The sequence below is a fragment of the Anabas testudineus genome, chromosome 24 (assembly GCF_900324465.2).
Source record: "Anabas testudineus chromosome 24, fAnaTes1.2, whole genome shotgun sequence".
Taxonomy (NCBI): Eukaryota; Metazoa; Chordata; class Actinopteri; order Anabantiformes; family Anabantidae; genus Anabas; species Anabas testudineus.
Window position 1 is genome coordinate 6,775,456 of NC_046632.1, and position 68,803 is coordinate 6,844,258.

Consider the following 68,803-nt stretch of genomic DNA (forward strand, 5'->3'; position numbering starts at 1 on the left):
TGCCATTTCATTCTGCCCAGAAATTGCTTCAGAGCTATACTTAAGATTATTTTAGTGCAAATACAAAGCTACTGTAAAATGCACTATGTTTCTACATTAAGGCCATAATTTATAAACATACAAAAGGTAATAATAAAACATCACAAAACTACATGGTTGTTCCCAAATTAGATGCAATTGCTGGACTAAAATCTGGACAGAATAGGGCAAATGCTGATGCAAAACTACTGGTCTTCATCAAGAAACTTGACTTGATGGTTTTCTTAAGGAACTCTAAAGTTGATGAAAATTCCATGAACACAAAAAAAGGAAAGAAATGACAACAGAAAAAGGTGTGCACTTATGTAAAACATTAATGCCACATTGAATTACATCTCAATGCATGTGTGTGTGAAAAAATAATCATAAAAAGAAAAAAATTGATAAACAAAACACAGATAAATATGACTGTATGAGAGGAAGCATCCTTTTATATTGATGTTACTGAGGAAGCATCTAAATGCAGCTGTTAAGAGCTTTACTTTACAGCTGCATCCACATGACGGGAACGACAAGCTGTGCCAAACCTTTCACAACAAGGTTTAAACCATTAACACATCATCATAAACAAACTTGTCTTAGATGCTGACTAACAATCAATCTGACATGATAACATTTCCTTATGCCTGTCATCATCATTGATTTTAAAAACAATCCTGTCAGAATGTATTATTAATATATTCTCTGTTTGCACTTCTTTGTGTTGTAGACTGAATTTGAAATTGATTAAATTCTCATTTTGTTACCAACTGCTGCATGAAATTATGTGGATTAGGGGCATGTTTTGTCACCTAGATATATGTTAAGTGCCATAATGTAATGGCATTCTGTTGTCAGAATAATTAGTTCTGACTATGGTTCTTCAGCCTTATATAAAAACACCTCGTGATGAGGCGTTACAAGGTTTTCTATTCAGCTTTTAAGATTTCAGATTGTAAGATTGCATTGTGCATTCAGTAAAAGTGGAAGAGATCCAGTCAGACTCTGTATACCAGTGCGCAGGGTTTTTTTTTATACCTTTGGTCTTTAATACACCAAGCCAGCAACTGACGAGGCAACATTTTAAATGTGTGGCTGACCATTGCACGGGACCACAGCTGTCCTTCACTGATTCTACTATTGGGTCCATATCTGATGCTGGACAATTAAACCTGTTGAATCAGCAAAAGAAGGTGATTAGAGAAACTGACCTAGTAAATCTTTAGCATTTATCAGTACAATGTTTATGGGGAACTTGAGGTCATATCCGTTTGCTGAATTCATAATCTGGCCATTGAATGAAACCAATGCAGCAAAAAATTTGCCACCAGTTACAGTCTACAGTCTCGCAACTTCTAGCAAAACACATGAAAAGCAATGAAAAGCACCAACTGTCTGTCTGAGGCTGACTTGGTGTGTTAGTGCCCGAAGGCAGGCGGCAGTCTAAATGTAGGCCACAGCACACTGTCTATGAGAGAGTCTGTGGTGGGTGTATAGTGCAGAGCGCATTACTTTCGGTCCATCTGTCTTTGTATGTTCCAACCCCCAACCGTGGCAACCTTTCTCCATCCCTGTCTAAAGGTTTACTGTCTAGCACTAGTCTAGGTCTAATCTGCTGTTAAGCTGTTCTGAGCTCTCTCACTCTCTTTATCTTTGTCTTTGTCTTCCTCCCGAAGTCTGGCCTGTAGCTTAACCAAAATACAAGTGTCACCACTCTTCAGAGCCTGAAGGAAGAGGTCTGTATGTTCTTTTAACCGGTCCAAATCATTCTGCGTGCGTCGGTTCTGCCGGAGGAGCTCCTTTGTGCGGAGTGTTATGTCTAGCAGACCGGATTTGCTCAAGATGTTGTAGGTGTTGCAGAAGCGCTTCCTCTTTATTTCAGCATCACTGTCACTGTGGTCATGTTCTCCTGCAGAGATATTCTCCTGAGAGACTACCTGGGGAACAGGGACTGTCTGGTTTTTGAAACCACTGGTGTGAGAAAAAGAAAGGGACGTGGTACACTCTGACTGGCTGACAGCTGTTGAAGGCCTTTCAATGGCAGGACTGCTGCTGCTGCTGCTGCTGCTTTCTGGTGTGGGGAGAGAAAGTCTGCTCTGAAGCAGGGGAGATCTGATGCTGGGGGTAGATGGAAGACTTGGAGTAGTTGAGCCAGAGTTAATAGCACTACCACACAGACTTCTTGGCCGCTTCGCTCTTTGACAGTGTTCCAAGTGGTTAGAGTTCAGACTGCTACCTCTGTCTGAACCTGAGGAGGAGGAGGAGGAAGAAGGTAAGGGGGAGGAGGAAGACAAAGAAGCAGTTCCTCTCCCTGAACTGGTACTGGAACCATCTCCAGGATGTGGAGCAATCTTAGGGTAAGATTTCAGGATAGGAAGAATTTTTTTAGGGCGCCTGTGTCTAGAGGTGTCTTTTGACACAGAAGAAGTTTGATGAGAGACCACAGGCTGGATAAAGACCACCTGAGGCTGCTGGACCACAGGCTGAACCACCTCCACTGTGGGACTAAACCCCCAGGGCTTCAGAGCAGGAGGATTTTCTCCAGGCTGTAAGCAAAGACAACATTGAAATAATTTATCACATATCTATTGCACAGATATCTATACTGATATGAACAACATGGTGGCATTTTGTACTTGACAAATAATTACAATTATTATTACATTTTAACAGTCTGATTTTGTTAATGCATTTTCAGCTATAGTACCACTAACCACAGAGTTCATGGCCACATAATGCAGCATAATCAGTTGTTCTAGGATACCCAATTCTCATTTTTCAGAGAATTGAGTATTATGTGGGCCTACTGACATACATGCAACCTGAATTGGACCCATTCCTAAAATAGCTGTCAGGGGTCAGATTTAACACCATTATTAGAACCTTCATTCTGAACTGTAGATCAACACAATTAAGTGTCAAATAACATAATTCCATTAACCACATACCAAATAAATGATGCTTTCACTTCTGTTCATCTTTCAGTAGCTTGCCCGATACTTTATATTCGATACCAAAATTCTGAAATTGTGATGGTAGTGGTTTTCTATGCTACCAAATATACTGAAAGCTCCTCAGTAGCTGTCATGGAATGTAATTTTTCCAGCACTGACAGGCTTAGCAAAAAACCTTAGAAGTGTAGTGGGTCATTAAGCCCTAAGAGAAGACCATACATACAGAACAAAGAATCAAGGTGAGAGTTGCATTTGTTCATTTTCTATTGACAACAACTCTTTAACATATTCATATCTTGAAATGTAACAGTTAAGTGTTTGTGAACAGCGATGCGGTTGTCGTCTGTTAAATCAGTTCTATGCACACGATGACTAATGTTTTAGGCCAACAAAGTGACATTTAATAACATGAACTGGGTGCTGCTCATTACGCTACTATGTAACCAATATTATCATTCAGCTGTGTGTGTGTGTTAGCCACTGTGTGTGCAGTGTGGTTTTCTTTGATAATTGATGTCTCCTGTCAGCTTACACCACAGCTATTTACTATTTGCATTGTTTTCCCACCATATTTCTAACAAATTTCTATGCAGTGAATATCCCACAATTAAAGTTTTTTGATTTAATTAATTAAAAGCAAAAAGGTGTTTAACACTAAAGACATACCATTGAGTTAAATTAATTAATTGAAGATTCAGCAGATTGGCCTGTCCAACAAAGCAAATTACCGTCATAAAAATAATTCATCATGAAAGGAAAAAATTAAGCAAACATTACTTGAATTTTATTGTCTAATGTTGTTATGTTATAAATAAAACTTCCACTTTAGTTTTGTGTCTATGTTAATTGCCAGCAAGAATTTTTACAGTCAGTCAGTCTTTTTGGTGACATATTCCAGACAGCTGGGATTGGACTGTGAAAACACACCAAAGTAAAAACACTGGCATAATAAAACCGGACCATAACTTTTTTGCCTTGACCGTGGCCATATGAAGTTAAACGACAGAGGGTCAAACCTCAGTCTTAACTGAGACAAAAGCAGATAATGGCTTTATCAGCACAGGTAATATAAGATGAGAGAGAATTAGGGATTTCATGTGTACCTGCTCGAGGAGAACATTGTTCATGATGATCATGGGAGAGAGACTGGAGTAGGAGCCTCCCACAACAGCAAGCTGAGAAGGCTGGGGGGCTGTGCCAGCAGTTTTTTGGACAACAAGGTGGGATGAATCCTCAGAGTCTGTGGTGCCCATTGTGCTCATGTGCTCTGAGCTTGCATCTAAATACCATGAAAAAGAGTAACTGGGGTTCAGTCAAGTCAAACCTATACACAAAGCATGTAATATTTTGGCAAGAGTAAAGTCAAACCTGAGAAACCAGAGTCTCTCTCCGACTCTGCCAGGGAGTCTCCAGACTTCAGCATTTGAGGTCTGTTTGCTCCCCTTGAATGATTCTCCGCCTTCCTCTTGGTGCTCATCTTCTTTCCTGTTGCAAGCTACTGATAATGTCCTTGGCTGACAAGCTTTCACAACAACTACATCTGCACTTCAAACGCTAGATCTAGGAATCAAACGACACCAAGTATAATTGATCTATGATATAGAGATACAAAATAAATGCATTGTGGTGTGGATGCATTAGCCAAAAGGGGCAATATCGAGTTTTTCTTTCTTTACTCGGCAGTTTCAGGTGAGTGTATAATAGTGAACAAAGAAAACAAACACCAGTTTGTTACGTACACTTAATGTTACAGGTAGTATAATATAGATACACTAGAAATCATATGTATCATACACGAAACCTTGTCGATATAATGTATACATGTATAATTAGGTTAGCTAAAACTATTGCAGGATTCCCAAATTTCACGGTCTTCGTTATAGCTACGTAACATTAGCGTTAAGACCAAAACGATATGCTGCACGACATAAGACTCTAGTTAATTAGTGCAAAACATTTGGTTTTTAGGCCTGTGTTTGATGATTTAGTTTAGCTACTAGCTAACGCTCGTTAAAACGCAACTGAACAGTTTAAGTATCTTAACAAGACAAACGCCTAAGGCTAGGTATTGTGAGTTAACGTTAGCACTTAGCGTTAGCTGCGTGACGCGCTAACGTTAACTTAACGGCTGTTAGCGTTCACTGAATGCAAAGCTAGCGATGGTGCGTAAATGCACAGTGGTCACAAAAGCACCGCAAAGCGATTAAAAACTGTAAAATAATAAGCATACTTTGTCCCAGACGCTGCTTTCAAATCTGAGAGGCTCCAGCTTAGAGTCCGTGAATGGGTGCGACTTGGTTTACTCGGTGCCGATCCTGCCGCCCAGCTACGTTGACTGGAACTCGGTGTTCCACGGTACCGTACACGAGACAGAGCGCCCCTCCCCCGTCCGCCCGGTCACATGCGGAACACGGTGGCAAGAGTCGGTGTAGTTTAACTGCACCCTGCGAGCGTAAACACGGAAAACGAACAGTCGGCGACCAGGGGGGGCTTTTCGTTCACCTACCTACAGTTGTTCCTGGACGGCGACACAGCCAAGACACGGGACATTCAGTAGAGCCATTCTACCATATTTGGTAGTAAAGGGCGTGGTTTTGTTTGTGGAGCGGATACGTCACATTCTTTAGCCCGCTACGCCCGCCCACCGGGTAGATTTCCCGGCCTCTGATTGGACGGCGCAGCCAGCAGCTGAAAAACGTGACCGCTGCCAAATGTGTGGCAAGTTAAGGACATTGTGTTCGCTGCGTGTTAGGAGGTGTAGTACTGTAGTGTACTGTAGTGTAGTGTAGTGTAGTGTAGTGTAGTGTAGTGTAGTGTAGTGTACTGTAGTGTAGTGTAGTGTACTGTAGTGTAGTGTACTGTAGTGTACTGTAGTGTACTGTAGTGTAGTGTAGTGTAGTGTAGTGTACTGTAGTGTAGTGTACTGTAGTGTACTGTAGTGTACTGTACTGTAGTGTAGTGTACTGTAGTGTACTGTAGTGTACTGTAGTGTAGTGTAGTGTAGTGTAGTGTAGTGTAGTGTAGTGTAGTGTAGTGTAGTGTAGTGTAGTGTACTGTAGTGTAGTGTACTGTAGTGTACTGTAGTGTAGTGTACTGTAGTGTAGTGTACTGTAGTGTACTGTAGTGTAGTGTAGTGTAGTGTACTGTAGTGTACTGTAGTGTAGTGTAGTGTACTGTAGTGTACTGTAGTGTAGTGTACTGTAGTGTACTGTAGTGTAGTGTACTGTAGTGTAGTGTAGTGTACTGTAGTGTACTGTAGTGTACTGTACTGTAGTGTAGTGTACTGTAGTGTACTGTAGTGTAGTGTAGTGTAGTGTACTGTAGTGTACTGTAGTGTAGTGTAGTGTACTGTAGTGTACTGTAGTGTAGTGTACTGTAGTGTACTGTAGTGTAGTGTACTGTAGTGTAGTGTAGTGTACTGTAGTGTAGTGTACTGTAGTGTACTGTAGTGTACTGTAGTGTAGTAGTGTAGTGTACTGTAGTGTACTGTAGTGTAGTGTACTGTACTGTACTGTAGTGTAGTGTAGTGTAGTGTAGTGTAGTGTAGTGTAGTGTACTGTAGTGTACTGTAGTGTAGTGTAGTGTACTGTAGTGTAGTGTAGTGTACTGTAGTGTAGTGTAGTGTAGTGTACTGTAGTGTAGTGTAGTGTAGTGTACTGTAGTGTAGTGTAGTGTACTGTAGTGTAGTGTACTGTAGTGTAGTGTAGTGTACTGTAGTGTAGTGTAGTGTAGTGTACTGTAGTGTACTGTAGTGTAGTGTAGTGTACTGTAGTGTAGTGTAGTGTAGTGTAGTGTACTGTAGTGTACTGTAGTGTAGTGTACTGTAGTGTACTGTAGTGTAGTGTAGTGTAGTGTACTGTAGTGTAGTGTAGTGTACTGTAGTGTAGTGTACTGTAGTGTACTGTAGTGTAGTGTACTGTAGTGTAGTGTAGTGTACTGTAGTGTACTGTAGTGTAGTGTACTGTAGTGTAGTGTAGTGTACTGTAGTGTAGTGTAGTGTACTGTAGTGTAGTGTACTGTAGTGTACTGTAGTGTACTGTAGTGTAGTGTAGTGTACTGTAGTGTAGTGTACTGTAGTGTACTGTAGTGTACTGTAGTGTAGTGTACTGTAGTGTAGTGTAGTGTACTGTAGTGTACTGTAGTGTACTGTAGTGTAGTGTACTGTAGTGTACTGTAGTGTAGTGTAGTGTACTGTAGTGTAGTGTACTGTAGTGTAGTGTAGTGTACTGTAGTGTAGTGTAGTGTAGTGTACTGTAGTGTAGTGTAGTGTACTGTAGTGTAGTGTACTGTACTGTAGTGTAGTGTACTGTAGTGTACTGTACTGTACTGTAGTGTAGTGTAGTGTACTGTACTGTAGTGTACTGTAGTGTAGTGTACTGTACTGTACTGTAGTGTACTGTAGTGTAGTGTACTGTACTGTACTGTAGTGTACTGTAGTGTAGTGTAGTGTACTGTACTGTACTGTAGTGTACTGTACTGTAGTGTAGTGTAGTGTACTGTACTGTAGTGTAGTGTAGTGTACTGTACTGTAGTGTAGTGTACTGTACTGTAGTGTACTGTAGTGTAGTGTACTGTACTGTAGTGTAGTGTACTGTAGTGTACTGTAGTGTAGTGTACTGTACTGTAGTGTACTGTACTGTAGTGTAGTGTACTGTACTGTAGTGTAGTGTACTGTAGTGTAGTGTAGTGTACTGTACTGTAGTGTACTGTAGTGTAGTGTACTGTACTGTAGTGTAGTGTACTGTAGTGTAGTGTACTGTAGTGTAGTGTAGTGTACTGTACTGTAGTGTACTGTAGTGTAGTGTAGTGTACTGTACTGTAGTGTACTGTAGTGTAGTGTAGTGTAGTGTAGTGTACTGTAGTGTAGTGTACTGTACTGTAGTGTACTGTAGTGTACTGTAGTGTACTGTAGTGTAGTGTAGTGTAGTGTAGTGTAGTGTACTGTAGTGTAGTGTAGTGTAGTGTAGTGTAGTGTAGTGTACTGTACTGTAGTGTACTGTAGTGTACTGTAGTGTAGTGTACTGTAGTGTAGTGTAGTGTAGTGTACTGTAGTGTACTGTACTGTAGTGTACTGTAGTGTACTGTAGTGTAGTGTACTGTAGTGTAGTGTACTGTAGTGTAGTGTACTGTAGTGTACTGTAGTGTAGTGTACTGTAGTGTACTGTAGTGTAGTGTACTGTAGTGTAGTGTAGTGTACTGTAGTGTAGTGTACTGTAGTGTACTGTAGTGTAGTGTACTGTAGTGTACTGTAGTGTACTGTAGTGTAGTGTAGTGTACTGTAGTGTACTGTAGTGTAGTGTACTGTAGTGTAGTGTACTGTAGTGTAGTGTACTGTAGTGTACTGTAGTGTAGTGTACTGTAGTGTAGTGTAGTGTACTGTAGTGTAGTGTAGTGTACTGTAGTGTACTGTAGTGTAGTGTACTGTAGTGTACTGTAGTGTACTGTAGTGTAGTGTAGTGTACTGTAGTGTAGTGTACTGTAGTGTACTGTAGTGTAGTGTACTGTAGTGTACTGTAGTGTAGTGTAGTGTACTGTAGTGTAGTGTACTGTAGTGTAGTGTAGTGTAGTGTAGTGTAGTGTAGTGTAGTGTAGTGTACTGTAGTGTAGTGTAGTGTACTGTAGTGTAGTGTACTGTAGTGTAGTGTAGTGTAGTGTACTGTAGTGTAGTGTAGTGTACTGTACTGTAGTGTACTGTAGTGTAGTGTACTGTACTGTACTGTAGTGTACTGTAGTGTAGTGTACTGTACTGTAGTGTACTGTAGTGTAGTGTAGTGTAGTGTACTGTACTGTAGTGTACTGTAGTGTAGTGTAGTGTACTGTACTGTAGTGTAGTGTAGTGTACTGTACTGTACTGTAGTGTAGTGTACTGTACTGTAGTGTACTGTAGTGTAGTGTACTGTACTGTAGTGTAGTGTACTGTACTGTAGTGTAGTGTACTGTAGTGTACTGTAGTGTAGTGTACTGTACTGTAGTGTACTGTACTGTAGTGTAGTGTACTGTACTGTAGTGTAGTGTACTGTAGTGTAGTGTAGTGTACTGTAGTGTACTGTAGTGTAGTGTACTGTACTGTAGTGTAGTGTACTGTAGTGTAGTGTACTGTAGTGTAGTGTAGTGTACTGTACTGTAGTGTACTGTAGTGTAGTGTAGTGTACTGTACTGTAGTGTACTGTAGTGTAGTGTACTGTAGTGTAGTGTAGTGTAGTGTAGTGTAGTGTACTGTAGTGTAGTGTACTGTACTGTAGTGTACTGTAGTGTACTGTAGTGTAGTGTAGTGTACTGTAGTGTAGTGTACTGTAGTGTAGTGTAGTGTAGTGTAGTGTAGTGTACTGTAGTGTAGTGTAGTGTAGTGTACTGTAGTGTAGTGTAGTGTACTGTACTGTAGTGTACTGTAGTGTAGTGTACTGTACTGTAGTGTACTGTAGTGTAGTGTACTGTACTGTAGTGTAGTGTACTGTACTGTACTGTAGTGTACTGTAGTGTAGTGTAGTGTACTGTACTGTAGTGTAGTGTACTGTAGTGTAGTGTAGTGTAGTGTAGTGTACTGTACTGTAGTGTACTGTAGTGTAGTGTAGTGTACTGTACTGTAGTGTAGTGTACTGTAGTGTAGTGTACTGTAGTGTAGTGTAGTGTACTGTACTGTACTGTAGTGTACTGTAGTGTAGTGTAGTGTACTGTACTGTAGTGTACTGTAGTGTAGTGTAGTGTAGTGTACTGTAGTGTAGTGTACTGTAGTGTACTGTAGTGTAGTGTAGTGTAGTGTACTGTAGTGTACTGTAGTGTAGTGTACTGTAGTGTAGTGTAGTGTAGTGTAGTGTAGTGTAGTGTAGTGTAGTGTAGTGTAGTGTAGTGTAGTGTAGTGTAGTGTAGTGTAGTGTAGTGTAGTGTAGTGTAGTGTAGTGTAGTGTAGTGTAGTGTACTGTAGTGTACTGTAGTGTAGTGTACTGTAGTGTACTGTAGTGTAGTGTAGTGTAGTGTACTGTAGTGTAGTGTAGTGTACTGTAGTGTACTGTAGTGTAGTGTACTGTAGTGTACTGTACTGTAGTGTACTGTACTGTAGTGTAGTGTACTGTACTGTACTGTAGTGTACTGTAGTGTACTGTAGTGTAGTGTAGTGTACTGTAGTGTAGTGTACTGTAGTGTACTGTAGTGTAGTGTACTGTAGTGTAGTGTAGTGTACTGTAGTGTAGTGTACTGTAGTGTAGTGTACTGTAGTGTAGTGTAGTGTACTGTAGTGTACTGTAGTGTAGTGTACTGTAGTGTACTGTAGTGTAGTGTACTGTAGTGTACTGTAGTGTAGTGTAGTGTACACTACACTACACTACACTACACTACACTACACTACACTACACTACACTACACTACACTACACTACACTACAGTGCAGTGCAGACATCTCCAATGTACCGTCAGGGAATCCACTGACGTGAGCTTCTGCTCTATTATATAATAGCTTGGTTGTCCTGCAGCTAACCTCAGCTGAACAGGTTTTCTCTGCTGCATGTTTGGAGACAACTACAACCACCATTGCACTTAAAAGCCCATGCAACACTCATGCAGGTGATAAAGGCCTCTCATATGCATGTTAATACAGTTCTAGGGGATGGAGGACAACCACAAAATGCATGTAAACACAAGAGAATAATAATGTTGCAATAAAATACTGTTCTGAAAAAATGTTTTAGTAATTGGTAGCAAATATTTCCACACAGTTTTCTGGCCAGATCCTGTTTTAAGAATATGCAATAAAGCGAAGCTTGACTATTAAATTCAACTAATTCTCTAACGTTTAATGTGCAGTGAATGCATTAAAAAAGCAATGTCTATCATGAACACTTTGTGCTTTGTTAACAGTTTGCTTACTACTACAGCGCCTTGCCAGATCCAGAGTTCACAATGTTCAAACCACAATGGCATTCAAATGCAAATGTGAACAACACAGAGTTTCCTTGTGTTAGGAGAGTACATTTTATTTAATAAGTTTATCATTTGACATAATTAGACAAAGTGGATTCAGTGCTTACTGCTACAAAAATAAACACTTTACATAGTAAAAGACGATTATTTCATATTCAATACTGTATCTGTGGCTTTGCACCAGAAAATAATTAGTTTCATAAAAATGAGTCACACTGCAAAAGTCGCAATAAATATGAAGTGAGTATTGATTGTAAGTATGTATGAAGGGTTTAATAATTATTTTTTTCCCTCCAAATTGATTAGATGAAAAACAATACCTGTCATTTCCTTGATAGCTATCCTTAATGTACTGTTGCCTAGTTTTAAAACTTAACACAAAAGCAACTGCATTTTTAAATTCAGAAATAACTTAGATTTTGGTCCATTAAACACAGATGCTTCTCAGATGCACTGTTGTTTGCTACTCCACAAATTAAACTTTAGACAGATGCTCAGAATCCTGAGGCAACTGGCACCTGGAAAGACAAAAAGAATGATTAATGTAATTCATATTGGTATCACTGCATGTCTATGAAATACTTCAGCCTGTCTTCTCTCTCTATATTTTTAACTAACATTGCTTGATTTCATCAAATATCATTTCAATTTCAGACCTTCAAACCCAGCACTCCTGCAGCAGAGCATTTGGTGCTAATTACAGTTTTTTATGAGTCATGATTCCTCTTTGTTTGTTTATTACAGGCCATTCTTCTTCCATCCATAGAGCTGTGGCACCATCAAAGGGAATGTCTACCCCCTCAGGTTTTATGTAGGAAGTTAAACTCCAGTTTAGTTTATGGCATCATATAATTTGGGCCCTCTGAATATGCTGAAAGAAATTAAAACTCAAATGCAACTGTGTGGTCTTTTGACCACTAAATATGAGGTGCATAGGTTATGAGATAATGTGCTTATAGTTCTATTATGTCGTTTTCAAAAGAATGTACCATTGTGCTTGACCATATAACATGGCCACACAAGTTCCTACACAGATGATAAAACTAGTTTACTGTATGTGGGAAAATACCCACTAAACACAACCTTCTGCCAGGGTGATCTTAAGTCCAGTAGCTGGCTTATCGCTGGGCTGATTTGGTGGATGGATATAAGTCCAACTCTGCTTTTAAACCAATGATGTGAAATCCTGTTGTCTCTGCTTTAAACAGCTGACCTAGATTTCACTCTCTGCTGAGACATTTTTATTGATGGGCAGTTTTGATTTCCATAAAGGTGTGTGACTTTAAAGTGACAAGTTATTAAGAAACTTAGAGGCTGTGTTGAGATGGTAAATTATCCTAACATTAATCCCTTATATGAATCCAGAAGTCCTTTTTCCTACCAGCCTAAAGTGCAACTGGATATCCTGGTCCTTTTTGTCTGATAAACAGCATTATTTAATAATTTTAAATCCTACACAAGGTTCCTGTTACACTGTCTCTAAAGCTAAGCTTGGTAATTGGTCCAAAGATATCCTCAGGGTGTTTTACACAAATTTAAGAAGCTCTTTTTAAAACCGCATCCATGCACTGTTTCCACAGTCTGAATACTTTTTCTTAGTTTTTTAGGAGAAATATGCTCTAAAACCTATTCTGTTGTGTGCTATACAGCGATATTCTAGGGATAGTGGCGTCTGGATATTGTAGCGGTAAGATTGCTTCCCTCTATGTGGTAGACAGGGGTTTCAATCTTGGCTGTGGCCTACCTCCAGTAGGGGTTCTTAGGCAAGGTCTCCTACCTTTACCCTCATAAGTCGCTTTGAATAAGACTAAATGGAAATATTTCCTGCTTGGATTGAGGCTCACTCTTCTAACCAATCAGAGAAGGCAAATTGTTTAAGTGAAAGGAGACAACAGACAAATACCAAAATCACTTCCCTTAGAGCTCTCTATAAAATAATAGGCTTGATGTTGCTTTGGAGCTGAATTTCTTTGAGCTCAACACTCTGCTGAATCCACCTCTGCTGTTGTTGAATTCATATTTCAGTTGCCAGTACTTTCATCTTCAGTGCTGTACACTGATTAAGTCGGTTTTCTGTTAAACGCTTTAATGTGAATATAAAAAATTTCATTGTTCTACATATTGAGCCCTATCATCACAATTTTCTTTTTTCCCCACATTATGTGATTTTGGTCATTCTCATTAGCTTTAGATTAATGTGCTACAAATGCTCTGTGAGCCAACAGAACAGAACAGGTTATTCATAAATGATTGGTGGATTATAAGTCAAACAAAGAGCAACAAAGCAGATAGTATAATTTGGTGATGTTCAATCTCTCCTGTCCTAGTCTCACAGAGTGGCAGAAACTGTAACACGTGTAGCCATAAATGATCAAGTATTATGAAACTGTATTTGTGTAAGGGGCACAGGGGAGCAACCCAACTCTTACTTGCCACAGCCGTCCGCAGTCTTCTTGTTTTTCTTCCGAGATTTATTCTTACAGCAGTTACCGCTGCTGTGGAGAAGAAGCACAATGCAGTGAAAATGCTGATGTGTTCAAGTTATCAGAATAAAGCATCAATAATGTTCCTCTCCTCACCTTTTCTCTTTTTTTAGTTCCTGACGAACTCTAAAAAAAAACAGGAAAAAAGCCAGTTAGCTTTACTTCAAAACATCTCAATTTGAATCTGATGTTTATTAGAAAAAATTGTTGACCTGCATTCACAAGCCTGATGCTCGATGAATGTGACTTCCACTGTCTTGCTAGGTACCAGCGGAATAATCCTCATTATCTGAGAAAAAGAGAGAGGGAATGGTAAACATGAATATGAGAACATATGTGTAAACTGGACATTTTATTAACATTTGCCTTTGTAATCTGTATTTCTGATTACCTCCATGGTGACGTTGCGTTTGAGGGTAGGATGGCACTCATGGGCTTCATCCATACAGCAACCAGAGCATCGCTTAAGTGGGACACACGGAGGCATGTAGATGTAACCCACTTCTCCAGGGAACTCTTGCACCACATCTACCAACTGCTCCATAGGCTGACACATGCTCTTTGTCAACACGTTCATAAATGTTATTACTGTAGGACAAGTTAAATCTTTAAAACACTGGCAGAAGAGAAAAAGACTATTCAATAAGGAATGATCTCAAGCATAGCTCTTACCTCTGGGAGGAGCCTCTTCTGTAGGGGATGTAATCTGCAAAAAATATTGATAATGATCTACAATCCGTCATATGTCATTCAACTTATAAAATAAAGAACATGCATGTGACTGAGAGATGAGTCTGAACGTTTGCATCAGCGTTGGGTTCACTGAATAGTTTCAGCACGCCCTCTACTGACAGAGGGAAAGTAGTGTAGAGACAATGTTCCAGTACAAACAATGACCATGCATGGTTTGCAAATCAGCAGTGCAATAAGCCAGCAGTACAACAAAAGCACATGTGATTTCTCAATTTATTGTAATAATAGAAGGTATGTTTTCATAAGAACCAAAAACCTTCAAAGTATGCAAAGAACAACAGCAAAGAATAGTTCACAGGAGTTTTTCACAATAAATACAGTTAAAACAAAGGCAGTACCAAGTATCATGAGCATAGCATGAATTTTGTTAAGTTGTTATAACACAGCCTCCGAACTCCAAGTTGATCTTGGCTCTCTTTTTCTTTTGAGTATACACTATCTCCTTCGAACTCCTCACCTCTTTCCTGCTTTCCTCTTGCTGAGAACACTGTTGGGAATGTAGTCATCTAAGGCAACTTGTCATTGTTTGGACGACATAATGTTTTACTGTGGGATTTTCATGTTTGCTAGAAGTGAGTTTATACTTCTGCCAAATGCAACACAAATCCAGAGGCTCTGAATGCACTGCCAACAACCAAAAACATAACTCGAGGGATATAGCGGCTACAATAAACTGTTGGATTCATCTAGTGTACCCAAAATTATGCACTTCTTTTCTTGTCTTCTCTCATTTTCCCCTTTCATTTTGTACACAAAGCTTCCAAGGGAATGCATGATGTTTATAATGATGCCGAACAAAATAAAATCACGAAGATAGATGTTGTTCTTTGCATTCTTTTCCCCACTTCTCCCTCTTTCCCACGTTTACCAATTGTTCTTCACCAAATGATATATGATGAGACATTGTCAGTTAAGTTACCTGTCCTGCCACTATCTTAACATCTGACAATTAATTGAAAAGGATGTTGTGTCATTTTTTTAGAGAATTTTCCTTAGCTTTTTTATTCACAGGTCCCCGGCCAGATCTAGACAGTAGAAGAAGTTCCATCATCAGTTTGTCAACTTCAAAACCTAGGGTTGTCCCATCTTATTATTTTTTTAAATGGTGACGACAATTAGTTACTGTGTTTTTTTTTTGTATGTGGATCAATGAAACCCACCTCACATCACCTCCTCTGTGAGAAGCAATATGCGTTAGAAACATATTGCGTTTGGTTCATACTAGAGACACTTTTAAAGATCTTAACTGGCTACTCAATTATTCAATCAACTATTTCAGCCAGTCACTAATGTGTCTCACTGCAAACAGCAGCCACTGAGCAGTCAGCACCCTGCTGGTTTATAATAAATGTATAGCCTATTCTGTCTTGCCTGGAGTCGGATGTTAATACTCCAAAAAGAAGGGTCGTGGAGATTTCAGAAGCACCTCAGGACTGTCATGGAGACAAAACCTGGAGCTGCAGACCTGCTCAACCACAGCATGTCAAGCAGCAGCTTTCTCCACATTAGCCATGAACCTCTATCTGAGCTCCGTGGCTGTGTGGTTTTCACTATTATGCTTGCAGATACAGTCGTACATGTCTATATCCAAACCCACCAAATACATCTCCATGATGGGGCACAGCCAGCCAAAATACAGATAGAGTGTAAAAAAGCTGAGGAGTGGGACAGATGCGTCCTCTCACAGTGTTGCAGTCTGAAAAGTCTGCCATTTTAATGTCACTCTTGTAAGTTTCACTGTCTAACATGAAGTTTTGGAGAAAAGACAGACTCCAGTGTTGTTTTCAGCATCACTTAGCATTCAAAATACTGCAGTAGAAATTCAAATTCTAAACACATTTCACTTTGATATATAATAAATGTAAACATCTTTAAAAAATATCCTGTTAACGAGAAAAAACATGGCTTGCTACATTTCAAATAGCCTGTGTTGCGCCCTGGTGTTGGACGAATTACCTGCGCAGGTACCAGCTGCAGCAGAAGAACCAGTAACAGATGCGAGATTCCGATGAAACTCTGCATAGTGCCCGGGATGCAGGTCCGGCTGGTCAGAGAGTAATTAAAAAGTAAAAAGAAAGTGAGAGGTGATCGAGAAGAGGAAGGAAATTGGATTGGAGCGTCTTCCCTCTGCGCGCTTGTCGAGCTTGGATAAAGAGCGCGTACCGATGTGACCATGTATATATAGATATATGGTGTGTGTGTGTGTGCGTGTGTGTGTATGTCTCCCTACAACTGATGATCAGTAAAATACATCATCACTGCATTGCAACATGACTTCACTAGAAATCATAACCGGTCTGTCTGCTGCCTATCACACACACACACACACACACACACACACACACACACACACACACACACACACACACACACACACACACACACACACACACACACCATCACTTCACTAACTGTAAGGTTACATCTGCATTTTTTTTTTCGCATCATGTTGAGTCAGACTTTCTTTGTTTTTTTTTTTATCTTTATCACACACACACACACACACACACACACACACACACACACACACACACACACACACACACCATCACTTCACTAACTGTAAGGTTACATCTGCATTTTTTTTTTCGCATCATGTTGAGTCAGACTTTCTTTGTGTTTTTATCTTAGTTATCAAACCAATGTGATGCAGTGCAGATTTTCCTAATACGATCTGCATATGTGCAAAGGTTTGCCAGTAAATTTACAAATAACAGAGAAATGACTGGAAGTACACATGGGACAGAAACTCAAATGCCTAAACTTCTTCTTAAACAGATTCTTGCTTTTCCCGATTGTGCAAGTCAAGTTCGAGTGTCAAGACTCATACATAAAATCAATACAGTGTGAATATAGATGAAGATCAGTTATGAGTTGTGGCTAAGAAGCAGAAAACAAAGTTCCCATCTTCTTTTGTACAGCAATAGCAAAAGGCTGATGTGGTTGTGCTAATATCAAATCATCTTGGTCGACTTCTGGATTTGTTCTTAGTTGAAGCAGGTTGTTTTGCCGACATGATTGTTGCAATTGGGCAGTTTACTGTAGGTGTTGCCTGATTCATTTAATTGGCACAAAGACAGGAGGTTTGATGTTATCGGCATATATTTAGCTTTGACAAAAGCAATACTTGGCTTGTTGTTGCTTGCAATTTTTAAAATTGATTTACAGTTCTACAATTCGACAGGCTCAGATGTGTCTTCACAGCCAGCATAATTTATGTGACAATTGTACCAGTGTATGCTGGAGAACAACCTCTGTGGAGGAGATAACCAAGATGGATGATGCCATACCTCCTGAACACATTTATCTCTTACTAGTTCTAGAAAAACGTCAAGATCTTTTATTTTCATGCAAAATACTGTGCAGTGATTTTGTGCTAATCATTTATCCTCACTTTAAAGAAATAACTACACTTCTTTGGTGCAGGTCTCACCCACTTTCTGGGAAGTCCCGTTCTTCCACAGACTCCCAGTCGGAAGGAGATCTGACAAACAGCTGCGGCCTTCTGTCTCTGGGAACCACACTGATGCGCCAGACTCAGTCCTCATCAAGGGAGGATGGGGTTTTTCTCAGCTAGATGAGACACAGCAGGTGGGACTTTAAAGCTGTCATAGCATTGTCCGAAACATGGTCATCCAACACATCCAGCTCCTCATATATGCGTCAGACTGTCTCAAGAATAATCTCCAAATGGTAACTCATATAAACATTGGTAGAACTGTGCTCCCACTGCTTCAAAGTCCACTAATATGAATTATTAATTATTATTATGCAAACCTAAGGCCACAATTCTCCACCAACAAATCACCAATTTCAGCCGAAGATGTTTAAGTCATTTAACCTGAAGAAATTTAAAATTGCTGGAGTAAAAGAAACAGGAAACTTTACCACTGACATTTTAATGAAATTGTCCTTCAAAATGTGTTTTTGTCAAAAATCCCCTGAGGTTACCTGTAGACATTTCCCCTCATGCTTCCTGAAGCACATTCCACAAGTTGGATTGGCCTGATGAGTACCTCTATGTACTATATGATCAAGCTGCTCTCACTATTACTCAGTAGGGTGAGATCATGATTGTCTTGGATACTTCATTACACACTCTTCTTCCCTGAACATTTTAGAGCTGCGCTTTGAGCCATCGTCCTGTTGTAGAAAGAAACTGGCTCCAGACCCATGTACAGATCTCTCACTTTACCACCACCAAATCAGACGATCATGTTTCCCCTGCCATGCTTGACAGATGGTGTCACGCACTCCTTCTAGCATTGTTGCTCACTGTACAAATTTACATTAACAGTGTGCCTCTACGGCACAGGACTGATGTTTGCTAATAATGGGTCTCTGTACATCTGTGTAGAAGTTCCATCTGGAAAACATTTACACATATGTCTGATCGATTTGAAATTCTTTTAAAGACATGGGAACGCCGTTCATAGCTTAGGACTCTGACTGTGAGCTAAGTACAAACAAAAATAGCAATACTTAATTTCATTTTAGGATAAAATGACTGAAAAGCATGTTTGTTTGACTTCGGCATATTTATTTGTTGCAATGATTAAACTTCAGGGTTACAGAGCAAGATGGCTTTGTCGAAAAGATGGACACACACACATACACAGTTATTAGTCTGTCAGCTATTTATCTGGATCAGAACTCTTCTCAGGACCGAGTGAGTGCGTTTATATAATAGCTGGCTTTACCATCTTCTATTTTATTGTACAACTAACACCATTTTTGCTCTTTGACCTGTGGCTTTATCTAGGCAAGGTGCTAAATCTAACACCGCTGTGTGAGTGTGTTTAATGCATTTAAAATCACTTTACATGGCAAAGTACTAACAATAAATAAAACACTTTTTTCTTTGTTTTTTTTTTTTAATGACGTGTTGAGTTTCCATACGTCATTATATGTGACCCAAACATAACGTCAGCTACTTTCAGTTGAAATTTTGAAACATTTGTGACAAAGGGTGACTCATCTTGACCATCAATGCTCAACATTTTTGCAGAACATGCTTAAAATCATCAAGTGGACAGTGGAAGTGAGCACGTACAATGTGTGCTGTGTCTTCTAAGGTCAAAACCACAAGCAGAAAAACATCTAGAGATGTTTGTGTAGTTGCCCGTATGTAATACATTTACAGGATATGTGTTGACACGTTACAGAGATTGCAAACTATTCTACCAGGTAGAAGAATGGAGAATGATGTTTGAATTATGTTACAGCACATTCTACTTCTCAGTGGAGAAGGCTCTCTTCATTAGTGGCGGCGGGGTCTTTCCTGCTTCGTACAGAGACTCAGGGGGAGGAGAGCTCAAGCAGCACCAGTCTGGAATGCGACCTGTCTGGTTGTAGTAGTCCCGTGACACTGACCTACTGCCGAGGATGTCCTGAAGGGCCCCGAAGATTGCACCTGTTGAGCAGAAGACGAGATGAATGTAGAGAGAGGGGTTTTCTTCTGAAAAAACACTGACATGTTTAAATAAAACCTCCTATCTGACCTCCGAGCCAGGCGGTGCAGTTGGGCTTGGCAGGTGGAGCGTGTATACGGAAGCTCTTGCTTGCCAGCACTTCGCTGTACTTTGGTTTCTCCACCAGGAGGCGAATCTCTGCCAGCAGACGGTGCAAGAAACCGGGCAGCATAGCCGTGCCCCCGATCACCACGAGGTTCTCAGAGAGCACTTTCCGGGTGTCAATAGGGCACTGCAGAGAAACACATACACACGTATTTACAGACTAGAATAAAATCAGTCATGGAAGATTGATTACTTATGTTGTTAGTGTTCATGCACTGAAGTCAAGTTTAGGTCCTACTAAATGTGTCATGTAGGCAGTTTCCAAAAGACGAAGAAAAAATAATACTTCCACTACTACATCTAATTTCATATTTTGTTTTGTGGAAATTTATAGTGTTTAAAGGTTAGGATCTTATTTAAGATTTATTTTGAAAACTTTAATCTTGATACAGAATGTTCTACGTTTCCTTAGGCAGAGCCTTTTTGCATAGGGATAGATGTACATAATAAATCTTTCCACAGTGAATGTCTCTTCTGTGTTCCTATATTCTATCTGTTATTATCATTTTTTTAAATCTATGATGCAATTCCACCTTGACCAGACAGTCAAGAATCAGAGAGGCCACGCTCTTCTCCTCATTGTCCTGTTCAAACAGGATCTCCATCACGGAGTCTCTGCAAAAAAAGAGAAATTCTCATGTGTCACAACCAAATTTCTCAATACTGGAACATTTGTGACAAAAAGAAATGTGACTTCAAACTTATTTTAAATAGAGATATTCCATAAACAACAGCTCTTAAAAAATACAAATGCAGAACCAAATACTAATTTAATGTGGGTATTGTGATGAACTACCTGATTGATCCCTTAACATGTAGAATTTTCTCTCCATCCAGAGGATAATCAACATCTGGAGGAGGAGCTGGACGCTACAAGCACATTGAACAGAAAGAAGATATTTTCAAAAATGTGCAGGAATATATTCTTTACAGGTTTACAGACTGAGGATAACTGAGGCGACCTGTATACAAACACTACTCACCTCTGCTGTGCCACCCAGGTTAAATTTGGATTCCTGGATTTTGAGGCCTCTTTGCAGGTCACTGACAAAGCATGTTCTGACTGCAGGAAACAAAACATACATTTATAATTTTCTTACTGATACCAATTCATCTGTGTGGTATGACGTTTTTAAAAGACACTACATGTGACGCAGTGCAGTGACCTCATGAATTCAGTAAAATTCACTTATGCTCAGATATGATTCCACTACAGTTATAAAAGGCCAGTTCAGAAGACTGAACAGCGGATTGTACATATTTAGTCAAACTGCTCCGTACCTTGAATAATGATGTTACTGCACATTGAAATAATATTATATTTTGAGACTTAATGGAATTGTGATCAAAAGACATTTCAATACTTCACTACTTTGGCTTGAAAGGTGATGTTCTGTGCATCTATATTATAACTTTTTAACTAATATATAACTTGTTTCTTATTTGAGCAAAAGAAGATTTGAGAAATATCTCTGAATACTTTACTTTTGTATTCTGTTTACTCCTGATAGTAGAATGAGCCACAAACAACAAATACAAAATTACAATAGGCTGATAAGTCTGAATGGTTATACATAGCCACAAGGAACGGCTGTAACTCCCTATTGATATGAAATTTTACAGTGCATATTTGGTAAGAGAATATTACTGGAGAGGAATGATGATAGAGGAAGCAGCCACAGCGAGAGAGTCAAATAACCATTTTCAATTTGTATTGTGCAGTATTGTTTGTTTTTTTTCTACTGCTTCCTTTACTGACAAAAAACCCTTCGGATAAAAAGAGCTTTAAAAGCTTTTAACACCAAAATCTCATTCAAACCTACCCTTTATATCCTCCACTGTCTCCTCTGGGATGGTCCCTGATGAAAAGATGAAAAAGACATAAGAAATTAAGTGACACTTCATTTTCTTTGGTTCACTTGTGCACAAATCAGCCATTTCTTCCAAATTCTAATCTTCTAAGTTATATTTATGATGAAGCTGAATGTTCCTTTGGGGACCGTACATAGCTGACACTGCAGCAAAGGACAGTGGTGACTACTTGGTGTAAAATAAATCCAGTCTAAATCTCAGTCTCCCCATATATTATTGATATATATATACATATATATATATATATATATATATATATATATATATATATATATATATATATATATATATATATATATATACATATATGTATATACGTAAAGTTTTTCTCACTCTGATGCATCTGTATATCTCATAGCTCAACACTAGGACTCTAGGACCTAGGACCACTAGGACAAAATATGGAGAGAGAGAGACAAAGAAAATTCTAAAATTCTAAAATAGACTATGAATATGTAGAATTCAAAGGAATTCACTTTTACAGGTTATTCATATGAACAGTAAAGGATACATACTGTAAAGCAAAGCATTTATATTTTATAAATGTAACTATTTAAAAGACAAATAATTTTGTACTGTGTTTTTCTGAAATTACCAATGATAGCGGGTACACTCTGCCCAGTGCTGGTGTCTGTGTCCACAGTGCACTGCTCCACGAGAAATCCATCTAATTCTCTACAGGAAATAGAGACAGATCCAGTTGGAGGAAACAAGTGCATCTACAAATGGTTCCATATAACAGTCACAAGATTTTGAATCATGATGCTGGGATTGTGAAATAGAATTGTTGCAACCAAGTGTGCAGAAAGTAGGACACCTTAATGCACCCGCTGCGTAAATCAGTTAAAGCTACTTACTTATGGATGGCTTTTCCTCCCAAAGGCAAAGCCTCCCAAGCTGGCAGAATAGGAGTGCACTCATAAACCTGATTTCACTGTTAAGGTGGCAACAGATAATTTCCAAACATTTATACTTATACTATCAGAATATTCCTTCTTATTCGTGTTTAGGGGAACGCAAATATTACAGATGGTAGACTACATCAGAAATCTATCAATAATAACAAGACTGTTTATGTGTCACAGTGTCCATTTATCTAAGATGAAGCTCCTTCTTGGCAGCAGTGAGGTAATCATTAGAAACTGCAAAATAACAGGAAAAGGATACAGGAAGCACTAAGGTCTCTGTGTATCCACAGTCCATCACCAAAGCAGAGTTGATGCCTAAAGTCATGATGGCCATGAGGTGGCTTGGTGCAAACAGCACAGAAGGAACCTGTAGAACAACATCAAGAGTAAAACTTCACAAAAACTTAACCTGAAACTGTAGCTTAATTATGTTAATACCTAATACCTGAAGTGTTCCACACTGACACTCTCTTTTGTAAAACACAAATTTCCTTTGAACAAGTACCTCAAACTGTTTGAAGAAAACCTTGGTGAGAGTCTCCCTGAAGTGAGATGGGCAGAGGATGGACTCGATGATGACCACTCTTCTGTCGCGTGGGTTCACCAGCAGGTGCCTGATTGAGACGAATGGGAAGACAAATTTTGACTTTATGAGGATGAACCAATGTTTTCAGCTAACAGCAGGATATGTTCTGTATATAGGATATTATCAAATTTTCACAAAAGAAAATATGTTTTACAATTACAAACTATTGTAATCAAAATGATTATTATTAAATACAGTAATCTTTTAATTCATTACAGTATTACCATAAATTACAATATAGCTGTTTTCTACAAAACAATGAATTGCTAATGCTTACCTGAAGTACAGTATATGGATAAACTCTTTGAGGATGACATAAAGCTCTTCTGTGTTGATGTTGTACTGAACCACTTTGATGGCCTGAAAGGAAGACATCACAAACACGTTGAAAACATTTTGTATTTTCCACATATATATTATTATTATAATTAATACATGAGTACAGTAGTGTCTCACCTGTTGCTGTCCTGGTTTCCGGATCTCGCTCGGAATTATGAACCTGGGCCCCGTTTCCCCTGCAAAGCCGCATCTGCAGAGAAAAAAAAAAAAAGATGAGCTACCAAAAGATGTGCAGGAAGGATAAATGCATATTTAAGATTAAGATAGTGCACTAGCATTTACTAACAAGATCAATGCACTTGGTATTCTTAAGAATCCTACACACACTACGATAAAAAGGGGTACATAGTTGCTTTATGAGAAAGCAAAAGCATTTTAATGCAGCTGCATTAAGAGTGTATGAGGAACTGTTTTGGGACAGCAACTGTAGACAAAGACATAATTGTTAGAAGAACTGTCTTATTTATCTCCATGTGACTTGCCTCAGACCAGTTTCCCTCTCATCTCTACTGTATACCGCATACAAAAATAACAGTGCTAAAAATCTTAGGCAGCACTACAATCATGTATCCCACTAGTAAAATGTGTATTTACTGTAATGGTTACAATGAACTTTAAGACCTATGCTCTTTCCAAATCCTACACAGTTGTGTAAGATCAATATGGGACAGCTTTAAGATCACCAGGTGGTTACACTGTTTAGATCATTTAACCAGCTGTCATCATAGGAGGAAATCTTCATCTCACAGTGGACAAACGTCAGGGACCTGGTTTGGGAAAACCAAATTAACATGTATGGCACTCAACCACCAGTAATTGTCATTGTAGCTGAGAAGCTACTGGCGCTGAGTGTAGTTGTTTTTCTCCCTTATAGGATTTTACCTTAACACTAATGTGGCATTAACCCAGCTAACTTAGCTAACGCTAGCTGAACAGCTGAACTGAATGACTAGCTTAGCTTCCTAGCTAACACCACCACTATGTGCAAATATACATCGCAACAACCCCAGTATTAGAAGATCTAAAGTGGTAAGATGGTGGTAAGTTAGCGTTAGTTAATCCAGAAAGCAAATAATACGACAGCTCACTGCTAACTATGTTATCAAGCTGTGCTAACATGATACTCACTTTGTGTATGCTGCTCCTAAATCAATAACAATCGCAGTCTTCTCTCCTCCACTTCCCAACCCATCAAACAAGGGCATTTTATCAATATGTATATCAAATATATATAATCAGCAGTCACAAATTTGCATCTTATCAAAAAGATGAAAAGTCTGTTGTTTTCCTGTTGGGCTGGGTTGGGTCCTTTGTAAAGCGCTGACGTCACACGAGATCGCCTGATCAAAAATAAATAAATAAATAAAATAAAAATAAATAAATAAATAATAAAAGGTACACATACACGTAATATGTCAAAACTACAAACAACCTGAACAGTCAAGTTCAAAGTTCAACTTCAATGTAGCCTAAAAATGTCTAGATTGCAGATATAAATGTTCCTGGGTAGGACAGGAACACATGCAACACTGAGGAGCTATAACCTCTTGAGTTCTACTGATTAAACCAGAAACAGGTCAAATTATTTCTCTTATTCCTGAAACAGGTATTATTTTTAAATAGTGGCTGTCCCTGGATGCTGCTGGTGTAATTTCACTGTGTCACCACGGGAGGTCACTGGAAGTTTGTTAGTATGATCAAACTACTGCTCACTGTCAACTTACTCCAGTGTCAAACTCTACGAGGATGTATTCATTAAAATAACTATCTCTGTTCCAAGTGGAGCCACATTTTAATAAAGCACATATAGCAGGCAAAGCTATTGATGTTGCCATAGTTCTACAATGACCATACCATGATATATATTTACCTTTAGTCAACACCTAATGGGTTCTCTCTGGATTCGAAGAGTGGTATTTATATAAAAACTGATGAATAAATGGATGGAAATGAAATGATGGATGAATAAATATGTTCCTTGTGATTGTTACTGCTTTCTGTTTATATATGCACTTTGCTGTATATCTGCTTGTATGCCATTCTGTTTGAAAATAAAAGAAAAGCAAACAATCTATACATACATAAACTAACACGATATCCAGCATAATAGCCTGTTCACTCACAATATCAAAGCATGTTAAAGCTCAGAATGCATTACATAAGTAAAAACATGTGTGATTTCATTGATACCTTCTCTGTGTTTTCTAATAACAAAGCGATTTTACACCAAAGAGACACAAACAAACTATTACATCCATGAAATAGTTACAGCTGAGCTGGTGTCCCCTGCTCTCACAAACATATGATCTTTAACTTGAGATTAATCAGCAATAAATACAATAAACGATAGGGGTGCACAGTAGAGACAAAAACATAACTGTTTATTATAGAACAAGGGACAGACGTCCTTGAAAGGAATAGCACAGAAAAACTCCTAAACCATCGTGCAGATTTGAAGAAATCGGTTGCAGCACATAAGAAACAGGACAGACGTAGAGAAAACGGAGGTTTTCAGTCAGTGACGTTGAGCTGCACAACAACAAGCCTCTCCACCAGTTTGCCTTCCACACTAGTCTGCTCTGAATTTGTGTCAGCACCGACTGCTTTTTATTTATTTATTTTTTTGGACTCTGCAAAAGAAGCCGCGCGTCCTCCGGGCACAAGAATCCGTCATGAACTGTGGCAGGTAACGACAGCTTTATTTTCAGCACCATCATTGTTAACTGACGCACATTTACACACTCCCAGTGATCGGAATACGATGCGTGATGCGATTTAGGGGATGCATCGAGCCCAGGTATGGGGATTTTGTGCAGCCAGTTTGGACAAATGTGATTCGACGCCGCTGCGTAAATGTGTTTACAGTCCCAATGTTGGAGCGATCGTGTTGTCAGGTGCTGGACTGCAGGAGCGTGCTTCCTGAGTGTATTAACTGTATCGATCACAGGGGAGGGGCGCAGGCAGGAAAGTGGGTTATATTGTGACATTGTTGGACTGTGTATCATTAGGGCTGGATGATGATTTCTCTCACACGCTTGTCTGACAGAGGCCAAATGTCGTTTCTCTTGATTGTCTTATTGATGCCACATCATGTGAAGCAACAAATGCGCAACGCAGTCAGGTGCTGGCTTTTAATCCAGTTTATCGGGTGATAATGTAGTGCATATTGTGAAAATAAGAGTAACATTCATGGATCATGGTAGAGGATTCAAGAGGATAAAAAAACCTGGTGCTATTTATAGGTGAAGTGCGGAGGGGTGCTAAGGATTGCTGGATTGCTGTGTCAGATTCCCACTCTCTCTCTCTCTCTCTCTCTCTCTCTGTTTGTCATTTTCCTTCTGTGTGAGTGGGTGCTCAGCATTTCCTTCTGTTAATATACAAAATGAACAGAAGACAGAAGAAAAAGGGGATGTCAAAACAGTGCAACTGCAGCATCAAAGCATAAGCGAGCAGAAATACAGAGTTAATGGCAGGAAGTCTTCAATACCTGGCCTTTGATCTGCAGTGGCACACCTTTGAAATGAGCCCTGCCACGTGTCTTCCATCACTGACATCGACATCTCTGTGTTGTCTCTCTGTCCACATGTCTGCTGCGTAACAAGGTGTATAGAAGTTGCAATAGAAGTTGCAGACAGGCACTGTTCACACCTCAACCTATTAGTATTTATCATTTGCATTTACTTTCAGCAGGCACTGAGACCAGATAGAAATGACACTCCATCATCTCCTGTTGGCTGGGATTTGTCTCGTTGTCTATGGAACCCCTGTCCGTCTCCCAAACACCACCCCCACACTGGACAGTGACTGTAACGGTCAGTGTGCCTGCTCAGTAGCAACTGTTGGGTTGACACACGCCACTGATGTAAAGTCTAAACCCTCAGACACAGAACAAGTGACTAGCCTGATACTGAATGTAGGTGTAGAGGGAACAGCTGGCCCACATCAACGACCTGAGGGAATAGATCCAGTGACGCAGACAGAAAACGGGGACAGCCTTGATGGAAGATCTGAGCCGAGTGAGGCTGGCAAAGAGGCATGGAGCCAGAGGGGCCAGTTAAAGAAGGTCAGGAGCACATCTGAAATGGGACATGCTGAAAGACAGTCAGAGGCTGGTTCAGTGTTGTCTGAGGAACCGGAGACCACTAAGGAGGCAACGTCTACAGGTGGAAAAAAGCAGCTGGACATAGACATGAGTACCGTTAGACTGACTCCAGGGAGATTTTTGGCTTCCTCGACAACGACGCCACAGCTGAGCATCACAGTCAGAGAGAGCAAAGAGCAAGGTGGGGAAGACAGACTGCGACTGCCTGGTGAAGGTGATTCCCACCAGGGTAAAGACCCAGATACAGGCTTGCCCACTCCAGAAGCGCCACATCTTTCAGCTCGGTTCCAAAGACTGACATCCCACAGCCCAACCCCTCCCTCTGCCTTTGTCTCAACACCTTTGACAACTTGGGGCAATGATGGAGCTACAGTATCTCCCCTCTCAGACCCACTGTTACCTGAAATTGGACCAAATCTAATGCCTAAAGAGGATGGACCAGAAAGTCTGTGGACTGAGGCAGCAAGACCTGGTGGAGGTAAGTGAGAAAAATTAGGAATTAGAAAAACTTTCTCTATTTCACTATTAGTCATTACTACCTATGTGAAAATTTAATTTGCTAGATTTTGCAGGGTTGTAGAAAGCTTCATTAAAAAGTGCAATGGAAATGAAACTGATATGGCTCGTGGCAGAGATTGCCTTTGATGATTGCCAACGAAGGTGTCCGCTTTTCCACACTCTACTTCCAACCCCAGCTGGGACCAGTGGCAGTCTAATTACTTGCTATTCCTGACTTGAGTTTTTTTTTTTTTAAAGGAGAACACACAAAAGTGCCAGAAGAAGGCTGGTGGCAGAGTGTTTTCTAAAAGTCTTTGGAGGATTCAACCCCTCAAACCTCTTCTCTTTCTCCCCCACACTTCACACTCTCCATCAAAACCATCATAAAGCACAATATGCAGGTTATTATTGGGTGAAGCAGGAAAGGGAAATGGATTAAAGAGTCTGTCTGTGCCAATATGTGTTCCCGACGTGCGTATGGGGATTGCCTGTTTGATGAAGCTTCCTCCCAACAGAAAAGAATCAGAAAAATATTTAATTCCCAAAACAGCATTATATAAAAGGATAAAAGCACTTTCTGCCCCCCTGCTTTACCTACTTTACAATTGCTTTGGACCAAAGCAAATGTTTGAGAGATTTGCGGTAACAGTTTATCTTGTGACAACTCCCTCTGTGGTAGTCTAGCACCTTTTTTTTTAAGCAGTCCTTTCATTGTGTCCTCACTGTGAACTTTGCTCTGACAGAGTGGAAGTGCTTCTAATGAGACAACTGCCTGTCCAAAGCTGTGTCTGTTTCAAAATGCTTAAAAATGTACATAAAGAAAAGAGAAAAGACCATCACCTTGTCATCATCATTTGCCCCCGTTTATTTATTAGTAATTCACTGATCTGAAAACACATCTGTCCTGGCACATTTTATGACCTCCATTCTGTCTCTGTACTTATATCGACACAAATTGCAGCAGACACCGTGGTCCCGCTGTCTCAGGATGAAGCCACCGAGGGCACCATGTCATCAGAAGCTCTCCCTCTCATTTTTGAGCCGTTTGAAGATGCCACACCAGAGGGGGCAGCGGCAGCAGCAGTGGTCCCACTGATACCCGGCAGTGTACAGCTTCCTGCTGCCATGGCGACCAAAGGAATACATCTGTCAGAGGTGGACCTGAACCAGCTGGTCACCGTGGAGACAGACAGCAATGGTCCATCACATGCCCAACCCCTGCTGATGCCAGACTGGACGTCACCTTGGCAGACATCAGGATCTGAGCTCCAGGAGCCAATCAGCTCCTCAGGTCCGTCTGTTTCACAGCGCCATGCTGGAGCGGAGTCAGAGGATCTTTCTGAGAGAGGTGATGAGTCAAGGCTTGTTAGCATGTCAAACATATTTGACATGCTGATTATATATATATATATATATATATATATATATATATATATATATATATATACTGTCTTGAATTTCTTTCAGCCCAACTCTACTATAAACATTTAGCATTCATATTTAAATGCTGTAGGTGATAAGTCTTTGTGAATGTCATCTTCAACATTTTTCACGTGTCACGTCTCTCCAGTATCACATCACTTGACATGAACAGGTGCTGATATCTACTTGTACATTAGCAAATATATATTAATTGAATTCATTGAAGATTGCTACAGTAAGTAGAAAAATGTAAAGTCAATAGGATTTGTATGACCACTGGATAAATTGCACTTGTCAATGTTTCACTAGATTATAAGAAAGGTTTTGTTAGCCTAATATAACCTCTCACATGTCACAGGTTGAAACGAGCTATGAAAGCTGCTCTACTGTCTTCCTTGTGCTGTGTGGTTTGTGACATGCAGTTGCTGTGAAGACACCAAACCTTGAAGACAACGTGCCCACCACCGACCCCTCTCACTCATCCTTCCAGCATGCTATGACAACGGTTACCATGGCAACCCATCAGCCCATGCACAAATCCAGATCAGGGTTAGAGGAGATGGAGTCTGAGGGTAAGACGAGTTCTATTGCAGAGGAAAAAAATGTATTTTTAATTGTATTTTCTTTTTTCAAATATGGGTTATGGGCTTCATGGCCGCTGAGTAGATTTTTTTTTTTTTGCCACAGAGGAACCAGATGATGAGGACGACGATGAAGAAAACTCTGAGGAATCAGTGGAAGAAGAAAGTGACGAGGACCTAACAGAAACACCTAAAACATCCTCAACGCAGCCTCCGTACAGCTTCATCCCTCCTCCTCCTGTCTGGGTTCAACGCAACCAGGGGCTGAGTATGGCAACATGCTTTCTAAATACGTGGAACATATCAGATTAGTGCTCACACCTTTACTTTCATCACATACATTATCAAACATCAACATCACAGCCGCTGACAAGAATGAAAGAAAAACGGCTTTGCATGATGTTGCTCTGCTAAATCTAAATCTGTGTCTTCATTTCTTCCAGTGCGTAGCTGGGTCGAGCTGATCAGAGAAAAGGTAAGAGTGCCCCCTGCTGTCTAAGATCCAAGTTTTAGTTGGAAATCAAAATAAAAAAAGGGAATTTATTTTATGAAATTGTGTTAAGGATAAAGCAGCAAGTATTTATTAGTGTAGATAAATCATAAAACATAAATACTCACTATGGGTAGACAATGACTAAAATATAGAGGTATCTGAGTGCTGTGTTATAAATCTTTCTTTATGCTGATAAACTGACCACAACTTTTATTCCCATCATGAGAAATGAAACGTGTTTATCTAGATGAGTCACGTTTGTGACTCTGCTCCAGTTTGACCTATGCGTCTCCACCTTCGGCAGGCAGGTTACGTGTCCGGGATGTTGGCCCCTGTGGGCATCGGTATCACGGGGGCTCTGCTAATTGTAGGTGCCCTGTACAGCATCAGGATGATTCACCGCAAGAGGAGGAACAGCTTCAAACACCAGAGGAGGAAGGTCAGACAACCAGAGGTCAATACCCTACTTGTAATTATCACTTTATACTCGTTTCGCGTTATTGAAAACCAGTCACCAGTTACCGACTCACATCACCCACCATGGGTCTCAAATTCATTAGGTTTAGCATTTTGCTTATTTTTCTTCTCCAGCAACCTCGGGAGACCAGCACGAGCCATCAAGACCAGGCCATGCTGCTGGCCGACAGCTCTGAGGATGAATTCTGATGAGACCCTTCAGGGCTCCTTTTGCCGATGACCAATGGCAGGTGCTCCTGTAACAGAGCCTCTGTGGACATCACCATTGCTATGACTTCTGCATCTCTAATCACCCAGGGCTGTTTGGCTGTGACTCATCTGATCAACAGAGTGTGACACAGGATAGGGCACAATTAGCACAGGCTGCACAATGGTCAGCTTTGTATTCCCCTCTTTTCTACCAACATGGGCACTTTTCTGAATGTTGTCAGGTGATGCTGACTGTAACGACCTGGCAGGGCTGGCGTGATGCACTTTGACATAAAAAGCATTGGCCTATTGCTCCTCATAAAGAAAAAATGTGTTGAAAGCCCTGCTGGTAAATTGAAGTTCTGAGTTTGTGGAGTAGAGGGGGACCAGCGTACTAAAAGGGCTGTGGAAGAGTTATCTACAGAAGCCATGTAAATATATATAAGGTATATGTAGCTGACTTGAGGTCAGTTGTGTTACTGTAAATAAATCTTTATTCTTGCTAAACATCTAGAGTAGGGTAAGGAAATAACTTAACGAACCAGAGAAGATCAATACCTTTGATGTGAGCCCGTGTCTGTTAGCTTAATGTATCTGAAACAGATACGTAGTCCAAAGATGCCTAACAGCACCTAAATCTCACCAAAACTACGTGTACTGATGGAAATTTGTTGTTTTACAGGGGTCATGTGCAGAATAATCTTGTGGCTGAGAGCAGCAACCCCGAGTTCCCACCTTTTTACCTGACAACAGCTAATTGCTAAACAAGAACGATTTAACACATTAATGGGTTTTAGAGGCTAATGTAGTTAGTATCACATCACAGACTAGCTGTTTTCCTGCTTCCCAGTCTTTATGCTGTTTCTTGGCTGTAACATGAGCTTCATACTGCGTGTGTACGAGTGCCATCGTCTGAATAAGTACATTGTGCACACTGTGAAACGACTCCTCTGTCAGTCAAATACAATTCATTTGCATTAATGTTTGGTTTAGATGTGAATTTTGTGCAAATGTAAATTTTTTTTTATTCAGTCATTTAACGAGAAGCATATATGAAATACGATCATTCTGTAAACCTATGTAGCATAAAACAGATTTTAATGTACAACATAAATGATATGACTTCTAAGTGCATGACATCTTTTCATTTGCAGACCTGTTGCAGAGACTTCTAATGGATGATGGTTTCTTTTAGCTGGAAAATCACAAACATTTAACACTAAGGTATTAAATGCCGTTGTTTTTTTTTTTTTTTTTTTTGTTTTCTGTGTGTTTTCAGGTTCAGAGGTGGGCAGATAAATTTGGCCCAAGATGTTTCACTGAGAACGTCAAATTGCTGAGATAGAGAGTTTTATGTTCTTACTTTTTGAGAAAAGAAGATAAATAAGAACTGTTGTCCCAACTAAAAAGATGCAACAAGTAAATGAACATGTCATTTAAGCAATGTTTGTAACACTAATGATGTTCACATATGGTCTTGTCTTTTGTTCAAAGAAAACATATTTTCTGTAATTTCAGGAGCCATCTGATCCGCTTACTGTACAACTCTGTTTATATGCAATAATAGTGATCTAGGGTGTTATGTAAAATATTGACACTTTGTCTCTTTATGTAGATATGAAATAGGATGTGATCAAATAAACAAATCTTTTAGATGTCTAATTAGGTCTCCTTCCTGTAAAACCACCTGTGTGTGAATTAGGCTTTGAATGAAGACCACTTGAGACAGCAGACAAGATAACCCAATTTACAGCATTAAAAAAATCAAATAATTTATTTCTGTGTTCTTTTTCCACATTAAATAAAAGCTATCGGACATTTCCAGATCCAAAATCAAGAGAGGGGACAAGGAAGAGGAACGAGGGGAAACAGAAATCTGACATGCGAAAAAAATCCTTTTGCTCTCCCCTTTGTACACTTTGTGGATAGTGATGGAGGTGGTGTTGGTCCCACCCAGAGAGGCTGCAGGAAGCCCCTGGGGTTGGTTCGTTGGTTGGTTGGTTGGTTGGTTGGTTGCAGGGACCACAGCGATGACAGCCAAGACAAATGTTGTTTATCTCACCCCCCCCCAAAAAACTAAACTGAGTGTCTGGGGGAAGTTCTAATCACAAATGTGGGATGGAAGTTGTCACCCTAGGTCAGGATAAATTAGAGGGACTGGGATTGAAGCTACCTGGATGACACGACAGCTGTCCAGAATAAGGAAAAAGCTGATTCTGACATATGCGAACACTGAACTGGCATGTCACACCTGACTCACACCTATCCATCGCCTCAAAAAGTGGCTACTAACTGATATTGATGGCAAAGCCCTTCAGTCTGTGATCATGATCGACACAGAGCCCTTTGGCTCACTATGGCCGACTGTAATACCCATACACCCAATGGAGCTGACAGAGTTTCACAGGATTAAAACAAAACATAAGATAGCAGACCTTAACCATCACAATCTAAAACAGCTCCTACGGTGACGACTGGTTTGAAAGAACAAGACTGGTTTGTTAAGATGTAAGCCATCCATCCATCAGTAGTGAGTGTATGAAAGAAAAAAAAGGCCCGAACAGTGAAGGGACACAGAAGTGAGGAAATGGGCATTCAATACAAGGACTGAAGTTTTAAACCTCCAATACAAAGCAGGAGTTTGAAGTGGGTGATAGCTGAAATCTAGTCAGATGAGCAGCAAAGATAAAGTTGGGTGTTCAGAATCTGAACAGTTTTTGTATGCTCGCCATTCTCAATACAACTCAGCATGGGCTAAAGTAGCACAGAAATCAAAAATAAAATTCAATAAATCAACCCAAACCACCCCCGTCCCAACAGGTGATTCACAAAAGAAAAAACATGCTCTCAATATATCCGAAATAGAACAACACTCGTATACAAATGTGAAAAAACAAAAAGTTAATCTGATCCATTGTTCCAAATGCACACAAACTTGCATACACAGACTGTTTTGTGGGTGGTATCTCTGTAAACATCTACTCTCCCTTCCAGTCCTGGGCTCCGGGGATGAAATGTCAGCTGAAAGAAGAAATAAACCCAAAGCATAAACAAGGTCCTGTAGTGTCATTCATAAAGACTAGCTTGTCCCTCCTTAAATCATTAAAACATCTGTAGCTGGAGACTTCAGATTTGTTTTGCAGGTGTAACAGGTATTACACCATTTCTCTGTTGTGCACACACGGCAGGGTCTTGCAGTGCTTTCTAGCAAGTAAACTGTAGGCTGATAGACACATGCAGATGTCCAGCTGCCGAATTTAAAACGCTACAAGGAAAAGGAAACTGCTTTTACAACCTGTGATGTGGGTTGTTTTCCGATTTTAATTGATGAATCAATTCATCAAACGTTAGGATTTATTCTCTCCTTTACTCTAACTCCATTCTGCCTCCTTATCTGTCACAGAGACCACTAACTTGAATCCTGGAAAGCATAAAAAAATAAGTGCTTTTGTTCCTTCCTATTACTAACAAGTAGTACTTATTAGGCTGGAACAAAATACAGCACCATAAAGGCTCTGATTTTCCTGTGTGGGGCCTCTGAAAGTAGAGGAATAAAAGTCTATCAGAACAGATCCACACCATTGTCAAAATAACAAGACAGACACACATGCATGCACACCGCAGTGATTTCTAGAGAAGTACTTGTGATAATTTGTTCATCTGACTTTTAAAGAAGAAAAAAGAAATAAAAAGACTAAAGCGACTGAAACAAACTTTCTTTTGCCATAATTAGTGTGGATTGAGGCATCCAGGAGCATCTGTGACATGTTGCAGCCTGGAGATTTTTAAATGTTAGCGAGGTTGGTTGTGCATTGAGTTTGGGCACCTGGGAAGTACACTGTGGACTCAGCCGCTTTCAGCAGCATGAGGTCAAACAGGTGTGTAGCAGGAGATCTAAATAAACTGAAAGCAAATGAAGAATAAAATATAATCTGCTAAGAATACTTGTCTATCTTCTTTTTTATCGAGATACACACACACAAAAACACACGCACGCACATACACTCACACACACACACACACACACACACACACATAGCACACTCTAACAAACAGGAATCCAGCATATGTAACACTTCGTCTCCCGTCTGGTGCCAAAGGAGGACCAGAAGTGGGCGGAGGCTGCGGTGTGTCCTATGTCACTGCAGCCATAGCTCAGAGTGCTGATGGATTGAGCGGTACTGGCAATGAGGAAAAATAGACGATAAATCGAAGAGGAGTAAACCGAGACAGCTAGGACATGTCTGAATGACTGACTGCACCATAATTGGCAAAGAGTCTTTCTGAAAGACTCAATTTTCTCCTTTTCGGGATGTTTGCAGCAGCTGGCAGTGCGTTTGGGGAAAAGTTCTGATCTGCAAAAACATGAGGAAAGGAATAAACTCCTCACACATACACTGTCAGGGTTTGATGAGAGATTAGCTGAAAGAAAAAAAAAAAAAAAAGTGGCACATCCACCAGTTGGGCAAAGTCTGAGGTGCTATTTAAGTGATTTGTTTGGATCAACTGCTCTGCACCAACATGCTTACAACAAACAGAGGAGGGTGTTTGGAGGGTTCGTCTCACACTGGGTTAATCAGCACGCACACTTCACACCAATTCCCGCGCTCACATTAAAATAAAAGCATGCATATCTTTACAGGCGTCAGTCCTCTAGGCTGAGGCAGGTGATGGAAACAGCAGCAGGAAGCCGCTGCGCCCACCGGACAGGATGGGAAACAAAAACACACGACAGTACGCACAATTCCCACCAAGCATGCGCTCACACAGTCACGCAAACACATCCACTTGCCCACTGCGAAATCAACCACACCACATACACGTGCACACAAGAAACAAGCCAAATGCTCGCTTTCTAAAAAAAACATAAAATAAAATAAAGAAAAACACAAAACATGAGGCGGTACAAACACACAATCATACTATAGCTTTTTCCATCCCCCGTCCAACTTACAAGGTTAAAAAAACAAACAAAAATAAACTCCACAAATATTTACTTCCCAGTCTGTTTTTAACGCCTGCTTCCTTGTTTCACGTTGTGATGTCTTAGTCCTGTTTGTCCTGTGTTCTGCAGGAGGATCTGTTGTGGTGCTGTGTCCTCTTGGGTTTGGACGAGTGTCCTCACCTGAGCTGCCTCACACCTCACATCCCGGACGATGCAGCATGCTAGCTTGAAGGTCAAAAGGTCATCTAGTCCCCAGTCAAGGTCATCCTAGAGACCGCCCTCACTTGGCCCTTCCTCATGACTGAAAGTATGAGGGGCCCCTTTGTGAAAACATCAGGTGGAATTTCAGTCTTTCAGCCTAAACAACAGTTGTTCAGAGGTCAAAGACAAAAAGGGTGTGTGTTTGCATGTCTATGCATACCTATGTGCATACTCCTTATGTTTGTACACAGGTGTGTATGTGTACTGTGTGTGAGTGTGTGTTTGTGTATAGAAGAGTGAAATGACCAGGGCAGAGCTGTGGCTGTCAAGCTGATAGTGTTCGAGGTGAACAGCACCCGCTGTCCCCTCCTCCCCCGTCCCCTCTTCTTGCTTCTAGCGGAGCCACAGTTTGAGCCGCAGCGCGTCCACTCCGTTCAGGTAGTATCTGAACAGCCGCTTGTCTCTGACAAAACCCAAGTTCTCATACAGCTTCAGGGCCGATTTGTTGGTGATCTCGGTCTCCAGTACCACCTGTGGACACACAGTTGGGCACGTCAGGGCTTTGTTTTGTAAGCAAGCGGACTGGTCACCAACTTATTTTTTGGTAATTGATCCAAAACATGCATTTAGTTGTTCTTGACCACTTGTGGAGCCAGTTGCTTTTTTTTAACCTACTAGAAAAAACATTATTTTAGATAGATAAAGATAGAACTTATTTGCTGTCATAATGTCTACTGACTGAGCACTGTTCAAGCTCTGCTAATCCTTTCCTGGGCTGTAGAAAGTTCGCTTCTGTAAACAAAATGTCTTCCTTACATACTTGTGCGCAAAGCCAGCAAATTAGCTTTGAGGCAACTGGCTTCTTAGATGCTGTGTATACTGTAGTTTTAAGGCTCAGCTGTTGTTGGTCCAGAATAGCTCCACTGAGCAAGCTAGCTGCTAGTGACACCACAAAGTCTCATGTTCTATTTCTATGTGTGTTAAATACACACATAAAAATGGTAACAACAGTTTGTAAGTTATTGTAATTTCATTTTTGACAGAGACAAGATGGCTTCTAGCATTTACGCTAAGACGGCTGACAACTGTGTTTAGAATAATAATAATTTAGAAGAAAAATAGCAGTAAAATAGTCTCATTCATTAATCTTGTATGCTCAGGTAAATAGCTGGCAGTACTGGAAATAAATGTGTTTTAGCCAGCTATAAAAAACATGCAGTAACAGTACTTTATGCATTAAAAGTTAAGGACCATATTTAAAGTAAAAAACTGACACAAGCATCAAAGCTGAAAAAGCAGCTTGCAACATAATTACAGTGTTTGCAGTTGCATAATGGTGGGAAACAAAAACACACTGTTGAAACTTGGTACCCCTGTGTGCACACAATCACACCAGCAAAAAACACATTAGTGCTGCGGCATATCACAGAGCCACGGCCTCACTCAGTACAGAGGGAGTAAAAATGAATCTCATTTCCACCTCTAACATCTGCTCCCTCTCTCTGGAGATTTCAAATGATTAAAAAAAAACAAAAAAACAAAAACTACTGTGCATATGTGAGTGTGTGTAGGATGCTGATGTGTATGTGTCTATAAAGAGAGAAGCAGAGACTGTGGAATACTTTGTAGTGGACAGGAAAATACTAAGATTCAGAGTAAGTGACAAACAATCCAAGGTTGTTGTTGAACTTCGACAAGTGAAGGACATAGTGGGATAATTCAACCTTGAAATACTAGCAGTATTTTTTTTTTCTCTTTTGGTTGCTGTTCACAAAAGAGGCTCAGTGGTGAGCAGGAAAAAATGTTCAGTAGCACTGGAGACGAGCCAACGACACAAACCTAAAATAAGAACCAAATGCCAAAAGTATGCATATGGCTTACAGTATCTGAATCGGTTTCCAGTGGACTGTCATTTTGTCCATTATGTACCACCAACCAAATCTTCTTTGTCCATATGACAGGATCTACTGTATATCTCAACACAGACTCTACGTCTGATGTTAGCATTAAGTCGTTGTTCAGTCATAAGATACACTTGGATCATGTGTTTTATGATTTAATGAATAATAGTAATCTCTGGGTTAGAAGGTGGTTTGACAAAAGGCATGAAGTGTTTAAGCTGTCCTGTAGCTCTGTCTTACCTCATCACAGTCGCCCTCCACCATGGCATAAATGGCCTTTTTCACCAGATTGGTACCTGGAACAAAGAAGTCTAATTTAACGAGAGCACACGTCAACAAAACTCAGCTGCTTTTTAAGAATGGTAACCCCTGCAGCTTCCAGGAGAAAAAGGTAAGGTAGACAGTGTAACTATAACTATACAGGATAATGTTACACTTCAGCTCAGAGTGTATAACTTATCTAAATGTCGTATTTGCATAAAAAGATTTGGCTGTCAAAGAAAGCACGAAAGAGATGTTGCACAACGTGGGCTGTGCCCTGCATTTTGACGGGACTGGCTTTATGATTAGCCTGTACGAGACATTGAGTGTGGAGATCTCACCGATGCTTTTCCTTCTGTGTTTCGAGTCCACGGCCAGCATGGCAATGTAGCCACGACGGAACATCTTCTTGTGCATGTCAAGTTTACACACGATGGCTCCGACGCACTCCTGCTCCACCATGGCCTATGATGGAAACACACACACACGCACAACGGTTAGGTACTCCGAGTGTCTACTGGGGGGCAGCTGAAAGCCTAGCAACAGTTCCTCCACAGTTCCTGTCATCTTGCCAGTTCTGCCAGCTCTATGAGCTAACCTCTGCCCTTTCTTTTCATGGCGCTTCCTTCTTTGTCACATGCAGTCCTCAAGTGGAACTGCAAAGTATGCAGTTTAAACACTCAGAACAAACAAATAGAGGACCCTGTTTATCAAAGTAGAAAGCCTCAGACTGGGTACTGTAAGTGCAAGAGGAGGAAATGCCCACACATTTCTCTACTAAAAATAGAAAGTCAAGGTTTTAAAACACTCTCATTCTCCTACATCTAGGGGGATAACTGGACAAGACCCCACTGTCATGCTGCTGTACTTCGCCAAAATATTTACTTACTAAGGCTACACAAGCTCCAAAGTGATGTGCTGTCAGTGAGACATTTACATATGTGAGTTTAGGCTGAACCTTGAGTGGATTTCAACATCTGGCTACCTTCAAGTCACAAACTATGAGCATTCAGTCACACACCCAACCACAGTCCATGAGCTAGCAGGGCAGGTAATACTTGAGCAGCAATGTGTTTCCTTGACATTGAAATGTGTCAGTGTCATACTCACCAGAAAGCAGAGCTGCGGCCAGTTGTGGATGAAGTACCTGTACGTATAAATTGAATAAGGCTCAGACAAGTCCTTGGTGATCAGTCTCATGATCCATGGCATCTGCAGCTCGGACTCGTAGCGGACATATCGGATCCCGTGGCTCTCCTCCTCGGCTCGGCCGGCAGAGCTGCTCAGGTCCAATCGGGCCAGCTCCGCGGCCGGCGGCTGCTGCTGCTGCGCGTCAGCGGGACCGTCTCCTGCGCCGGGGCCGGGCCCGTCCCCGTCCGGCGGCTCGTCGCTCGGTGGTCTCGGTGGCTCCGTGTGGTCAAACTCGTCTTTCTCTTGGTCCTCGTGGTGGCTGTGGGCGGCCTCAGTTCTTGTGAAACCCGGCATCCCGTTCATGCTATTGTTAACCAGGGGCGAGTGGCTGCCGTTTTCGGAGAAGGGGCTGTGGCCTTCGTGTTGGCAACGCTCACTATTGTTTCTAACGTCGGCGGCCGGGTCCCCCTCGTTGCTGCCGCTGCTGTCACAGTTGTCCACGGACGGTCTCGGATTGTCAGGCCGGGGTCCTGCGTGCTGGTGTCCGTCAGCGTCCCCTGAAGGGCTGGCCAAGCCGTTCAGCTGCTGCTCTCGGGGTTGCATTTTGAGGAGCAGCGACGCCGGGCTAGCCCGCGCTATCATGTTTTTCTGCTTCTTCTTCACAGACCTTTTGACTTCGTTTGCCGACTGCGACTTCTTCCCTGTGCCGGCAGCTACACGGTCCTCCCCGTGGCAGGCCGGTTCTTCGTCTTCCCCCGCCGGCTCCACGCTCCCAGCCCCGGGGAAAGGAGGAATCTCAGCCGGGGATGCAGGCAGTGCGCTACTAGGCCCAGGCGGCACTGTGGCCATCCCACCGCATTAAGGTGGAGATTCACACTTGGAAAACGTTGAACACAATCTCATCCACAAGGCGAATGAATATACAAACAATATACAAGTTAGTTCACCGAATATTGCATAAATCCAAGGTTTGTCGAGGCGCTAACTTATCCGCTGGCGACGTTTGTCACTGCTTTCTCCTCGATTTCCCTGCTGCCGCAAAGTGCTGTCGCAGCAAACGCCATTGCGACAGCAGACAGAGACGCTTTACGACAGCAGCGTCACGCATGACAGATGCACGTTTTTTTTAGTCACCAGGGTCAAATAATAATAATAATAATAATAATAATAATAATAATAATAATAATAATAATAATAATAATAATACAATAGTTCCTGTAATTAGCTTCTTAATAAATGAGAATGTTATATTTATAATATATATCAATGTTACAGAGATGTAAAATGAGGATAACTGAACACGTTTGAGAAGGGTAAACAAAAACAAAAATAAGATAATATAAATAAAATACAATTATAGCAGTCTAAACAGGAAAAAAAAACAAATGTGTGGTCCGTTTCTTTCTTATGTACATGATTTACAGAAGTTATTTAGGTTACATATTAAATACACAAATAATTCAGTTTTGTTAAACATAATATTTTTTTACAATTTACACATTAGACCATGTAAAACTTAATTTATGTTACAGCATGTTGGGTCAGTTTAAATAGTTAAATATACGAAATAAATGCAGGTGTAACTTTGGTGAACAGAAGTGTTAAATATTCTGTAAGAAGAGGGTTTCTTATCAGCAGAGGGCGCCAAGGTAAAGGTTTGAAAAGATTCAACGTTGCAGTTTCTCCAGTGGATGTCGCAAGCAGATAAACTTTTTTTGGTCAGTTTGCTGCTTTATCCTTGAGGGACTGTATGTACTTATTTATTTGACTAATATCCAGTATGTGACACTTATTACCTCCCCTATAGCCTACTGACGTCCAGAAAAAAATGTGGTATCTCCCACTTCACCTCTTAGGTTTGACATCTCTACACACATAATAATAATAATACAAATAGTGTCTAATCTTTTAAATCCTTGTGGCAGCATATGTTTTTAATAGATGCCATTTTCAATGCCTTGGTGTCTGTAGCCAATCTGTACTTATCTGCTAAATAAAAAATTATCGGTTAAACTTTTTGTTTTTTTCAAACAGAGTGTTGTTGCCTTGTAACCAAAGAAATTACTAGTGAACATTGCTTGCACTAAAAAGAAAGAAATGAAAATGAATGCATGTATTGTCAGGGATGTGTCTCTCCTTCTCCTATAGCTGCAAAGTGTGCTTAATTCACTTTGGATGTTGGTTGCTATTCCAATCGAAAGAATCTCTAATATATGGTTAGAACAATTAGAGCAAAAAAGGACACTTGCTCGTTGGCTATGACATGTAAATCATGTAATCCAGGCAGGTTAGACTGACGCTGGCACTGTCAAAGTTTATTTGTAGTGTGAGCCATTCTAGGTGGCGGTATTGCTCTATTTTATTTCTCTCAAGCATGTCCATGAAGTTGGAGGTGGATCGCTGAAAAGACATAGCCTGAGGGAAAAGATAGATAGATAGATAGATAGATAGATAGATAGATAGATAGATAGATAGATAGATAGATAGATAGATAGATAGACAGATAGATAGATAGATTGATTGATTCATTGATGTCCTGCATTCAGCTGCCATGACTGTATGTGATTTTCTATTGAAAGAAGTTTGTTTGTTTCAGAGAAGAGGAAGAGATGGAGAGAGAGACGGCCCTTTTAAAGCTAAGCCTTGGGGCTGAGAACCCTCTGAAGAGCCGGAATCAGACATGCACAATCAGTTCCCCTCTTCAAATCTCCTTTGCAGGCCTATCTACTTGAACAGCCTTGTCTTAATTACTTTCTCTATCACTTAGCGAACTAGGCCTGGGACTAGGAGCAGCAGCGTCTTGCCAGAGACACTTGGCTCATTTGAACCTACATTTATATATCTTCTTTCTCACAATCCCGTGCCATACCTTTTTTCTCCTCTCTCCTCCACCTCCTCCTCCTTTTTCTCCCTCCTGCACTCATTGTACACTGCTCTTGCCTCTCTGTGGCTCTCTCCATCCTGCCTCTACCCTTTTCCAAATATCTCCGGGGCGTCAGTTGCGTCATGTGACTGGTGTGCTTGTGATTACAGCAGTTGGCACTCGTACTCATCTGTGCAGAAGAACCTAAAATACCTTCAAAAAGACAGAATGTAAAGGAGTATAAGGTCAGTATGGAGCTCAGAAAATGACGACATGCTCAGGACAGGACAGACTGACTCTCAAATAACCGCTTCCTTCGCATCTCTCTCCTTGTTTCTGTCTGTCTGAACTGGACTCAGGGGCTGGAGGCCAAGTTTTGGATCTCTATTTTTCCCCCTCTCTCTCTCTCCTGTTCCTGCCTGTCACGTTGGCTCGTTCCCCTTGCTCACACTTCCCTGTGTCCTCCTTCTCCTTCATCTTCATCTTTATTTGTCTGGCATCTGGTCCACTAGAGCTGTATTTAATTAGTTTCTGTTGGGTTAATTAGGGGCTAAAGTTAGGGGGTCGGACCAGAACAAAAGCGGGTCAGGCTGGACGGATGCAGGTGCTATGGAGTGGTTGCCAGATTCCACCGTTCAGATTAAGATGGCTGTAAATTGTCTGGAGTATTGGAGAGAAAGAGAGAGCCATCAGTGGATTGCAAGGGAGCAGGTTTTGAACCACATATGGGATGCAGCTCTTCATATGGCCATACTGGCTCATATTATCTGGTACATTTTAACATGTTTTTTGCAGTTACCATAAGGAACAAGGCTGTACTTACACACCATGCATTCTTTTCATGTGGTTTCTCTCATATCACCCTGGCACACATCACACAGAGCTTATGTAGGGTATAGTGTCTGGAAGTGAAGTCTTTGCCAGTTTGCTTACCTCTGTCAAACAAGGTGCTGTGTTGTATGTTGTCATTCATATCGCTCCCAGCACTCACTCTTCAGTTTCATCTACAAGTGGCGGCTATACCCGTTCTCTTTGCTTTGTTGGTTTGACGTGTAGAATGAAAAAAACTAACAAATTTTAAAAAAAGGAAAAAAGAAAACGTGAGGAGGACATGAAGTGACCAATCGGGAGAAGTGAATTAAACATAAAATGGGCAGCTCAAGCTTGTGAAGTGCACATCAGTTGCTTAAATGTAGTGATCACATAAATAAAACAGGAAAAAAGAGTAGATCTGTCTAGAAAAGCTTCAGGTAGCAGCACTTTGAAGGTTGTCTATTTACTTACTGGTTGTTTACAGTTTTAAAACGGACTAAAGTGTCTTTTTTTCCATATATGCAGATTATATGTATTACTTTGATTAGAAAGAAGGGAGAAGAGTAAAAATAAACCTATCTTGACCTTATCTTATACCCTGTGGAGAGGAGAGGAGAGGAGAGGAGAGGAGAGGAGAGGAGAGGAGAGGAGAGGAGAGGAGAGGAGAGGAGAGGAGAGGAGAGGAGAGGAGAGGAGAGGAGAAGAGAAAAGGGCATCTCTGGCATGGCTGGAGCCCCCTCAGTGCGTAAGGGTCCTGGGGCCCTTTAGACAGGCGCCAACCCAGCAGGGAAGCAGAGACAATCACGCAGCACCAGATTCAATGCACAGAGATGGAGGGATGGAGAGAGATGAGGAGACACAGAGGGGAGGATTGAGGAGGAGGTGGTGGGACAAAGAGCACTGTTGAAAAAGGTGGAGGACGTGACAAGGAGACAAGAACAAACATCCAGGTAGGAATAAAAGAGCAGAAAAGAGATAGACGGAGAGGGCGAAAACAGCCGAGTAGATCAAGAGGAGCTCAGAGGAGAAGGAGTCAGACGAAGAAAGAGCAAGCTAGAAAGTGATATCATACATTCCCTCTGTAACAGTCTTTATCATCAGCCCAGATCGTGGCGTATGAACACTGATCCAAGTCAACCATCTGCTGAGGCTAGATAAGCCTGGGAGAGCTGGGTATTGAGCTGTCACTCAGGGAGGAGCGCAGAGAAAGAAAGAGAGGAGAGGAGAGAGAAACAGAAGAGAAGGGAGAGAGATCAGTAGGGAAGGAGGGAGGGTCTATGCAAGGTAGGAAAATTCAAAGAAGATTTGTGCAGACTGGAGAGCATCCGTCTTGTTAGAGAAAGACTTAACGTCAAATAGATGTCCAGCCTTGTCCTGCCTAATCTTAAAAATACTCCTTCAGTTAACAAGAAGAACAATAAAACAAGGCTATGTATTGTTTTATAAAAAAAAATTTGTCAGCCCAAATACACAGACACACACGAACGCACAGACACACACGAACACCAAGTTGTTCATTTCCTGTCACTAACACACATATTCACATGTCACCTTAGTCAGTCATAAGCTGTTTTCCTTACTACACACACAAACACACACACACACACACACACACGCACAAGTTATTGTCACAGACGTGTGTGTAGAGGGTTATCTTAGTTGATTACATACCTCAGGTGGAGTGCATCGCAGAGTGGAAGATGGGTTAATAGTTGACTAAGGTCATGTGCAGGTGATTAAGTTAATTCCCACTTAAACATACACTCCTAAAGCACTTTTTGCATATTTAAATTGATATCTTTCTCCTGTGGGTGTATGTGAAAGCATGAGTGAAAGTATGTCAGGTGATGAATTGTGTGTGTTGCCTTATCGTTCAACCTGTTTTGTGTTTTAAGCCCAGCTATACATGCATGAATCTGTGTTTATAGTGTGATACTGTGGACTACAGGGTGTGAATTAAGGCCTGGGAGTGGGGGTTAGGAGGGGATTAGCTGAGGCCAGTTGGATCATTTTACAGCCAGAGGACCCCCCCTCACCTTCTGCAGTCTCCTGGACAATGAGGATTAAACTCCTCTTGTTCCTCAACTCAGAAAAACGGCAGGACGACAAAGACACTATTCCTCCTGGGTCCCCTGGCTATGGCTGGGAGCTGCAATTGAGGAGAGGAGGGAGGAAAGGAGGGAAAGAGGGAAGGAGTAAAGATGAGGAGGAGGCGGGAGGAGGCAGGGGGTCCATCATAAAATTAATCCCTTCACAGTTTCCTCTGGGTGCAAAATGAGATATGAGACAGACATGTCTAATGAAACGCTACAGTCATCTAAGGGCACAGTGATAAAAGCATATATTAAACTAATGGAGCTTGTCATTAGTGCCTCTTTTAAGTGGATTGAAAGGGTTGTGCTCTCCTTTAGCGATAATCACTGAAGATTAATCAATAGCAAAAACTTTTAGTAAGTCTTCCCGCATTCTTCTATTTTATTGTTCACACTCCACTTGTGTGGCGATATTTAAGCTCACTTATCCTTAATCCACAGGGCTGAAACTACGACTGGATTGTTTTTTTACATAGTTAAACCAAAGAGGAAAATATGCTTCTTTGTTTCTATTGGAGACTTAGGTGTGAAGCAAAATACCACTTTTTGTGATTGTACAGTAAATATGACCCATCAACTGGGTGAAGTTGGCTTGATTTAGCACAGCTAAGCTAGTCAGGCCCTGAGTTATGATGTTATTAGGCTGATTTTGGTACTTTACATAGAGCAAAACCTGGCTCATTTTGCAAAAAACTATTCCAGTAAAATTATATTTTATGCCACAACTACCTGCTGCAATGTGTGACTCTGGCTCTCTGAATAAGTAAAATCACCAACTTAATAAAGTGAAAGGTAAATCCTGTCCTGTCTTGATGAGTGTGTGATCTTAGCCCGAGGCAGGGCGATTAAGTATGTATGTGGCAAAGTGTCCACCCAAAGATGTAGAAGTAGGCTCAGTATGTAACTGAGTGTCAGGCTTATAGGGACGGAGACAGATTTGCTTGTCCTCAATAACATCTACTGTTGCTTATAGGGACAGAGGACAAAAGTAATTTTTGATGTTGCAATGCAGAGGATCAGATTTACTGCATCCAACATCCAAGTACGCTGGACAATAAAAGAGAAAGACAAAAGAAACAGAAGTCCACTGGTTTTAATCTGAGAATAAAAAATGAGGGAGTCAATATAGCAACACAAAGAGGAGAGTGAAAGAGAGTACGGAGGAGGGCGAGTAGTGCAACAGAACCAGGGGGAGTTGAGTGAGCCTTTCACACAAAAAAGGCTCTCTTTTACTTATAGAAAAAAAAAGAGCAAAAGAAAAGCTTCTTCTCGCCTCCTGGACGCAGTGTCAAACCCAATCAGTGTCTGGTTTGGCAGTGCTGATCGTCTCCCAGGCACCAGCTAACAATGGAGGCGAGCCTCGGCCGCCACACCTCTCACTTCCAATCTGCATCCTCCAGGACAGGCCTGAGAGCAGGGGGCCGTAGAGAGCGACAACAATGCACCTCAAATGTTCAAATTCTCATGAAAAAATCCTTGTGTGGCAAGAATTGGATTAGCTGGTAAAAAGTAAAAGCACTCCTCAAGTAGCTTTACATCAGTTCATGTTGATTTGGACAGTTATTATCAGTTTTTGTTGCTGGAAAGCTGGCATAAGTGTGGTTCAGGATAAATGGCTGGGTGTAGGTAGGGTTTTTGTTCTTAAAGGTTTTCAATCCAGGTGGAAAGAATGGGACTTAGTGTCAGGGTGTATGTAGGTAAAGCCAAACACAAACACGCATAAACTGCTCAACGATTACAACGACCAACAATCCCTGAGCTGCAGAGTCCCGCGTTAATAAACGTGAGCAACAAGGCTTGATCCTTAAAAAAAAAAAAAAGACGTCTATTTTGAATAGACAACCCCCTAAATCACATTGTTGAGCAAATCCTGTATTTAACACAGAAGAGTTACTGTGCATTTATATTCTTGAAGACTTTAGTTAAGCCAGTGCCTCTGCCACTTTGCAGTTCGGGCTTCATCCAGACTGATTAAATCCGTCTCTCAATGGCGATTGGCTGGAGCCAAAGGGGCCATCTTTTTCACAAGCTACCACCACCACCACCCCACCCCACTCTCGGCTAGTGTTTACCCGTCACCAAACAATGGCTGGATACTGGCAATTAAACAGCATTTTTCCGAGGAATCCGTGGCACTGGTCTAATGGCATTACTGTTGGATGATTCAATCCTTGAATAGTCAACAGGATTTTGCCTCTCACCAGGAAAATACTGCTTCATCGAATTACCCGTATTACATAGATTTACCCAAAGCTTATGATACAGGGTTCACAGATTACTGCTCTTCTAAAGATGGCGGGAGAACGGAGTGATGGGCCAGGAGAGTGATCACTCCAACGCGTCAAAGCCGAGCGCTGCTTTCACTGGCACACTCTTCCTTAGAGAGGCTAAAGCAGAGCAAGATCAAAAAAAACCTTTGCAGATTTAGAGATGATTCAGTTACTTATTTTATTTAACTGTTCTTAGGTGTATTTCTTTTAAACTTGGGCTCTAATTTTAGATGATGTAAGTATTGAACAAAAGTGTTTCCAGAAAAATATTTACTCTCACATACACATGTACACACAAACATATAGGAGCCAAACTGCACATTGTGCCCTTTGACCTTCCATGGGTCGAGACGGGCTAGGCAGCTCGGGGAACCAGGAAGACCGGCCAAGTCCATTATCTCACAATGAAGGGCTAATTACTGGGCCTGCAAGCCTCAAATCACACGGCAGCAGACTGCCTGTCTCTGTCCTCTGCTCACCCAACATCTTAATTGCTCTTTTATTCTCTCTCTGTTTTTCTGTGGCTCTCTCCCTGACTTGCTCCTTCTCTTGCCGCAGCCATTTTCGCACATAAAAGCAAGATGCTAATTGCCTGCTATGGAAATATTGGGCCTGTGATTAGCCAGGCGGAAGGTTTGGCTGGCCTGTGTTTTTCCCTGTCTGTATGAGGGAGCACGGAGCCAGCACGCCAGGCGTAAAAATAGGAAACAGTGTTCGTTGTGAAAGGAAATTCATTTTGTGCAAGTGTGACAACTGTCATTGTGCTCCAGTGGCAATTAGTCAGACAGTTATGTTGGCAAAATGTTGATAGGGAAGCCGCTCAAGCAAAATTATAGACAAATCAGTTCAGCCACTTTGAGGCAGAGTTGTTGTTATCATTAGCACTGACGTTATTATGAGATAAATAACTTTGCCCTCTTATACTGTAGTTTAAATATCTGGACTCACAGCCTGGATGACCAACAGTCAACCTGAGTTGATTTAATACAATAAAAACTAGCATAATCAAAAGTACAAAACAGGTGTGGTTGATGAATTATTAGTGGTAATTTACCCTAAACCCTCATTATGTCCTCCCTGACCCTGACTTGTTTGCTCAATCAGTAGGTAATTTGCTAATAATGGCTGCATGTAATCATTTAACAAGTCAACAAAGATTTGTCTTAATAGATGCATATACACATGGAAATGAGGCCCCGTGGGGGAATCTATTTTTCTGCGTCTAACTGCGTCATCTAACTTGCACTCGTGCTGAAGAATTATTTCATTTCCAAAATTGTTTTCTCCATTTTAGTTGAAAATCTGTCAACTTTTAACTCACGTGCAGCAGTTTCACTTTTCTATCTACTAAAAGATTAATCTGTTGCTCTTCTCCACATACTTCAGTTGTCAGACGGTTATTTTAGTAACTTTTCTTCAGTCCGGGTCACCTGCCATTTGACCTCGGCCTTGATCTAGTACCAAACCAAAGCTTTTTGAGAACCATAGAGGATATTGAAATCCTCTTTCAGGCATTTTTTCTCTTTGCAGTGGTTCCCCAAGTGCTTTGTCTAAGATGTTGGAAACGATGGAGAAGCCCGTTTTTCCTAATGGTGGGAGCAGTGGAGTGTTTGGGCAGCACAGTGATTGGAGGTGGTGGCGGGGGAGTTTCGAGGCCAAGAGGGGTGCAGGTCGGCTGTTCAAAGGCTGGCTTTTTGCATTGTTGGTCAGTTGGGGATTAAGGTCCTCTGTGCAGCAGAATAGCCCCTCTAATTAAAAAGGATAAGAAGGCAGAAAAATAGCGAGAGGCACGGGAGGAAGCAAAGAGAGCGGGAGAGGGGAGAGCAAATTTGCAGAGAAAAGAAAGGAAAGAAAAACTGTTTTCAGTGTCACTCCTGCAGCCAGAACCATTGATTCAGGCTGGATTAACTTTACACTCCTCCTCCCTATTTCTCTTTATTTTTCCTGTCACTCATTCCCTCAGCCTCTTTTAGTCATTGTTTCTATCTTGCAATTTCCGAACTTTGTTCTGCACATGCACTTTATTCTTTTCAAAGTACAGTTAAACAATGCATTCAAAGATGGTCCTCAAAAAAGCTACAGCTGTATATGTTGGGGGCTCTTTATGGGCTAAACCTTGACTGGTTGCAGCTCTAGACATTTAGCTAGTCAATCATTTTAAAAGTGCTTTTTAGCTATTTTCAGCCATGACCTGAAACCACAGATTTATTTTTTCGCTCCGGTTTAGCAGTTTTGTAGTTTTGCAAAGGGTGATTTTGTGTGTTACATGTTATTGTGTGAACCCACCACTTGCACCAGTGTGTGTGCCTCGGTTTTTTTGTGTTTGCTGCTCAGTATTTGCTGTCATCAGAATGTGAATAGAGGGGCTTGTGCTGTGCCCCAGATGCTGGCTGACAGTAGGTGGGCTGTTTGCTGTGGGGATGCCAGGTTGTGTTTTTGTTTGGCCCTACTCTGTCCCGCCTGCCTCCCTCCCCTCAACTGGTGGGGGGTCCAGGGCTCCTGGGGCTGGTCCCTGCTGACCAATACCCAGGTATGAGGCCTCTCAGTTTGGCTAACACTAGCCACAGGCTGTGGGAGGTTAACGAGGTACCAGCAGGAACAAGACATTCAACCCTCCCATGGGCAAACCACAAGTGGTGGATGTATCTCAATGAAGGACATGAATATGATATCATCTAAGTAATGCAATGGTGGGTGTAAAGGGAATTAAATGATAATAATACTGCAGGTGTAGCACAAAATACATTACACTGACACTCATCTATCAAAAACAAACTATCCAACAAATAATCGTTTTGTTTATTGCTTTTTAAAGTATCCCACAGCTGATCTGCAGTAAACTGTTGCTGGTGGGGATTTAAAAGTGCTAAAATCTGCTGCAGGATCAGTTCTTTTTAATGCAGACATTAGATTTGCTTGCAGTGAAGTAAATCAGATGAATCTTTTGGACTGAGATTAACTTTGATGAACTCCAGCCTTAACTCATGCAACGGACCAAGAGCACAGTGTCTCATCACCTTTAAGGGAATGGAGAGCCAGAGAGTCCAGAGCGGAGGAAGCTATCGTCACTTAGTAAATGCCAAAAGAGAGTAAAAGAAAAATACAAAGGAAGCAGACAGAAAGTTGCACTGTGTGTTGTAGAGATAGAGAGAGCTTTGTGACTGACTAGCTGATGTGTCTTGATGTGTCACGTCTGCTAAATGACAGTGAGCCAACCTGAGAGCGCAGAGACCATTCTCCCCTCTTCAGTTTCCATCCATCTATCCAGAGTTGGGTGGTGGTGGCAGCAGGTTCTTTTTATTAGCAATGATTTCTAGCTCCTCCAGTGAGAATCTGAGGTGTTCGTACAACTGACACTTCACTGTAACTACAGCCAGCTTTGTTCCTCAGAAACACCTGCTGTCCAAAGCTAATTTAGACTCTTCTATTGAGGCATTCAATACCCATGAACGCTCACTCTGGTTTGTTGTGGTATCATCGATAGGCTACATGTATCGCTTCTTCCACTCTGTCTATCAATAAATCTATCAATAGGAGGCGGTGCAGATGGCAAAAAGCAATCATAATGCCCAATACAGTTCTGTGTGTTAGTGTTTATGTCAGTGAGTAACAGATGGGGTTGAAAGAGTGGGCCAGGACATTGATTTGACCTTGAGATGGACAGTGTGTGAAAACTGAAGATCAAGGAACAGTGAATACAACCAACACACATACAGTAGATGGATGGTTCAGCCTTTTCCCTCCAAATGACTTTTATTCTCAGTTATGGTCTACAGCCACATTAAGTGAGCAAACAAAAGGCTGTTGGAGGGAGGAAGAGGCAGCACATCATACTTTCTCCTTGCCAGTCAGTATTATCCTGCGCTCTGTGAGAGAGCATCTCAGTCCCACGATTCTTAGCCTTCAATTCGTCTCCCTAACAGCAGGAGAAACCGTGACTTCGTCAATTGGCCCGGAGACAGGGGGAGGGCATATTGCCACAGACATTAACAAGCGACTTCACCTTTTTACAACCACGGCCCCGTTTAGCTGAAACGCTCCCCAGGGCTATTAGATATTTCCCGATGAATTATATATCAGAGCTGAAGATGAAAGGAGTCTGCGTGAGCCAAGAACATCGCTGTGGGACAACAAGGGGACCAGATAGTTAAGCCTGGTTAGGCTGTTTGTTTGGGTTTTTTTTTTATTATGATCGCTGAGGGGAAATGGGAAAACTCCAGTTGCATAAAATTGCATAAGAACAGGACGTTTTAAAGTCGGTTAATAACCAAATATCAAAGATCAGGAATAATTAGCCTTTACTGACAGACCTCAGCACCGTAAACAGTGTCCATGATTTGCTGAAGGAGTATTGAAGTATTGATTTCAGGCGTGTCTAACACCCCAGCAGACAGACTAGACTCGCTGTCCAGTCGTCTGGCATGTGGAGTCCCAACAACAGAGGTCCTCTAATCTGCTGCTTGCTGGTTGAGCATCAGTGGAAACCTTCACTCGTCCGAATGGGTTAGAAGATAAATAAACTCGCTTCATGGTTAAACTGGGATGGGGCGAAACAAATAAGAGGAAACACATTGTAGAGTTGGTGACAGGTAGATTTCCATAAAGGTGATCCATTTTATTTTCATTTGGTTAACTGTGTGATCCATAAAATTAGATAAACTACACAGGATTATGCTGTTTTTTTTGTTGTTGTTGTTGTTGTTGTTTTGCTTTAAAAAAATAATCTGAAATACTAACGGGCTACTAATGAGTTTTTTTTCTTAAATCTCCTTCATGGCGCTCCACAGAATCAAACCGTGACACGTCCCCAAGACGTTTTTACCTCTCAGCACAAAACGCATTATACATTTGAAATGAAATCAATCCAGAAAGCGACGTGTTAACATCATCTGACTCCTGAGGAAGCCCAGCTATTGAGCTGACTGTGAAAAGAATTTGATCATCACGCTTAATCGGATCTGATTTCCTGCAGCTGCACACCTGTGTACGCGCACAGGAGCCTGCACAACACTGGGCCTTCACGCATTTTATTACTGTTTAAAACGAACCTTTAAATGTGACATATTCAACATTCATTAAATATCCTTAAATGATAAAGTTTGGTATCATCAGAGGTGCCAGTGATCCTCGCTTGTGTTGCCACCACCAGACTTCATTGCTCCATCTTTTCAAACCTCTGTCCATCATATTTTCTCTCATTTTCATTGGCCACTAAAATTCCTCACAGTTTCTCTCTCTCTGCATAAATACTGAGCATCTCCAAAAATTACGCGCATCCAATAGTCTTACTGGGGAAGAAAGGCTTAATAACCTCTCTGTACCGAGGAAAGGGCGTTTAGTAAAAGACGTTTAACACCCTGCGTCTTTCATCTCAAGTAAGTGACTTCTATCTCCTTCGTTGTCTGAGGTTTTCGAGTCAATTGTAAGAGTGTTTTTTCTTTTTAACTACCGGGAGCTGCGATGAAAGTGCAGGGAGGTAATTGGGGAGGCGTGTTAGAAAGGAAACTTCTCTCCCTCTTGTCCCTGTTGGCTGCTGCTCGGAGCAAAGGGGCAGTCATCCGATTAATAGCAGAACAGTGGACTAGTCCGCAACTTCGGATAATACACTGCTGGACTACTCCGGCATCTAGAGAAGGAGGGTTCACCCCCCCCCCCAAGTCAAGTTGTATGTTGACAGCCTTATTTCATAGTAAATGACATGGCCGACCGTATTAAATGTAATTAATGAAATTCAGTGTGAGGCTGCACCTACAAAAAACATATTTGTAAGTAAGATGTAAGGATAAAGTTTTAAAATTACGCAAATGTGGTCAGATAATAATAATAATAATAATAATAATAATAATAATAATAATAATAATGTGTCCGTTTGGGAAAGTGAGTAGAGTGAGTTGTAGGGTTGGTTGTAGATGGGTGGGTGGGTGATGGGGGGGTTGTCTGGCAGTCAGCTGGTCTGATAAATACAATGCCAGTCTTTGTTTAATTTTCGTGACGCAGAAAATTAAGGAGGCCTGAATGCGGAGTCCTGGCTGGCGTCCTGTAATCAGGCCAGCGCGTGCCGTCCGGATTATCTCGTTAATTTCTTACAGATAGAAGAACAAAAAAAAAAAAAAAATCTCTGGTAGCCAATAATAATTAATGGCTGGGCAGGGTTTTTATTATTGAACGGATGTCAAGCAATCGGTAGTCAGGGGTGAAAAAGTGACAGATTGCGAATAGGAGTGTCCGTTATGGAGTCCATCAAAAACAGGGGGAGAGGAACCAAGAGTCCTGGGAACTTTATTCTACAGGTAGGAAGCAGCAGCATATTAGTCTAATTAGCTATTACTAGGACTTATAAACTGAAGCCTGACGATTATTAGGTTTTATAGACTGAACCCTGTGCAGAGGAAATGATGTAACAGATTTAATAAAGCGTTATAAACACTTGATTTATGGTTTGTAATTAAAATGAATCAATATTGTACTGAGACATATTTAATGTCGCATGATAGACGTTTTATATGTTTGTCACACAAATAGTTTTAATTATTGATGTCATACTTCACTCATGTTCACATATAGTCCTGTTTCTATAAGGACATTTTAATTGTTTGTTTTTTTCTGATCTGAATCATTTAAACTAGAAGTTAATAGACGTGGAGGAAAATGATCATTTCACCAATCTTAAAAAAATCCTAACACCGGAGGGGAAATGTATTGGAGCGATCTCCTTGTTTATTTAGTTTAACATTAAGTGCCTCTCTCTAATCAACACTTTTCGACAGTCTCACCTTCCAAATCTAATTACCCACAGCAATTCATTAGTGAAGGAGGGGGACTGGCCCCGAGTGTCAACAGCCTTCACTTCGGGGGAACGTCTCCATGTTTCTACTCATTGGGCAAAGTTGTTTAATTTCGTTACATTTGAATGTACCAAGGTTTTAGTGGAAGCCAACAAAAGGCCCGAGATATAGAAATGAAGATGTTGAGTTGTATCTGAATGAGAGCGCAGTTTGCAGTGGTGGCTTCTTTGTTTGTTTCCTCAAGTCTTTTGTTATCAGCATTACTTATCGGTCAACAGTGGGCTTTGTTTCTGCAAATGGCCCCCAATCAGCTGTCTATTTAGCTTCGTCTAACCTGTGGGTATATGCTAATTGAGAGCTCGGTTGGAGCCCAACGAGTGTGCGCATTTTAACGACAATGTTTTGTTTTGGTGGTAGAGTGAGAGGAGTGTGTTTGGGGGGCAGGAGGGGTGCAGTAAGGGGCGGGTTTAAAGTAGCAGTTAGTGTGTGTGTGTGTGGTGTTGGGAGGAGGGGGGGCGGTGATGGCGTAAACGCCTGCCAGCCTCACAGAGCATCCTCTGTCCAGCGGGGACAGCTGGGGGTCTCCACTCGGCTTTAAGAGCCCTGCGACACCGAGGACGCCCACTTCTTTAAACGGACCGCGGTGCGCAAAGACCGCGCGTAAAAGTCAGCAGAGCCAGACCGATCTCAACACCTTGAGAACAAAATCAGCACCAGGTTGTTCCCTCTCCTCAGGTTTGTTTTCGGACGAGGTGAAATAACGCACGGAGACGCGAGAGGACTAAGACGTCATTTTCTGCCTTTTTTTATTACTTCTCATCGGTCCGGCCTCCAGCATGATGTCCTATCTGAAGCAACCACCGTACACGGTGAACGGACTGAGCTTATCTACCTCAGGAGTGGACCTGCTGCATCCTTCAGTAGGATACCAAGGTAAAACACCCAGACTGCAACATGCGTGTTAGCAGAATTATTGCCAATTAAAGTTTAGTATTTTAAATACTTCAAAGTGTGTTAGTAAAGAAGAGGATCGAACTGAAAGTGTCCGTGTTCATTTGCATTCATCAGTACAGGCCTAAATTCAATGTCTACATCAACACCCAGAACAACAAAGACTGTATCAGAGTGGCTCGATTTGCCACCAGACTTACTTCTTGATTTAAACCATTAAATATAATAATAATAATAATAATAATAATAATAATAATAATAATAATAATAATAATAATAATAATAATAATAATAAGCACAGATTTGAGCTGTTTCTTACATGCCTGAAATTATAGAGACGTAGCTCGGTTTATTTTAAACTATTATTACACTTTCAAAGACAGTTCGCTTCCTATTTCCATACTAATGTTTTTTTTTTCTTATCTTATCAGCAACTCCTCGCAAACAGAGGAGGGAGAGGACAACCTTCACTCGGGCCCAGCTCGACGTGCTGGAGAATCTGTTCGCTAAGACCAGGTATCCTGACATCTTCATGAGAGAGGAGGTCGCCTTAAAGATCAACCTGCCTGAATCCCGAGTACAGGTGAGTCTCCAGCACGAACACCTGAGCCTCACAGACCCCATTCATAGAAGGTCAACAACGGTTTCATTGTCCCTGAGAGGTGGGACAAAGTGTCCACTTAGTTGTTGTTATTTCATTCTGCGTGTAGTAGGCTGACTTTATTATATATAAAAATATTTATTTCTTATCCTGGTACACAGAACATGTCAAAGCCCAACTTGTCTCACAGCTAAACGAATTCACGTGCTTCTGTTTATTCTTCCAGGTGTGGTTCAAAAACCGACGAGCCAAGCATCGCCAGCAGGCCCAGCAGACCCAGAGCGGGGTGCAGAGCAAGCCTGTCAGCAGGCCCGTGAAAAAGAAAGGCTCTCCGGTCAGAGAGGCCAGCTCAGAGAGCGGAGCCAGTGGGCAGTTCACGCCGCCCACGACCACCTCCCTCCCGGCCGTGAGCAGCAGCAGCAGCAGCAGCGCTGCGCCCGTCTCCATCTGGAGCCCGGCTTCCATCTCCCCGCTCTCCGACCCGCTGTCTACCTCCTCCTCCTCCTGCATGCAGCGCTCCTACCCCATGACCTACACCCAAGCGTCGGGGTACAACCAGGGCTACACGGGATCCTCTTCCTACTTCACCGGGATGGACTGCGGCTCCTACCTTTCGCCTATGCACCACCAGCTGTCCGCCGCGGGCTCCGCCATGAGCCCCATGGGCAGCAACGGGGTGTCCAGCCACCTGAGCCCCGCGTCCTCCCTGTCCTCGTCGGCGTACGGAGCGGCGGGGCTCGGCTTCAGCAGCGCTGCGGACTGCCTGGACTATAAGGACCAAACGGCCTCCTCTTGGAAGCTCAATTTCAACGCGGACTGTTTGGATTACAAAGACCAAGCAGCGTGGAAATTTCAAGTGTTGTGAGAGGGAAGAATTAAAGAGACAATCACCACTATCTGCAGACTTTACAGGCAATTGGAAGACCCGACAGGCCCTAACTTCTACCTCGGGCAGAGTAGAACAGGACTGCCAGCCGGATGTCTCACTTGTTGGGTTAACTTATTGAACACTCAGACTGACTTCTCCCAAACTTTGATCAAGGACACGGAACAAATCTGTTGACCAAAAAGGAAAAAAAAAGGATCAAGAGAGCGAGAGATTCGAGCCCTACTTGGTTGAGTTTGAGGAATAGGTCAGGATTTCTCCTAAGCTCCTTAAAGACTCCCCTCTCTTGCCTTTTTTTTTTTTCTTTGGCACGCTGAACAGCCACTTAGATCAAAGCGTGAAGTGCGTGTGAGTGCGTGCGTGTGTGCGTGAGAGAGTGAGCAGCTCCGACATGAACCTGGATGCACTATTTAATTTATGAGAAATATTTGTTTAAGGCTAGTTAGAAGAGACAATCGGTCAGTTTGCGTGTGCTCATACATGTCCCCTGTGTGTATGTGAATTATTATTTTCCTCGTGTTAGTTTGATTTTATTTTTATTTTTTATTTTTATTAAATTGTGATTCTTCACTCCCTGTATGCAATTTTGCTGCGCGCAACAGGCTTTTTATGCGCGACGGACCCAACTCTGAATTTGATCGTTTTAATTTCATGTCTCCGGTGTTAAATGATAAATTATTATAAGGAGTTGGATCAAACACGGGGTTCGACTAAATCAAGCCAGCTGCAGGTTTGAACTGTGGAGGCCGCAATGACTAAATAACAATAAAGACAAGTTGGTCTAACATCACCGTGTGGCTGCATCTAAATCTTCTCTGTTTTATGTTGTGTGTCGTTTTGCAGGAAATAGTCTGTGGTCTGTTTTTACACACCACGACATGTCACCAAGCCACAGGAGCAAACCCACTTTATTTAGAAATCACATGAACCGTGTAGCGATGATGATAATTAGATTTTTTCTAATTTTCCTCACTAGGCCATTGCAAATGAAGTCCGTGATTTGTGTCACAACTGCTCAGGCTGACAGGAATGTGAGTTCTGGGAGAGCTTTGTTAATCCCGTCTCATACGGATGAGGATGAGGATAATCCAACATTTTTATTGACGGCAGCTCTTTGGTTCGGGGGCGCAGCAGAAAACATTAACTTTAAAAAAACAAAAAAGGTGATATCACCACATCAATATGTTTTGTCCCACATTCTGGTTGTAGAAGCAGTTTGGAAAACAGCTATAAACTAATGTAGAAAGAGCATCAGCCTAATTAAATATAATATTTGATATTCTAATATTGAAATCATCATATTATGTTTGAATCCACACATAATGAAACGTTCAGTGCGCTCCTCACTGAGCAGCAGGCATCTGTTGCACTGGCTGGGGTGAAGTTCAGCAGCCTCTGAGGGGTCAGAGGCGAGAGGAGCCCGTGGGTGGATTAAAAGAAGGCTCGTGCTATCGATCTAATTAGGATGTGACAGGAGAGACCACGAGGCTTCTTTTAATTCTGGTGTGACTCTGAAGAGTTATTTGAGTGACACACTCTTATTACAGAACAACAGCACAGTGGACCCTGTAAAACCTCATCATGGATCCTGTTGTGGTTTATTTTCATTTTAATGTTTTAATTGGACACATTGAATCACAACCTCAGGCATCAGGCAGCCTTACCTATAGAGGAGATTTACACAATGAATAAATAAATAGAGCTCAAGGATTTTGAGGAATTTGAGGATAGAACGGAATTTATAGGTCCTGGAAATATTAAGCTTAATTGAGACACATGCGTCCTAAAGAATAGAGACTGTGCATTTAATTTATATAAGGGCTGGGCTGAAAAATCACAATGCTCATATTAAAGTAGAGTCACGGAATAAAGGTAAATGTGACGACAGAGATTTTGAGTAAACATTTGTCTAGATTAATAAAGCTCTTCATAATATAATTAATAAACTATAGGTTGATAATGACCTTTAAAAACCTTTAAAATTAGCTGTATTTACTTTTTTATTAATTTGTTTATAGTATAGGTAAATATGGTTTTATTGAATACGTACTCAGTTTAACAACAATTTATTTTAGTTAATACAAATATTAATATTTCTATAATATCCAGAGTGAAATTAGTTTTTATGGTGTTAAAATGAATTTATATTTACCCAATATACTGGCTAAAATAGCAATTAAGAACGTATAAAATTACTGAATAAATTATTATATTATTATTAAAACAATATATATATGTTATCATTTTTCAGCACTTTAAATTGTTTAGATTATGTTTCATATTGACCTTTTCTACAAATTAACTATTATCCTGAATTAACGCAACAACTGGAAAAAGAGATGATCCACCTACATCATCACATAAAACGTCATTATTAAACTGAACTGTACGCAATGGACAGAATATGATATAAGGAAAGTTTAGTTGAGACCAAGATCAAGAGCGTGGGAATGATAGATAAGTCTGTTAATAGACTTTTATTTGTGAGCATCTTATTCTTGATGCTCTGTAGTTTAGTGGACAACCTTCAGCAAGAGTTTGTGTAAACTCCTTGGCAGAAGATCCAGGGTGGTGAATGAAAACCATCCACACCTGGTCCCTCCAACATCCATGTGGTGAATAAAGCAGAGGTGGAAGCTGATGAAAACCAAAGTGAACATCATTAAAGTTGTGTGTCTTTGATTTTTCTAATTTGAATTGTACTAAAATATTAGAATTAAAATCTAATACTATTAATAATAACACCTAGAATCAGGTCAAAAGGTCAAATATGATTAATCTTTTATTTAAACTTGTTGTTCTTCTTCCACACTACCTGCACTGTTTTTAATTGTGTCAAATCTGAACATATCTTTCCATAATGTTAAGTCTTAGTGTTCAGCTCTATTAGTTTTTGTCACCTCTCCCTGTTTCTCTGTCATCTACCTAGTGTAACGTTTTTCCCTCCCAGAGTAGCTCTTTAAAGTTAGTTTTTTAAGTAATAAATGTCAGCAGAGAGCAGTAAGTCAGTCTTCCTGACGCAGGAGGACGGGGGGCCCCCAAGTATCCATTCGGTTTTAATTAAGTACAAGCGCCACCAAAGAGGACATATGGGTCCGGCAGACGCGCTTCATTAATCCTCTCATCGCATTTGAGGATGTTAAACAATAAAAAAGAGCCTCGAAAGCCTCTTCCTGGCTGTGGCGAGCGCACATTTAGTCGACCCTCTCCCCGAGGCAGGGCTTTCCCCAAGCACCTCACCGAGGCCGGGGATTTCACGACGAGGGGACCCGACAGACGCTGGAGGGGCGTCTCGATCCTGCTCCACAGCGGCGGTAGGCACGGTCCCTCCAAACCTGCTCCAGTCCCGTCACCAGGGACAGAAACGCAAAGAGGAGACATAGGTTGTGAGAGAGTTAAGATGTCCAAAACAAGGGGCCAACAGGTCTAAAAAGACTAATATAAGAGGAAACATTTAGTTAATGATGAACAGTTCATAATGCAAACATGCCCATTTCAACAGAGTAAGCTGTTATCAGCTGTACAGTGTCACTACCAGACATATGACTTTGTTTATTCTAAGCATAAAGCTTAGTGATGGTATTGGGGTAACAGGTCAACACTGGTCCACATTTAAATACAGTATCAGGGGCATCTGGTAAAGTGGGATATGGACTCGATTTCTCAACAGAAGTTGCATAAAACAAGCACAGGATAAACTGAATAGAGGGTCTTTCATGAAATAAACAACATTGGAGATAAACGGCTGATGTGTTGGTGAGAATATAACTGAAGACTATTGTCATGCATAAGTATGTGTCCTACATTCCCAGAGAGCACGTCTATTACATATCAACACAGCAGCACATACATAATTCATCTGCAACAACAACAACAGTCAAGGAATCTCATTTAAATGAATGAAACAATAGTGTTTCTGTACTCCTGTCAGACTGGCGGTTAAGGAATATGGTAAGTGGTTCAGGCAGCGAGTGTTTAACGCTTTATGACCCTCTCCAGCCCTGTTAAGCCACATAATGTTTCGGAGTGATTTCATCTCATGGATTATACAGTCTGAGGAGCCTAAACTCGCTTCTATCAAATGCACACACTAAATGCTGCCATGTGATGTTTTAATGGCAACAAATGTGACTTTAGTTGCTCACTTAACAGCACTCAACTAAGGGTTAACGTTCAGAAGCTGTTTTCAAACAGCTCCACTTTTAAAGTTTAATAGTAACAGTCAGATCCCTGTTATGTGACCTTTTCCACAGCTCTACAGCATTTTTTCTTGCTGCTGTGTAAATATTGTTGAGCTCATTATGTGTAGTTCATAGTCAACAAATACATACAGAACACAAAATCAATCAGGTTACAGTCTAACTCGTCTCTATTTTTTAAAGAAATATGGCTAATTTAACAATATATGATGTACCAGGTGTAAATGCCCTCAGGTTTTGTGAGGTCACACGTGAAACATGTTTATTACAAGCTTTGTGTGGATCTTTTCCAGGTTATGATGGAAATTCCTGCAGAAAATGCTCACTACCTGGCCCTCTCAGCGGTGCTTCAATAATGGCTGCTTTCACCTTCTGTTGATGCTATTTATGTGTTGCGACCATGGGACACCGCATGCACGTTTTTAATTTTACAGAACATTGTGGTAAAATGTCAACAAACACTGAAACTTTATTGTATTATTTTTAAGGAACAAGTTTCCAAAGGCCGAAAGTCTTTTTTAACTGTTGAAGAGAAGAAATCCCTCGAAAAGATCCCACAGGGAGCACAGGCCTGCAGTATCTGATTAGTATCTAAATCTGTGTATTAACCTGACTCAGTGTTAAATCAATTTATGTAGAATTACCTGATTCTCAGGACTTCAGGAAATATATGAATAATGATATGTTGAACTACACCACACTTGAGCGGTGCTGGCATTTGAGCCGGGTATCTCCACCATATGGCTGGAGTTACAGATTCAAGCCAAAATATTAAATCTGAAATATTGTCGTTCAATTTTTTTTTTGTTATAAAAAACACACATATGTTGCACACACACACAGACATAAAGCAATAAGCTGATTACAGATTTAAAGAAAATCCAGCATATGTAAAAAATGAAGTGCTATTAGAGAATTAGTGCTTTACTTAAAGTTAATTCCTAGTTAATGTTTCTTTCTTTCATTTTTTTCTCCACGCATCCATTTAGCTTCAGAACCCAGGATTATGTCGACAGTGGATGTTGAGCCAACAAAGCACTACTGCCCTTATGAGAACAGACCATTAGCAGGAAAAAAAAAAGCCTCATAAATCTACTTATAAACAGAGATGTTGAAATAACAGATTACATGCATTTAATGGCCAAATTTACATCCATAAGCTGAGGCTAAAAGCAGTTGATGCAAACTGATGACTGAGGGGAGGAGGTACTGTATAGGACATGTAAACATCAGCGAGGAGGCAGAGCGCAGCGAGAAACCATAATGAAATCAAAAACACACTTTCTATCAGAGTGAACTGCTGCAAGGTTGTTAGGTAAAGTTGGGCCTTGAGTACTACTACCGTCTGCTACCCTAAATACTGAGGGCAGTTTAGTTCGACATAGTGATGTCTCACTCTGGAACATGAATGGAGGCTGTTACTGAAATACATTTAACCTGAGTGTCTGGGACAGTTCTACTACTACTACTGGCTAAATGATGATTCATTTCCACTCATTTAAACTGAAAACAACAGCACTTTTGTTTTCATTTTCCCAAATATACAAATACAATAAACTATACAAAAGTGGAGCAACACTTGTACATCCACTATATACTAGATATATAATTTTTGTATGTTGTTTCACACAAATAACTACAGAAATGCCTTAAGAAGATCACAATCAGAGACCCCAACTGCCAAGTCTCTCCTGTACTGCTGTTACAATGCAGAGGTTAAAGGTCAAAGGGGGCCTCCTATTACTTGTTAGACAACAGTGGCATGTAGAAAATCCTATGATTCCACATACAACTAGTTCCTCTCTTGTGGTATCAGAGAAGTAGGACACAATTCACAGAGAGGAATACAACCGTTGAGCATCTGCAAGGCCTCAAGATTACAGATTCCTAATGTGCACCGCTTTATTGACCTTCATCATTCTGTCGCTCTCTGGGCAGATGGAGAGAAAGTACAGTAGAGGAGGATGGATGCAGAGCTTGTTGACAGATGCCTCTTCCCCTGCCCTGCATCCTCTTGGCCCACCTGTTAAGCGCAGCAATGAGGCAAGCGCGTCTGTTGTGGACGCACGCAGCGATGAGGTGGCGTGGGAGGGACAGCCTGGAAATGCTGGCACGTGCTTCCCTGTGGACATCTTTCTCCATTTCTCCAGGTCCTGCTCGAGGCCTCGTGTGCTTGTACCTATTTGTTTGCATTAGGTTTGGCTAAATGAGTGCAGCTGTGTCCCTCGGTGCTTCCTCTCCCCTGTGGTAATACAAAATGTGGAGCACGGATGTATTTGTGGGTTTGTGGATCAATCATATGTGTGCATGTGTGCGTGTGTTTAGGGGAGCAGGAGGAGTGTGCCCTTTCTGCACCCCCACAGTCGCCACACGCCTGGCCACCTGCTCTGGGATTAGAGAGCATGCAGATTACACGCGTCACAATGGAGATACACAAACACAAATATGCCTTCGGCCAACAAAAGACACACACACGCACACACAGTGGACAGCTTCGCAGCTAATCGCTGTCAGCGTCTTTAATATTTTTGTGTGGAAATTCTGACATGAGAGGTGTTGTTTATGTTGACTGATGCTTTCAGGTGCAGAGGTAGAGTTGTAAATTTGAACGACTACAGAGCAGTTTATGGGACTTTTACTCACTTGTTGTTGATTCATTAATACATGTTTAAAGCTGGAAGATCATCACACCATTTACACAACATGTAGTTTCTCTGGGTTTAAGAGCCCTTCAGTTTCCACTACAGTGACCCAAACTTAACCTGCGTTTCTACCACAAAGCCACTGTGATGGCAGCTCTGAGAAACCCCTAGTCCATCCACGAAAGAGAGCATCGCCATTAACAACATCATGTAAAACATACATACAAGCAAACAACCATACATCTCAACAACAACTAGTAGGTTTGTGTGTAATTAAAGGGCCACATGCTCTGAATTACTACAAAAACGGTTCACTTAAAGGTAACTCCACAACCGTCTGTACTGAAGAGATGTAATTAATGAAGAGATTAATTTTCAAGACCGCCTGTTCAACATTTCTATAGTATCCTCTGTGACTTTCAGGGGAGAAGACTGAGAATGTATAGTACTTAAAATCTGAGTGTCAAAAATCTGTGTGAGTACATTTCAATCATGGGGGGATGTTGGGATGGGGTGGGTTGGGGGGGGGGTCCTCTGCACTGTCTTCTGTCTTGCCTCTCTCATCTCCTTTTGTCCCACTGGGTTGGTGGGTTTGTTTTGCTAATGACCCCATCCCGTTATGACCTCATTCAGTTAGTGCTCAGTAATTGATGGCACACTGACACACTGCAATGATGGGGGAGGGGCTCACGCGCTTTGGGGAGGCCACCCCATTGTAAACATTCTACCCAAATATAAGGTATTGTTATTGATGATCAACGGCAATGAAAGGACAGTGTATGTGCATGTGTGTGTGTGTGTGTTTGAGCAGGGGAAAGTATAATGAGGACAGTGTAGTTTAATAAATTAGGAGGAAAGTTCAGATGTTACAGCTGCTTAACTTCAGCATGAAGTTGATAAAAGCTACAATATTCCAGCTCGATTGGTTAGAAGGTCGAACCTGGCTGATTCTGGATTACAGGAGGTGTCAACATCACCTCTACAACATTTGGAAAGTGTTGGAAAATAGATCTAAATATGCTGAACTAATGTTGTGGTGACTATAATTATTATCAGTGACAAACGTGAATATGTTTCTGTTTCATCCTCCACAAAACTATCATTTGACTCGCAGATGGAGGTGTCTAATGCATGGATGGAAGGTAAACTATTAGCCTTGTAATATGGCACAAAATTAGACCCTCGAGGTGTGTGTGTGTGTGTGTGTTCGTGTGTGTGTGTGTGTGTGTGCTAAAACGTTAAGTGGTTGCATGTCTCCTGAGAGAAATGCCCGAGGTCATTCATAGGGGCTTTAATATGTGTGTCTACATATCATTATTCAAATGAATTCAAGTGTGTGTGTGTGTGTGTGTGTGTGTGTGTGTGTGTGTGATTACATTCCAACAGGGAAATGCTTCATCAATTGTGCATCAAAAATGTCACACGATACCCATCAGTGTTAATTATCATTTATTATGTGTAATAGTAGTAATTACTCATCAAAGTGTTCACATTAATTCGAGAGCATTCATAATTTGATTATCATGTATTGCTGAACTGTGTGTGTGTGTGTGTGTGTGTGTGTGTGTGTGTGTGTGTGTGCATTCTGCGTCAATAGACTTGTCAGGTTAGCGACACGTTTGGCTAATGCTGTGCGTGTCAGGTGAGCTCTGCAGGGCCCGTTTCTCTAAAGCGTTACCACAAAGACATCAATGACAACAACAACGACAAATAACACAGGCAGTGACAGTGTTTGTGCTTGAGTCTGTGCCCACAAACACCCAACGAATGCAAACAGGCACGTGCACACGCTGGCTCTTCTAGTTTCTGTGGGCGGCAGTGAAAGTCTCTTCAACCCCCCTCTCCTCCTCCTCCTCACCTCACCTCTCCTGTCCTCTCCTCTCCCTCTCTCCTCATCCCACTATCACATCCGACAGGGTCTACTTATAGTACCACGCGGGAGAGGAGAGAATGGGGAAAGAAAGGGTATTATGACAGTGAGGAGAGAAAAGAGAGAGAGCGAGAGAAAAGAAGGGCAGACAGGGTATTATGAGAGAGAGGGATGAGAGCAGTGAAGGCATTTGGAGTCTTTATTCGCCTTCCTAAGCCACGGGCTCTGCTCCCAATCGGATTGGTCGATACGGCCAGCCATGTAAATGAAATGCAAAGCAGAGAGACCCTGACTTCCCTTTGCCAGTTTGTGGGGCCCTTTCTCTTTTCCTCCGCCGATGGTTTCGTTCTATTATCAGTCTGTTTTCCTCGCAATGTGAAGCCTTTCTTCCTCAGTATCACAGTCTGCCGCCTTCAACTTCTGATTCTTCCTCTCTCTGCGGAAGATAATGATTTGCCTTTTTTCTGTAAGAGCTGAAATCTGCGCTTCTCTAAGGACTTTAATCCACAGAGGCTTTTCTATTTCCTGGGAAACTCCAGTGGTGATCAAGCATATGTTTTTCTCTTCCAAGTGTACAACTCTGTTTGATTGCAGAAGCATATAGATCGTGTGTGTCCACATAATGTTTGATTTGAGTCCATTAGAGGTTGTTCAGATGCATTGGAGTCACTGACACAGGTCTCACCTCTCCTCAACATGTTATTGTTTTTATCAAAATGCTCAGCTGACTGATGTGGTCTCATTCATTCAGTGGTATGAGTTCATCCTGACGCACGCCCTCCTCCAGCCCTGCAGAAGAAGGGTCTGTTGACACTAAACTCTGTCCAGGGGGTCGAGCAGTAATGGGGGCTCAGGCTGTCTAAAGCTCTATCTGTGAGATTTAGGTTGTCATTTATTTATTTATTTATTTCATTTTGAAGAGTCTAATCAGCTCCAGTAATGTTGTTTTTTTTTAACAGGATGGGACAGGGCAGGACTGATGACAGTTTTAAGTGCAGACAAATGCCACAGTGCATCCCAGATTAAAGCTGCCCACCGCCGCTGGTAATCCCTGTAATGCTGCCAAATTGGTATTTCCTTCTTTTCCCTTTGCTGAACTGACCGCTGCTGAATGACCACAGATTGAAAGGAAGGGAATGAGCACAGAGACACATGGTCTGACCCGGCTGAACTTCTCAGCCTTGTTTTTATATTGGACTGTTATTTAGTTATTTATTTATTCTTTTTTTTTTATTCCTCTGCAAAATCACAGTGTGTGCCAGGAATGATATCAAGTAATTAGATTCAGGATAGATTTATGGAGTCTGGTTTCACACGAGGAAAACTGTGTCCTGATGAATAGAGCATCTTCTGAGACCAGTAGAGACACGGAGGCATCTTTGAGGATAAATCATTATAATTAGATAATGTTTAACGAAAGAGAAGGAAAAAGAGCAGATCAGAGAAAGGTTAGTGGTCACTGGGGAGGAGATGTTCAGGGAGAAGTGGTCAGTCCACTGAGATTATTCATCACGCAAACACTGCCACCTGCAGGCTGCTCTTTGAAACACAACTGGACATGAAAACAAATTCATGTCATGGCACAAGAACTTTGGCTCCCAAATGCATCTAATAAACATTTTAAAAGCACTAAGGATGCAACACAAAAATATATAAGTAATAACAATGTTAAGCATGTATGTATGCTTAACTGTTGGCGTGATGGTGGCAATGTTTTCAATGGAAAGGGTTAAAGATGAACATAGTCTTCACAGAGACAAAACTATTCCAATTTTCCAATTTCAATTTTAGATTATTATTATTATTATTATTATTATTATTTGCATTTACATACTTTTAGTAATTTCTTCGTCAGTTTCTTAAACGTAATAATAATATATAGTGCATATTACATAACATGGCCTTAGTACACTGTCTTCATGTCAGTGGGAAAAATAGTTTTTGTTAGTTTGTTTTGAAATGTGGGTGAACTGGCAATTTAACTAAACTCAGCCTCTGCTGTGACTGAAACCTCAGTCTGCATATGCTAACCTGGATTTTGTGTATGCTTGCAGGTCTGTACCATGATGGGAAAAATGTGGGAAGCAGCACTACAGCTCTCTGACAAGAGGGAGAAGGTCTAGCATAACGCATGTCAGACACACACACACACACACACACACACACACACACACCCTCCTCATCATCCATCCTCTACTTTCTCGTCCTCTCATCAACCCTCTCTCCGCTGGCTCTCCCCTCCTTTTTGCAACCCCACCTCGCAGTCCTGCCAAGCTGACAGCTCCAAGCTCCATGGAAAATGACTCTCGCTTGCTTTACAATCGCGCAGGACAGATTCCATTAGCACTATCTGAAATTGAGCACGGGGAGCACAGAGCGGGAGACAGCCTCACGCTCCCTTATCACAAGCAGAGGGTGAGCTCCACCAACGTCACTAATCCACCGGGCGGGACTGAACAGGCACACACACACACACACACACATACCCTGTGAAAGACAACTCGGGGAAGACGTTGAATGCACACACAGTTTTTCACACACTGAAGACAACAGGCACACACACACACACACACACAAAGACACAAAGACACACAGGAAATGAAAGGCTCACAAGCACAAGTTCATATACAGTAGATACCACAGCCTCAACATTCCTCAGTGTAATGAAAAGGACCAAAATTAGCATTTAGTTAAAGGACATGACGAAACTGGAGGAAAACAGGCTCCAGATGAACTCTCACACAGCCGAGCTGCCTCTGTGTGAGCGTGTCAGTGTTTTCCTGGGGAGTGCTGGCAGGTCTGTTCAGTGCTGCTGCCGGTTGGATTTGTATCATGTCAGCGGGTCAGCTGGAGATGAAACTGAGCCCCTTCACACTCGCTGTGTGATCTCTACCTCCCTGACTCTCTCCCTCTCTACTCACACACATATACACACACACACACACACATCATTGCATGCATACAAATGTAAAACCTTTCAACATAAACGTGCACACACACACACACACACACATGCACACACGAGTGCATTTACACGAACACCCCACATGGACACCGCCAGTGTCCTGATCCCCAGAGTTATTAACCCTTGACACATAAATCCAACGGTATGTGGGTGTGTGATATTAGCTGTGCGTGTGGGAGGGGGGATGGGGTTAATCTTTATGTAGTGGGGATCTTTCACACAAGACCACTCAATTTAAATAGACACTTTGAAGTCTCCAGC

General features: G+C 41.4%; 6 protein-coding genes across 10 annotated transcripts; 2 read left to right on the forward strand and 4 right to left on the reverse strand.

Moving 5' to 3' along the window:
• Positions 1–349: 349 nt before the first annotated feature.
• Positions 350–5,545, reverse strand: cipcb (CLOCK-interacting pacemaker b). Of its 3 annotated transcripts, none has more exons than XM_026341247.1 (4): positions 5,479–5,545; positions 4,341–4,532; positions 4,076–4,251; positions 350–2,564 (listed from the first exon to the last, which is right to left on the reverse strand). In XM_026341247.1, exons 2-4 carry the CDS (start codon positions 4,447–4,449, stop codon positions 1,626–1,628), a joined length of 1,224 nt encoding a protein of 407 aa, XP_026197032.1. In that variant the 5' UTR covers positions 4,450–4,532; positions 5,479–5,545; the 3' UTR covers positions 350–1,625. The 3 variants fall into 3 exon arrangements, with proteins under 3 accessions (XP_026197032.1, XP_026197030.1, XP_026197031.1); XM_026341245.1 differs by lacking the exon at positions 5,479–5,545 and adding an exon at positions 5,203–5,472; XM_026341246.1 differs by lacking the exon at positions 5,479–5,545 and having other exon boundaries at positions 4,341–5,472.
• Positions 5,546–11,156: 5,611 nt separating this feature from the next.
• On the reverse strand, positions 11,157–16,190 carry LOC113149552 (snake venom vascular endothelial growth factor toxin ICPP-like). The gene is made up of 7 exons (XM_026341755.1): positions 16,079–16,190; positions 14,042–14,075; positions 13,761–13,957; positions 13,582–13,658; positions 13,466–13,495; positions 13,316–13,381; positions 11,157–11,404 (listed from the first exon to the last, which is right to left on the reverse strand). The coding sequence occupies exons 1-7, from the start codon at positions 16,142–16,144 to the stop codon at positions 11,362–11,364; spliced, it is 513 nt and encodes a 170-aa protein (XP_026197540.1). The 5' UTR covers positions 16,145–16,190; the 3' UTR covers positions 11,157–11,361.
• Positions 16,191–18,641: 2,451 nt separating this feature from the next.
• On the reverse strand, positions 18,642–24,720 carry actr10 (actin related protein 10). The gene is made up of 13 exons (XM_026342171.1): positions 24,532–24,720; positions 23,521–23,593; positions 23,342–23,424; positions 22,984–23,092; positions 22,738–22,845; positions 22,428–22,495; positions 22,166–22,245; positions 21,522–21,557; positions 20,682–20,761; positions 20,495–20,568; positions 20,232–20,313; positions 19,624–19,825; positions 18,642–19,535 (listed from the first exon to the last, which is right to left on the reverse strand). The coding sequence occupies exons 1-13, from the start codon at positions 24,606–24,608 to the stop codon at positions 19,354–19,356; spliced, it is 1,254 nt and encodes a 417-aa protein (XP_026197956.1). The 5' UTR covers positions 24,609–24,720; the 3' UTR covers positions 18,642–19,353.
• Positions 24,721–25,956: 1,236 nt separating this feature from the next.
• LOC113149405 (armadillo like helical domain containing 4) lies at positions 25,957–32,400 on the forward strand. 2 transcript variants are annotated; one of them, XM_026341514.1, is made up of 8 exons: positions 25,957–26,089; positions 27,091–27,983; positions 28,965–29,351; positions 29,848–29,997; positions 30,113–30,274; positions 30,450–30,481; positions 30,804–30,953; positions 31,091–32,400. In XM_026341514.1, exons 2-8 carry the CDS (start codon positions 27,113–27,115, stop codon positions 31,163–31,165), a joined length of 1,827 nt encoding a protein of 608 aa, XP_026197299.1. In that variant the 5' UTR covers positions 25,957–26,089; positions 27,091–27,112; the 3' UTR covers positions 31,166–32,400. The 2 variants fall into 2 exon arrangements, with proteins under 2 accessions (XP_026197299.1, XP_026197300.1); XM_026341515.1 differs by having other exon boundaries at positions 25,988–26,089; positions 27,094–27,983.
• Positions 32,401–32,911: 511 nt separating this feature from the next.
• Positions 32,912–40,649, reverse strand: naa30 (N-alpha-acetyltransferase 30, NatC catalytic subunit). Its single transcript, XM_026341516.1, has 4 exons — positions 39,584–40,649; positions 38,815–38,938; positions 38,453–38,508; positions 32,912–36,842 (listed from the first exon to the last, which is right to left on the reverse strand). The coding sequence occupies exons 1-4, from the start codon at positions 40,451–40,453 to the stop codon at positions 36,705–36,707; spliced, it is 1,188 nt and encodes a 395-aa protein (XP_026197301.1). The 5' UTR covers positions 40,454–40,649; the 3' UTR covers positions 32,912–36,704.
• A 14,615-nt stretch (positions 40,650–55,264) lies between these two features.
• LOC113149447 (homeobox protein OTX2-like) lies at positions 55,265–56,845 on the forward strand. 2 transcript variants are annotated; one of them, XM_026341578.1, is made up of 3 exons: positions 55,265–55,388; positions 55,811–55,962; positions 56,207–56,845. In XM_026341578.1, exons 1-3 carry the CDS (start codon positions 55,265–55,267, stop codon positions 56,843–56,845), a joined length of 915 nt encoding a protein of 304 aa, XP_026197363.1. The 2 variants fall into 2 exon arrangements, with proteins under 2 accessions (XP_026197363.1, XP_026197364.1); XM_026341579.1 differs by having other exon boundaries at positions 55,265–55,361.
• The last annotated feature ends 11,958 nt before the right edge of the window (positions 56,846–68,803 follow it).

Bases quoted from the DNA above. Each gene is read 5' to 3' on its own strand.
- cipcb (XM_026341247.1), bottom strand. From the start codon at position 4,449: ATGAGCACCAAGAGGAAGGCGGAGAATCATTCAAGGGGAGCAAACAGA. The intron at 4,252-4,340 runs GTTTGACTTTAC...CATGGTATTTAG, and splicing joins GAGAGACTCTGGTTTCTCAG to ATGCAAGCTCAGAGCACATG. The intron at 2,565-4,075 runs GTACACATGAAA...CTTTGCTTACAG, and splicing joins ACAATGTTCTCCTCGAGCAG to CCTGGAGAAAATCCTCCTGC.
- LOC113149552 (XM_026341755.1), bottom strand. From the start codon at position 16,144: ATGCAGAGTTTCATCGGAATCTCGCATCTGTTACTGGTTCTTCTGCTG. The intron at 13,958-14,041 runs GTAAGAGCTATG...CTTGTCCTACAG, and splicing joins AGAAGAGGCTCCTCCCAGAG to TAATAACATTTATGAACGTG. The intron at 13,496-13,581 runs GTCAACAATTTT...GTTTTTTTTTAG, and splicing joins CATCAGGCTTGTGAATGCAG to AGTTCGTCAGGAACTAAAAA.
- actr10 (XM_026342171.1), bottom strand. From the start codon at position 24,608: ATGCCCTTGTTTGATGGGTTGGGAAGTGGAGGAGAGAAGACTGCGATT. The intron at 23,093-23,341 runs GTAAGCATTAGC...CGTCTCAATCAG, and splicing joins ATCCATATACTGTACTTCAG to GCACCTGCTGGTGAACCCAC. The intron at 22,496-22,737 runs GTATCCTTTTCC...CAGTGAAATCAG, and splicing joins CAGAGACCTTAGTGCTTCCT to GTTTATGAGTGCACTCCTAT.
- LOC113149405 (XM_026341514.1), top strand. From the start codon at position 27,113: ATGACACTCCATCATCTCCTGTTGGCTGGGATTTGTCTCGTTGTCTAT. The intron at 29,998-30,112 runs GTAAGACGAGTT...TTTTTGCCACAG, and splicing joins AGAGGAGATGGAGTCTGAGG to AGGAACCAGATGATGAGGAC. The intron at 30,482-30,803 runs GTAAGAGTGCCC...CACCTTCGGCAG, and splicing joins TCGAGCTGATCAGAGAAAAG to GCAGGTTACGTGTCCGGGAT.
- naa30 (XM_026341516.1), bottom strand. From the start codon at position 40,453: ATGGCCACAGTGCCGCCTGGGCCTAGTAGCGCACTGCCTGCATCCCCG. The intron at 38,939-39,583 runs GTGAGTATGACA...TTTCCATCATAG, and splicing joins GGCCGCAGCTCTGCTTTCTG to GCCATGGTGGAGCAGGAGTG. The intron at 36,843-38,452 runs GTAAGACAGAGC...GTGTGTCCACAG, and splicing joins TGGAGGGCGACTGTGATGAG to GTGGTACTGGAGACCGAGAT.
- LOC113149447 (XM_026341578.1), top strand. From the start codon at position 55,265: ATGATGTCCTATCTGAAGCAACCACCGTACACGGTGAACGGACTGAGC. The intron at 55,389-55,810 runs GTTAGCAGAATT...TTATCTTATCAG, and splicing joins ACCCAGACTGCAACATGCGT to CAACTCCTCGCAAACAGAGG. The intron at 55,963-56,206 runs GTGAGTCTCCAG...TTATTCTTCCAG, and splicing joins TGCCTGAATCCCGAGTACAG to GTGTGGTTCAAAAACCGACG.